This window comes from Phyllostomus discolor, chromosome 12 (assembly GCF_004126475.2).
Source record: "Phyllostomus discolor isolate MPI-MPIP mPhyDis1 chromosome 12, mPhyDis1.pri.v3, whole genome shotgun sequence".
Classification (NCBI taxonomy): domain Eukaryota; kingdom Metazoa; phylum Chordata; class Mammalia; order Chiroptera; family Phyllostomidae; genus Phyllostomus; species Phyllostomus discolor.
This window is the reverse complement of record NC_040914.2, coordinates 33,534,726-33,606,647: the sequence shown is the minus strand read 5'-3', so window position 1 is coordinate 33,606,647 and position 71,922 is coordinate 33,534,726. Positions and strand designations below refer to the sequence as shown.

Below are 71,922 nucleotides of genomic sequence, written 5' to 3'. Positions count from 1 at the left end.
ATTCTAGCATGTAAATGTACCACAGCTTCTTTACCCACTCATCTACTGATGGGCACTTGGGCTGCTTCCAACAGTTGGCTATTGGAAAGAACGCTGCTAAGAACATAGGGGTGTGTATGCCTTTCCTGATTGGTGTTTCAGGAATCTTAGGATGTATTCCTCAAAGTGGGATCTCTGGGTCATAACGCAGATCCATTTTTAATTGTTTGAGGTACCTCCATACTGTTTTCCCCAGTGGCTGCACCAGCCTGCATTCCCACTAACGGTGCACGAGGGTTCCATTTTCTCCACGTCCTCACCAGTGCGTGTTTGTTGATTTATTGATAGTAGCCATTCTGCCAGGTATGAGTTGGTATTTCAGTGTGGTTTTAACTGTCATGTCCTCATTTCTTTCTTTTTAAAGAAGATTTTATTTATTTGTCTTTAGAGAGCAGAAGGGAGGGAGAAAGAGAGGATGAGAAACACCAATGTGTGGTTGCCTCTTGCGTGCCCTCTACTGGGCATATGCACAGACCCGCAAACCAGGGATATGCACAGACTGGGAATTGAACTGGTGATCCTTTGGTTCCCAGTCTGGTGCTCAATCCACTGAGCCACACCAGCCAGGGCCTCATTTCTGTATGTTTGCTTTTTACTCAACTCTCTCTATTAGAATTCCCTGTGTGATAATAGAAACTGTCCGTCTCTTCACTCTTGTTTCAATGGCCCAGAACCGTGTACACACTAATAGACATCCCTCTTCTCTAGGGGTAAACTGGCCAACCCATGCACAGACAGGAGGGACTCTTGACGGACAGTTTATCTGAGTATAAGCTTCGCCTACTCACTGTTGCTGTTTACCCCTCTCTGTAATTCACTGGTGAACACAGAAATAAAGGAAGTCTTGGTATTCTTCTTGCCACACACTTCTGTGGAAACACGCACCTGGGGAAAGGATGACGCGTGAAGTTGAAAACATGCGCCACCAGCCTCCTCACCGCCTGGAAAGCCCCCAGAGTGGGTCGCAGCTGGTGGAACTCCAGTGGCTGAGCCTCAGGCCTCTCCATGCTGCGTCTGATCTGCTTTGCCTTCTGACTGAATCCTTAATAGTTTCATCTCTTCTGCATGAGAGTGCTGGTGTCTCTGTTTTTCATGAGAGGAATTCCTGAAGGGGGTGAGCCACACACTGGGTAAATGTAGGAATAAATCAGAGACTGTGGCCAAATGAAGCGCCGCGATTTCAGGGTGAATTGCTGGCTGAACTCTGTCAGGGCTCAGCTCGGAGCCGTGAGCGAGGGGCTGGTGCTGGACCTGGACTTGACTAAAAAGGGACCAGTGACACCCATTCTCGTGTCATCCTACGAAGGGACAGGCTGGCCTCTTCCCCTTGCAGGCTCCACCAAATGTTACACTTAGGTGCGGAGGAAACCCCTCAGTCTTGGAACAGAACCACTTTAGAAAATAGTTCCTTCAAAAACCAGTGGTTTCACTGGAGGATTCCACTGAATACATAAAGAAGGGTTAACACCAGCTTTGCACAGTCTGTTCCAGGAGGTAGACGAGGAAGAGCCGCTGTATGAGTTACTAATACCCTGATACCAAAACCAGGCACAGATGGAAAACTGCTGAGCAGCGTCCCTCAGGGGTGTGGATGCAAAATTCCTAAACATATTAGTGAATGTAACTTAACAATTATATATATGTATATAAAACAAAAAATGAGGTTTATTGAAGGAATGTAAGGCTCTTCAATATTCAAAACTAATGGAATCCATCATATTAAAGTGTTAAAAAGGAAAATCACATGATTATAGCAATCAATGCAGGAAAAAAACATTTCACAGAATGAAACACCCATTCATGATGTTTAAAAATCTAAAAAAAAAAAAGGAAGGATATTTGATTTCAGGTGGCAAACATGCAATGCAACATACAGATGATGTATGAGAATTGTACACATGAAACCTGTATAATTTTATTAACCAATGTCACCCCAATAAATCTGACTTAAACAAACAGAACAGCCTCAACTTGTGAAGGCCTCAGGTAACCCACAGGCGACATTATTCTTAACACTGAAAGATGGAAAGTTTTCCCTGAAAACATCTGAATGAAGCAACATTGCCTGCTCTTACCATTCCGCTCCAACATGTTACTTGAAGTCCAGCACAAAAAAAGGATGATAAAGTAAAAGGCATGCAGATAGGGAAGAAAGAATGAAAATGGTCTGTGTTTGCCAATGACAACAGTGGGGCAGGCAGAACCCCTAAGGCATTACACACAGACCCCTGGAAGTAACGCGTGGCTTCAGCAAGGTTGCGGGCTATGAGATCAACACACAGAATTCAATTGCATTTCTACTTACTAGCAATGAGCAGGTGGAAACTGAAATTTAGAATGTACTACAATTTACAGTCGCTCAAAAAGAATGAAATACTTAGGACTTCTACATCGAAAAATGGTAGTGACATAAATTTTTTAAGTATCCAAATAAATCAAGAGATTACTATGTTTATGGATTGGGAGACCCAACAGTGAAAATGTCAGTTCTCTCCACCTTGATATGTGGGCTTAATTACATTCCTCTAAAAATCCCAGCAGTGTATATAGACAAGCTTACCTAAAATTTTACATGGAATGTCAAAGCATCTAGCATAGCTCACAGTAATTTGGGACGGAAGAACTAACGTAGGGAGAGTCACTGTGCTTGATGTGAAGACTTAGTGTGTGGCCACAGTAATAAAGATGGTGTGGTATTGATGGAGAGAGATGCATGCATCAGTGAGACAGAGAACTCAGAAACAGCCCACACAAGTACAGCCATCTGACTTTTTGTGAAGGTGCCAAACTATAGGGGGAAATAAACCTACAATGTATACATAGGCTCAAAATGGATTGTATATTTAAGTGTAAAATACACAAGCGCTAAAAAAAATCTGCTGACCTTTTTGGAGAAACGCTGGCCCAATGATGGCTCAGTTGGTGGGAGCGTTGTCCCACACACCAAGAGGTCATGGGTTTGATCCCAGGCAGGGGTGCATTTGGGAGGCAACCAATTGATGTGTCTCCCTCTCCCTATTCTTCCCCTTTCTCTAAAATCGAGGAGACATATCCTTAGGTAAGGATTAACTATGATAACAATAAAGCACATGGAAGAATCTGCCCTGGCTGGTATGGCTGTGGATTGGGTGCTGGCCTGTGAACCAAAGGGTTGCAGGTTTGATTTCCAGTCAGAGCACATTCCTGGGTTGCAGGCCAGGTCCCCAGTAGGAGGTGCGCAAGGGGCAAGCACACATTGATGTTTTTCTCCCTTTCTTCTTCCCTCCCCCTCTTTAAAAATAAATAAAATATTTTTAAAAGCATAGAAAAATCTTTGGAGGATATTTAGACATGAAATCAAAAGCATGAGCCTTAAAAAATAATACATTCAATTTCATCAGCATTTAAAATGTTTTCTGTGTGAAAGGCCCTGTTAAAATGATGAAAATCCAAACTCCAGACAGAAAGTACTTGCAAGCCATGTATCTAGTGAAGGCTGAAATACAGATTGCATAAGTAATTCTAAAAACCCAATATTATGAAACTAACAAAAAAATCATTTAGAAAAAAGGCAAAGATGAATGGACATACAAATGACAAAAAAAAAAAAAAAGTGGAAAAAGGTTCCACTCCTCTGGCCGTTAGGGAAATGGAAATTAAGACCATAATGAGATCTCACTACACACCTTTTAGGACTGGTCATTTTGTTAAGTGATGAGACCAGTTGCTGGTGAAGATACGGAGAAACTGGATCTCTCATATATTGCTGGGGGAAATGTAAACTGTTAACAGTCACTCTGGAAAATATCTTGGTAATTTCTTTTAAAAAGTAAACACGTACTGCCCTGGCTGGACCCTCAGTTGGTGGAAGCATTGTCCTGATACGCCAAGGTTGTGGGCACAGACAAGAATCAATCAATGAATGCATAAATAAGTAGAACAGCAAATCTCTCTTTCCCACCCCTTTGTCTATCTAAAAATGAATTAAAAATCATTTCAAATTATAAATACAATCCGGCCTGTCTTGGCCCATGCCTTACAATCTCCTAAAATCTCTCAAGCAAGCAGCATGTGGCCTCGGCCTGTCCCATACTCCTTACTAAGTGGCCCCGGGACTGGCACTATAAGAAGCAGCCACCTGCAGAATGCTTTGTAGCCCATGCTGAGTGTCCCCAGGCAGGACACAGGGAGGCAGCCAAAAGGGGGAGACAAAGAAATGTGTCTCAAATGAAAGGACAGAAAGAAAAAACTCGGTAAGAACTAAGCAAAAAGGAGACAAGCAATCTAGATGCAGAGCTCAAAACACTGGTTATAAGGATGCTCAGTGAACTTAGGAGAAGAGCAGGTAAGCTCAGTGAGAACTTCAACAAAGAGATAGTGAGCATTAAAATAAAAAGAACCAATTAGAAGCGAAGAATACATTACAGAGAAACAACAGCGGAGTTGATAAAGCAGAGGATGAAATTAGAGATTTGGAATATAAGGAAGCAAAAAACACTCCATCAGAACAGCAAAAAGAAAAAAGAGTTTAAAACATGAGGATAGTATAAGGAGCCTCTGGGACAACTTCAGGTACACCAACATTCGCATCATGGGGTGCCAGGACGAGGAGAGAGAGAGAACAAGGAATTGGAAATCTATTTGAAAAAATAATGATGGAAAACTTCCTTAATGTGGTGAAGGAAATAGACATGGAGGTCCGTGAAGTGTAGAGAGTCCCAAACAAGATGAACCCAAAGAGGCCCACACCAAGACACAGCATAATTAAGATGCCAAAGGTTAAAGACAAAGAATCCTAAAAACAGCAAGGGGAAGACAGTTACCGACAAGGGAGCTCCTATGAGACTATCAGCTGATTTCTCAACAGAAACTTTGCAGGCCAGGAGACAGGGGTGAGAAATACTCAAAATGATAAAAAAATCAGGGACCTACACCCAAGATTACTCTATTCAGCAAGGCTATCATTTAGAATTTAAGGACAGATAAAGAGCTTCCCAGGTAAGAAAAAGCTAAGAGTTCATGACCACCAAACCAAACCAGTACTACAAGAAATGTTAAAGGGTCTTCTTTAAGCAAATGAACAAAGCTAAAAATAAGAATAATAAAATGGCAATAAGTATCTATCTACATATCTATCAACATTGATGTTAAATGCAAATGGATTAAATGCTCCAATCAAAAGACATTTGGAGGCTGAATGGACAACAAAATAAGACCCTTACACATGCCGTCTACAAGAGACTCACTTTAAGTAAAACAACACTGAAAGCAAAGGGATGGAAAAAGATATTTCACGAACGTGGAAACAGCACAGCTAGAGCTGCGATGCTTACACCATACAAAACAGATCTAAAGAAATAAATGAACAAGTAGAACAGAAACAGACTCATAGATACATGGAACATTCTGATGGTTGCCAGATGGGAGAGATTTGGCACAGCCGGATTAAAAAGGTGAAGGGACTAACAAGTACAGATTGGTAGTAACGATAGTCACAGAACAGAACAGGGATGTAACGTGCAGCATAGGGAATACAGTCTGTAATACTGTAATAATTATGTATGGTGCCAGGTGGGCACTAGACCTATCAGGGTGATCACTTTGTAAGTTCTATAAATGTCTAATCACTCGGTTGTACACCTGAAACTAATATAAAATTGGACGTCAGCTGTAATTGAAAAACAAGTTATTTAAAGTAAAAAAAAGACTATTGTAGATACTGGAAGAAACCAGAGGAAGGGTGCGTGCAATTACCCTCTACAATCTTTCGATGTGAAATCAAGAGCATAACACACACACACACACACACACACACACAAATCAATAAATCAAATCCATCAAAATTTAAAACTTTTTCTGTGTGACAGCCCCTGTGGATCTTTCATTATTTCAAAGCAAAAATGTTTTGGAGGATGTCTCACAGAAGCCAAAAAAAAAAAAAAAAAAGCCATCCATCCAATTGCTTGATGGCCCCCACTAGCTGTTTCCAGGGGAAGGTTCTGCCACCGTCGAGCATGCTGCAGGAAGCTTGCCAGGTCTAAGCAATGCTCCTGCGTTCCTGCTGGTCGATTGGATGCCACCAACCCCTCTCTTAACCACGGCTGGTGAACCAGATTCACTCTGAACAAGTGAAAGCTCAGAAAGCCAGTCTGCCTGGGAGACAGATTGGCAGCTTGCAGAGCAAGGTCATGTGCACCAAGTAGGACATCTCGTTGAGACCTCCAGGGTGACTTCTGTCCTGCCAAGAAATAGAAGAAAGCTGATAATGAAGAAAAGCTCTTCCTAGGCTTCATATCCTTTCTTAAATCCTCACTCGGGCGTGTTTATTGATTTTAGAGAGAGAGGGGAGAGGACGTGGATGTGTGAGAGGAACAGGGATCAGGTGCTTCCTGTTGTGCCCCAAGCGGGGATTGAACCCACAACCTATGTATGTGCCCTGGCTGGGAATTGAACCCACCACCTTGTGGGGCATGGCATGATGCTCCGACTGACTGAGCCACCTGGCCAGGGCAGGCTTCCTATCTTAAACAGAAGGGAGCAAGTCTAACTTCCCAAATCTAAAGGGATTAGGAGATTGGGCCAATGAGCTAGCAGTGTTATAAATCCCTTAATGGGATTGATTCACCATGGAAATCTCTGGCAGATTGGGCAGAAAGAAATAGCTTGCACTCAGAAAAACTTGGCTTCTACAGGTAGATCCATTCTAGTCTTCCTTTTATTGAGATTCCGTCCAGAGAAGCCAGACTTTTTATGCCCATCATTTCTTTTGCCCATGTGACCTTTCTGAGCTGGGGACAAGAAATAGAAGAGTCTGTGATCTGAATGTCAAGGGCTTGATCCCAGTTGACAGGTGGATTTTTCAATACCTAGTTCGAGGAGTTCCTGGGACTGTCCAGTAGAGGGAGCCCTGGCCTCTCAAGTGTTTCCTTCGGGTGACCAGTGCTGCGTTGTGGGTGTGTCTGTAACCCTGCAGGTAAATGAAAGGCGCGTTGCAGGTGCCACGTGGGACCGTAGGGTCCCAGAGAGGGTCCTGGCCACCGCAGCTTCAATGAGCGATTCCTCTTTGCTGACCACTGTTCTCAGGAAGCGTCCCTTAGAGTGAAATTATCCCCAAACTCAGACCATCACTTTTAGACAAGTACCCTAAGATATCCACTCGCTTCTAACGTAACACCTTACACAACAGGACACTGGATTCTGTTACTTTGAGGGACATAATAAATTTATCTTTCCTCGGAGTTAGATTAATGGGGAATGGCTTTTGCTGAGATCATTTTATGGCTTCGGTGGGCATCTAGTGCCCGCCTGCGCCCCCCTACCCCGCACTTTAAATTTTTGCAGGCACAGTGTCATATTTGTCCCACGGATTGTCATTTTGTGTTGGAGCAATCTGCAAGTCATTGTCTGGGGAAGTCTTCGGTCTTTTCAGCAGAAAACTCCCTGGACCAACTTGAGGTTAGGGTGGTCATATGGGAGGGGCACCCATGCAAATGAATGCCCTTCATTCTCGTAAGTAACCTCTCTTGTGGAAGAAGTCTTTACCCACTCTGGAGATTATTTCCATTCAGTATAGCCCCATGTGAATTTCTAAGTTAAATAGTATTCATGTTCTTAGCCTTGACTGGTGTGGCTCAGGATTGAGTGCCAGCCTTCGAACCAAAGGGTTGCTGGTTCGATTCCCACTCAGGGCACATGCCTGGGTTGTGGGCCAGGTCCCCAGCAGGGGGTGTGCGAGAGGCAATCACACACTGATGTCTGTCTAAAAGTACAATCTTTTTTATAAATAGTATTAATGTTTTTTAAACCTCTTGAAGATGCAGTTGATTGAATTTATTTCAGGGTGAGTTGTAATAATTTACACTTTCAACAGTAGTGTATAAAACACCAGTGCCATAACTTTATACTTGGTGTTCTATGGGCTTTTATTTTGTTCCGTGTCATTTAGTAAATGAAACTGGGACACTGGTCTAATATTTCTGTCTTTAAATATTAGGGAAGTAGAACATTTTTCAAAATTATTTCCCATTTATATATTCTGTGAGGTGTGGTGGGTTTTTTTGTTATTTGATACCCTTAACCATTTAGTTACAGGAAGGTTTTTTTTTTTCCATTTTACAATAAAAAGCCTTGCATTCGACATTTATCTACATTGTAGTTCAAATAAAGGGGCCTTGCATTTGTTCTCATTGCTTCTAATCCTACTTGTCCTGGGCTTTTATTTCCTGCCTTCTGCTTTCCTAACGGCAACTGTCTTCTCAAACGTTTCCGCTGAACATCTGGCCAATTTAATTTCTTTATTCTTAAAATTGCATTGTGATTGTACTTCATCTCACTACAGTTCGATCCCATTCAGGTCTTAAGCTCTTGGCATTACTGGAAAATTCTACGTGCTTCTGGTCACAAAGGCGACCCTGGAGGTGGAGAGTCGTACTTTGCAAGCGCACCTTTCTCCATCACGTGGCACCAGTCACGCGGTGCTACTGTCCAGGGCCGGGACACACAGAGAAACTTGCCCAAGCACCACTTGTGAAAGTGATTTAGAGAAAACTATGGAAACAGTGATACACGAAACCAACTGCGCTGGGCCCGCGTGGCACTTGGCTGGCCCAGCAAAGCCTCTTTGGGGGATATCCTTCAGCTGGGGTTCCAACACCACTTTCCTTGGCCTCTTGCTGTTGTTTAAATTACTGAATATTGAATTCGGGGCAGAAGCACTGCACTCCCTGACTCAATGTGTGTACAAGAAACTCTCTCGAAATTTATGGCAAACCCGGTCACTTGGACAACACAGCCTAAGATTCACTGTAGTCAGGCGCATCCAGAGCTGGTAGTGTTAGACTCGGTTCTGCCTGGGCCCACCATCCTGGGAGCTCACCTCTTACTGTAGAACCTCCATTCCTGTGTGCCAGTGGATTGGACTTGCAGAAGAGGTTTCACCCTGTGCTGTGATGTAAAAGGAAACGAGGAACGTCTGGGTGGTAAAATTATGGGCAAAGGTTATGAAGCAAGTTGTAGCCACAACCCAGGTATTTGGGATGTGACATTCCCTTATACTCTGCAGCTTCAGGAGTGGCCGCTAGGTGGCAGGCGAATTCCACTCTCACCAGTGACCTGCTCTCCGGAACTCTGCGCAGCGAAGGGAGGGTAGGGTTGGGGTTCTTGATCCTATAGGACAGTAGGGGTGGTGGCAGCGCTGTTGATCCCTGCCCACTTGAAAGGAGTACAGGCTTCAGGAAACCTTATGTCCACTGGCCAGGTGTGGGCATGAACATCTTTCCCCAAATCACCCAGGATGGTTCACTTGTCCCTTGTGATCCACACCCCCACACCAAGCCCTGTACCCCAAGGTGCAGACGTAGCCTGCCAACCTCTCCTGCATGTTAGGATTCATCCCACCACCACCAGGAAGCCCCCTTGGCCCTCCTTATTGCCAGGTACCCACCACCACCAGCAGCCTGCAAGATCCCTAGTCCATTGGGGGCTGCTGTTTCCTTTTTCCTGTTACAAGCCTGGGTATTTTGCATGGAACGTGTCCGACCCAAGTTCAGTGTGTTAATAAAACCCAAGTCCCCCCCCCGAGCTACTGGACACCCACCACAGGCCACATGGCTGACAGATGCCCCTTTGACCAATATATTAAGAAGCCTGCATACCTTTGGTCCTGCAGGTGGGTGGCCCTGCTTTCCATGGAACCTTAATAAAACGAGCTGCTTGATAGTCCCATTTTATTGACTTGGTGCCAGCCTGAGCCGTGGAATTAATCTGCGTGAGGGTAAACACCCACCAAACGGACATTGTAAAGCCTGCTCTGAAAGATGCTAGTGAGGATGAAATGATGTGAGAAGGCGTGTACGACCCTGTGAAGGTGACTCTTGGTTTCATGTGAACCTTAAGTCTCTCCACCTGTCAGAACCTTTGTGTCGTGAGGAAGATGTTGCTCTGTCCTCAAAACAGTTAGAGTTTCCCTCCCGCCACGCCTGCTGTCCCTGGTGGTAGTCTGCATGCTCGAATCTGTTCAGAGTAAAAAACGTGGCTCCCACTGTCTGGAGCAGAAATTAGAATGAAGACAGACATGTCCATGTTATGCTGAAAGTATATTTATATATATAGATATAGATTTCTCTGCAGACAGCTTTACTGATGAGTCATTTTCACATTCAAAGAACAGCCTATTTCAATACTACATAATCTGTACCAGAATGAGATGGGTAGCTTTTCGATTTAGTTCACAAAGCCAGCACAGCTCTGATACTGAAACATAACAATTATACCAAAACTAACGATTGTAACACAAAACAGAGAATCACAGATCTCACTTAAAATTACAAATGCCAAAATACTCCAGAGAACAGTAGCCGATTGAAATCAACACCACGTGAAATGTACGAAGCTTTGGCAGATACAGAACCAAGTTGAAACCCAGGTTTACACGTACAGAACTAGAACAGAAACACCAGAAACGAAAGGTTTCCCCCCACCCCGCACACACACACATACACACACCCTGTCAGGGGCCTTTCGGCCAGGGACACAAAGGACAGAGAGATTTGTTAAGCCTCTTTAGCGGGGAGGGGGGCTGCTGGGGGGGCCCCCGGCTTTATCATCGGGGTCTGACTCATCTTCCTCCCAGTCTTCGGCCTCACACTCTGCCAGGGCCTCGAAGTACTGGAAGGGCCAGCACTCAGGATCTTTCTTATGGAGCCTGGCCAGGAACCTCAGGACGAGCATCTTGCTGGTTTCGAGGAACGCTCGGGGCCCCCAGAGGAACTCGTACCGTGCGGGCTCGGTATTGGGGACCCGCCTGTACTCTAGGTACTTCTGCCTGACAAACACTTCGGTGATGAGCTTCTTGGCGTTCCCGAAGAGACCGTGGGTCTCCCGGACGTCCACCCCCAGCTTGTACAGCATGTTAAAGATCAGCTCCTCCCTCACACAGTTGCCCTTCATAAAGATCAGGCTCAGGACCACCATCAGGAGGCCGAACTTGGGGGTGTCTAGGTAGGAAGGCCCCGCCTCCCCCCGATAACGCCCCAGCTTGTTGATGATAATGTAAGAGTGGGTCTGGGGGTCAATCTCCTTCAACTGATAACCAAAGATACACTGGAGCTTGTGGTTGGCACGTCTAATGATCTCTAGGCACTCATCTTTGTATTCACGGATGATGAACTTCACCATCTCTGAGCGCCTGACAGGCACCTTGGCTCGGTCCTTGACCAAGAGAAACTGCACCAAAGCATTGGCTCTCTCATCCAAGGGAGACAAGGGCTCGGTCTCCAGCTTGGGGTCCCCCAGGCAGGCCCCGAAGCCCAGAGAGAGACCTGGGAACTCAGAGAGGATGAAAGGCTGGGGACTGCCCAGGCTTTCCCAGAGACCCAGGGCCCTGGAGGTGCCGGGCCCCTCCCAGGCACTCAGGGCCCAGGACGTGCCCGGTCCCTCCCAGCCACTGAGGACCCTAGAGGTGCTTGGGCCCTCCCAGCCACTCAGGCCATAGGCAGTGTTTGGGTCCTGCCAGTCACCCAGGACCTGGAAAGGGTTTTGCACCTGCCAGTCATTCAAGTTCATGTTTTCCCAGAGCCTGGGGGCCTGCCAGTCGAGCAGGCCCAGCATCCGGCCGGCGTCCTCTTCGGTGTTCAGGTGCTTCTTCTTCCGGGTGGCTTTGCCGGAGCGGCGCGGCGGCTCGTCGGGGGTCTTCGAGGCCTCTTGGGTGGTGGCTATGGCCTGGGGAGCAGCCGCCGTGGCCATCAGCATGGTGGGCGCTGCCTTGGGCACCCTGGGCATGCTGGCAGTGGGCTGCGGCACCCACGGGACACCCGGCAGGGCCTCCACATAGGCGAAGGGATCCTTCGGAGCCAGTGGCAGTGACTTCGGGGTCTCCAGGACGGCAGACGGGCCCATGAAGGCATTCGACGAGGCAGGCTGGAGCTGGGAGGTAGCAGGGAAGCCCCTCGAGGCGGCAGTGTAGGTCTCCGGTGTGGTCGGCAAGTTTTTCCAGGCAGTGGGCAGGTGCGCTCGGGCCCCGGACGCGACCTTGGGGGCGCAGAAAGTGGCGGCGAAGATGGTGCGGTCCTTGGAAGGAGCCCTGCGCTCCTTGGACGGGGCCCTGCGCTCCTTGGACGAGGTTCTGCGGTCCATGGAAGAGGCTCTGGGTTCTCCTGACGCAGTCATCAGTGATTTAGCAGAGCCCACGGGAAAATTTGCCGCCGCTAAGGGGGCTCCAGGCTGGCCCTGCAAGGCGACAGGGGGCCCCTGCCAGGGAGGCTGGAGGTGTAAGGTGGGCAGCTCTGCTTGCGGGCCCGCGGACTGGGCCTGCTGGGCGGATAGCTGCATCTGCAGAGCCTTTTGGGAGGCTGGGACCCCCTGAAAGGGCTGCTCTGCCTGGACCAGAGGAAGGCCCTGCCTCTGAGCCTCCTGGGTGGCCAGGGGCTGCCAGAAGTGCCCAGCGGCCTTGGGGGCCTGCCAGGCCAGCGCCTGGGCTTGCTGCACCTCCTGGAACTCCATCGAGGTGGCCATCTCCTGTGGCACTGGGGCTTGACCCTTGGGGGCCTGCCAGATGATGGGCGGGCAGTGCACTGCCTGCTGGGCCGACAGCGCGGCCGACAGCGCAGACTGGGGCACCTGCGGGCCAGCGGGAGGTGCCGAGGGCATCTGCGTCGCCAGAGGGGCCGTGGGCATCGGTGGGGCCGTGGGCATCTGGTGGGCCACGGGCACCTGTGGGGCCATCCGCACCTGTGGGGCCGCCCGGACCTGCGGGGCCGCTCGCATCTGGGGGGCCGCCCGCAGCTGCGGGGTGGGCAGCCGAGCCTGAGGGGCCTGCCGCAGAGGTGGCGGGGGCGGCAGGGCCTGCCAGAGCGGAGGTGGCGTGGTCAGCACCTGTGGGGCAGGTCGGATAGGCGGCGGCGACTGGCGGATCAGCGGCGGTGCCTGGCGGATTTGGGGTGGCCCCTGGCGCGCTGCTGGGGCCCCCGGGCGGATGGGTGGTGGGCCCGAGCGGATGGGCGCTGGACCCTGGCGCCCGGACGGCTGCGCCTGCCAGGCGATGGTCGGAGCCTGCCAGGTGACCTGTGCAGCCTGCCAGGCCAGGGGCGTGGCCTGCCAGCCCTGCGCAGCGCCCTGCCAGCCCGGCGAGGTGCCCTGCCAGCCCGGGGGTGTGGCCAGCTGGGCTGACGGGGCCTGCGGGCTCTGGGGAACCTGCGCAGGAGCCCTTATAACCTGGGACTGGATTTGCAGAATCAGAGGCTGAGCCTGTGGGGACCAGGAAGCCAGGGGCTGCGCAGGTGGGGCCGTCGGCTGTGCCATCGGGGCTGGCGAAGCTGCAGGCTGGTTGATGGGAGCTCTCGACCCTGAAGGATGGATCATCAGGACGCCAGGACCTGGAGGCTTGGCCAGCGCAGCTCCCGGAGGTGGAGGCTGTGCTAGCAAGGCTGCTGGGGGTGGAGGCTGGGCCATCGCAGCTCCCGGAGCAGTAGGCTGGACCATCAGGACCCCCGGAGTCAGCTGCTGGGCCATCAGGACTCCCGGAGCTGAAGGCTGGGCCATTGGTGTCCCCGGAGGAGCAGGATGTGCCATCGGTGTCCCCGGAGGGGGAGGATGAGCCATCGGCGTCCCTGGAGCGGCTGGATGCACCATCGGGGTCCCCGGAGGAGCAGGATGCGCCATCGGGGTCCCGGGAGGAGCAGGATGGGCCATCGGGGTCCCCGGAGGGGCAGGATGGGCCATCGGGGTCCCCGGAGGGGCAGGATGAGCCAAGGCCCCCCCGGGAGCCGAAGGGTGCATCATCAGGACCCCCGGAGTCGGAGGCTGTGCTATCGGGGCCCCCGGAGGGGGAGGATGGATCATCAGGACCCCGGGAGTCGGGGGCTTGCCCAGTGGCCCTCCCAGAGGGGCAGCCTGGACCAGCGGGCCCCCCAGGGCCGGCGGCTGGGCCATCGCAGCCACAGGGGTAGGCGGCTGGCCCTGCGGGCCCTCCCAGGCAGGTTGCGGTGCCTGCCAAGCGGCCAGTGAAGCCTGCAAATCAATCGGAGGTGGGTCCCAGGGGACCGGCGGAGCCCGGGAGGAGGCGGGCGGAGCCCGCATCAGAACCGTGGGGCGGCTATAGACCGGAGGTTTGGGAGCCTCCGCTGGGGGACTGGCGTCACCCAAATTCTTACTTAGCTGCGACATGTCCTGTCCGTTGGTTCTGACAGCCGGTGGGCCTTATCCTCCGACAGCTGCGGGGCCTTTTCCTCCAGAGAGAAGAGAATGCCTACGTGGCCGAGCAGAGGATCCCTCCCTGCTGACTGGTGAATAGGAAGTCAGCGCCTTTAGCTCTGCAGCTTTCCGCAGTGAGGAGGAGGGGGGAAGGGGGCTCAATCCCGCCCCTTCCCCGCCCCCGACCACCACAAGTGGATCTTGCACAGGGGCGTCTACCAACAGCCTTTGCTGACACAAGACACCTCTGTACTCTGTCCCTTCCCCAAACACCGCCCGATCGAACTGTCCGGGGATGAGTTTTCACAGAGGGGGTGACAGGCGTGTGCTTGGGCTCCGGAAACCCCCCTCCCTGTGGTGCCGAGTGGGAGCGGACCACCATGAACATGGGGGCACCCGTGGGAGGGGGAGCAGGCGCGCTCTGAGCTCAGAGGCAGCGGAGCCGCAGCCGCAGGATGCAAGGCGCGCGCGTGCGTGTGTGTGCGTGTGTGTGTGTGTGTGTGTGTACACAGTTCAGGGGTCATTCTGGGCAGCTGATCTAACAAGAGTAAAAGAGAGAGGGGGGAGGCATAGAAGTCCGTCCCGGGGGAGTGAGGGACAGCTGGTGTAGTTTATTCTCTGGGGGGGAACAGCGGGGCGCACGTGGGAAGAGAGGTTGATGGGCATCCGTGCGGACGGGGCGGCTGTGGGGCTGCCAGGGCCGCTGTCCCATGGGCACTGTCTCAGGACTGCTCGGGACTCGGAGGGAAGAGGTGGGAGTGCCGTGCCCCCCAGTAAAGCAGCTGTGGCAGGGAGAGAGATTCCAAAGATGCGTGTGCAGCCTGACACTCAGGAGCTGGGTCTTGGGGAATCCAAGCATTTTTCAGCCAGGGGCAGAGAAAGCGGGTGGCAGCGAGGACAGAAGGGGAGAAATGCTGGGAATTCAGATGTTGCAGACTTCCAGGGAAGGCAGCGCTTTTTTAGGGCGGGGGAGGGGAGTAATTCCCTCTCGGGGCTGGGATGAAAGGCTTGGTCTCCCGGTGCTTTTCCTCCGTTGCAGAGCAGGAAAGAAACTGTGAAAAGGAAAACTCAGAAATACGCGAGAGAAATGATAAAGGGGATGGATAAATAGGTCCCAGGTTAACAGATAGGAAACAGGAAGAATAAAACTCAGAACTTGGAGGGAATCTCCTTGTAAACAAAATCAGTTTTAAAAATTCGGTGACAAATTAAAAGGTAAACGAAAAGACAAGCGTTCGTTGGTAGCACCTGACTGCCTTGTGCTGAAAGGGAGGGACAGTCCCAGCTCTCCTTGGAAACTTTTCTGGAAACTGACAAAATCCCAAATATCAAGGAGGTTTGGTTTAGAAGAGGGCTTTTGCAGTTTAGGGCGAGAGTCCAGAGTGACCAAAAAGCATGAAAATGCCACAAGGGGGCATAAGAGAATGGCAGAGGCCATACCCCCTTCCCTTCCCGGGTCCCCTTAGCCAGGGTTCCTCAGCCTTGGTCGTTTCTGAATCCCAGTGAAAGCAGGTACGCACTGCCGAGGTGGTCGTCATTCTCTCGTTCTTCAAGGACCACCTTGGAGAACAAGAGAGTAATTTGAGAACGAGGTATCGGAGGTTTTCCTGACTCTTGAAGGGACCAGAAATCAGGGCTGCCGTGGTGCCTGATACATGTCACTGAAGTGTATTGCCCCCAGAATGATGCTTCCGCAGAAAAGACACTGCCACACTTTGTGACTTCCAGGTCCCTCTTGGGGGGTGTTTGTCTTTATTAGATTTCTGCATTGGCTCGGGGGTCAGGACCACTTTAACGAGGTCAGCCCTAGACATAATTCTCATGCTCCCCTGTCACCCAATCTGCCCCCCACAACACCTCCCCACCGCCTGGACGTGGAGAGCTTTGGGAAAGTCAGCTCACAGTCCCAAGTCTGTGTCAGCCTACGGCATTTCTACTCTCTTTAAAGCATCCTTCTTTCCTTCTCCTCTGATTCAAATGGATAAGCCACCCAGAGATGCAGTTCTACTAACTATTTCTTTTTTCAGGATCGTGGCAAGTTCACCCTCCAGTGCCCTGTGACGCTGGGTCATCTTACACAGTAAATGGTGACCAGTGGGGCCCCACTGTTTTCTTGGATGTGGGAGCTCAGTGAATAGCATTGCTCCCCAGTGTCAACTCCCCTCAGACCCATTATGTGGAAGCAGGGCTTGTTGATGCTTACAGGCAGTCCAGGAGCCAGAAAAGGAAGTATCAGGAATTGTAGAAGGGAAAAAAAAACACACCTTGTAGGTGCCCTTAGAAATGGCAGGTAGTCAAGTCACACTTGGTAACGTTCTTGACCAGCGAAGGAGAATTGGGGAGCCACGATCCACGTCACTCTGCTGGGGCCCGTCATGGTGGGTGAATCGGGTGTTTTCTTCTCTAGAAGGTACACCTGCCTGTTTTAGACACTTGGCACACTCATGCCCAGGTCGCATGCAGCCCAGCTACCCACGACTTACTGCCTCTCCGTGGGAAATGCACCCGAAACACCCAGTGGCATATAGCCCCCGAGTGAAAATCAGCTGCTTGAACACCAGCAAAGCCCAGCACTCTCCCGAGTCCGGTGGGGAATTTGGATCACAAGCTTTAGATAGGTCTTGCCAACCCCCTGCTCCTTGTCAAATCTTGCTCTCTGAAGCCCCCACCACTCTTTGGAAACATTTTTCTTTATTGATTCTTAAAAAGAGGAAGAGGAAGGGAGAAAGAGAGAGAAATCAATTTGTTGTTCCACTTATTGATGCATAATCAGTGGCTGATTCTTGTCCTGACCGGGGATGGAAGCCGAAACCTTGGCATGTCAGGACAACGCTCCAACCCACCGAGCCACCTGGCCAGGCCCCCCCCCCCCCCCCCCCCCAACACTCTTGTGTACATGGTCTTTGTGCTTCAGATGCCAAAGTCCCCTTTCCGCATGATACAGCTTGAAAGTCCAAGGTGAGCAGTAAACAGAAGGCAGATGTATAGATAGATAACATCCTTGGAATATCTGCGTCTGTTTGCCTCCTGACGCAAAGGGACTTTGTGATTTGCGTCAGTAGGTGAGGAGAGGGTGACAGAAGTAATGCAAAAACACACGGAGAGGACCGAGGACAAACAAGCAGAAAAATCACTGGGCCAGGGCCTGGAGATTTGGTGCATCCATTTATTATCTGTATCATCACAAGGAGGGGGCCTCCATGTGGGCTGGAGCCTTGTGCTGCTCACCTGCGCATCCCAGCTCACCCCGAGTGGTCAGCAAGGAGCTGTGGAGCAAACATGTCAAATCAGCACCAGAATTGCCTACTTTTCACCTCCCTGTCACTGTCAGACTTAGTGTACATATTTCTTTTTTTAAAAGTTAATTTAAGAAAGAGAGAGAAACACCAACTCTTTGTTCCCCCTCATTGATGCACTCATTGGTTGCTTCTTGTCTGTGCCCTGACTGGGGATCAAACCCACAACCGTGGTGTACCAGGAGGATGCCATAACTAACTGGGCTACCCAGCTGTGGCCAGTGTACCTATTTAGAAGTGAGTAAAAGAATCAGTTACAATTTTCAAAAAGTCCAAAATCGGTTACTCACAAAATGTCTTTTTTAGGTGTTCATTTTATGCCAAACATTGTGCTATGCGCAGAGCTACAGAGAAACATCAGACACCAGAACTTACAGACAGACAGGGTATTAATGCGGTATTTTTAGTGCAACGGAGTGGTATTGTTCTCATTGTTGGCATTGTTGCAAACTCACGTTGGTCAAGGTAGTTGCAAAAACCTGAATACTCCCTTCTGTTTGGAGTGTGGGGGTGTGATGCTGGCCATAGCAGAGCAGAGAGAGAAATAACCATTCTAAAGATGTGGGGATTTTGTGAGTGTTCTCCAAAGAGACTGAACACTAAAAAAAAAAAAAAAAAAAAAAAAGACATTGAGTATAGCAGAAATACAAGGCATTCAAAAGAACTGCAAGGAGTTCATTAGATAGCAGAACCACTATTTGTTGAATGGTTCTTATTTGATCAAATACCGTCCTGAAAGGTTCACAAACATTGTACGTGCCTCACAAAATCCACGGGTGTTTGGCCCCATTTTCCACGCCAAGACACTGAAGCTGGGGGTGGTAATTAGCTTGTCACAGAGTTGGCGACCTCAGCCTGGAACTGACGCCTGGTTCATGGGCTGCCAAGAGCCACATCCTTAACCACGATGCCCAGTCTGCCAAAACCTCCTAAAAATGGTTACATGTAATTAACATACAACGACAGGCAGAGGTCTACATTATTCTGTTTAATGAGTTTTGTCACTGCATTCCCGTCTCTCAAAATGAGATAAAGAACATTTTCTTGGTCTTTCTCCAAAAGTGCCCCAAACGCTAATTTGAAAAGGCATATGCATCCTTAGATTCACTGCAGCACTCCTTATAATCGCCAGGATATGGGAGCAACGTAAGTGCCCGTCAACAGACGAATGGACAGAGAAGGTGCGGTACAAATACAAAGTGGAATACTACTCGGCCATAAAAAGGAAACCTTACCATTTGCAACAGCATGCATGGACCTGGAGGGTATGGTGTGAAGTCCAACTTCTTTATTTGTGCCTCCACTGCCTTCCTTTTTGTGTAAACCCCCCACCACCAAGTTGTCACCAATACAAGTGCCAAGGAGCTTTTGCTGTATGTTTTCTTCTAGGACTTTATGGTTTGAAGTCTTTAATCCATTTTAAGTTGCTTTTTGTGTGTGGTATAAGATAGTGGCCTGGCTGAATTTTTTTGCATGTGGCTGTTCAGTTTTCTTAACACCATGATAATTGAAGATACTGTCTGTTTCCTGTGTTATGTTCTTGGTTCTCAGCTTCATTCTTGAAGCATATTTTTGCCAGCTAGAAATAATAGATGAACACTTTTCTTTTTCTTTCCAGCACCTTAAAGATATTATTCCATGGAATTGTAGCAAAAAAAAAATCATTATTCTTATTGTTTGTATGTGATGTTCTTCCCCATTCAGGTCCTTTGAAGGTTTTTTCTTTTATTTTTAACTATTTGATGATGCCAGCCGCGGGTGTAGCTTCCCTTTATTCATCCTCGTCGGGGTTCACGGCGCTTATGAATATAGAGGTTAATAAATTTCACTGGTTTTGCAAAATTTCCAGCCATTATCCTGTCGGGTAATGTTTCCATATTATTTCCCTTTCCTGTCATCCCGGCTCTGTGATTACCCACCGACATTAAGATAATTTTCACGGTGCCCTGTTTATCTTGAATGCTTTTTCCATGTCTCAGTGTCGATGCTTTTCACTGACCTACCTTCGTGTTTACCGACCCTCCTTCCATTGCTTGTTCAGTCTGCCGTAAAGCCCAGGATGAATTATTCATTGTGATACCGTGTTTGGCTCATAACATGGCCACTACTTTCTCATTATTATCTGTCTCTCGCTGAGATCTCTAATTTGTTCATGGAATATAGTGTCCATCTTTTTGCCCCATACTTTAACATGTCTATCATGGTGATAATGAAGTATTTCTTGTTGTCAGTTTCAACATCTGGATTATCTCTGAGTCTTCTTCGGGTGTGTTTCCCTCCCTTCTTGTCCACGGGTCCCATTTTTCTGCTTCTCCCTGTGTTTTTGAATTTTTTTTATTGTACAGGAAACAATGCACATGAAAATTAAAGACTAAAGTATATAGTAGTTACTCCCAGACAAAAAAAAAAGGTATAATCTTTCCTGTTAGGCCAGTAGTGTGTGGGATTTAAATGTTTCGATAATCTAATTTGCAGTTCTGTGGATCTGCACGTTTTTACGGCTGTACTCAGCTTCAGATCCCCTGTGATGACTCCCTATACATATATTTTGAGGGAGAGATGAAGACATTTCTTTCTCTCTCTTTTTTTTTTAAGTCCTCACCCAAGGACACTTTTTCAGTGCTTTTAGAGAGAAAGGGAGAGAGAGAGACTGTGATGTGAGAAACATCGACCAGTTGTCTCCCATATGCACCCGAACCGGGGGTTGAACCGGCAGCCTAGACATGTGCCCTGACTGGGATTCAAACCCGCAGCCTTGGTGGGTAGACAATACTCCAGCTGAGCAACATGGCCAGGGCAAGATGTTCCTTTCTTTGAGTAGAGATTCTAATAACCTAAAGCCAATGAATCAATTTTTTTCTCTCTCTCCCCCTCTCCAATCTAAATCCCTCTCTTCTCCTCGCTCTCTTTCCTTTCAAGCCAGCTCACAGCCTTTTCGTCCCCTGGAGAGTTTTCTTCACTCTCCTGCTCAGCTCCTGCATCTTCTAGCCTCAGGATGCCTTTCTGTCTCCTGACTCCCCACCTCTCTTCCCATCCGGGCTCCTTGGTGCATTCCGTGAGGATGCTGTGTGTGGCATTGGGGGGCTTGACTTTCTGTCCTGCTGTCTGCTCTCAGCACCTGGGGGCTCTGCCTTGTTGCACCGGGGAGGGATCTGGACACCTCAGGGGGTTATCTCCTGGCTCCCCTGTCCTACCAAGCCTCCTCCTGGTGGCTATCTGACACACAGAGAGGGGTTCTGGGTTGTCTCACCTGCCTCTTATGTGCAGCCATTAACAGCCCTGAAGGGAGAGCTGGCAGGTGGATCGGAGCTCTCTTAGACTGCTCAGAGTCAGGATGGTCACACCAGACTGATTTTTTTTTCTACTACTAGCTTGAGTAGTTCTCATTGCAGCCATCCATGGGGACTTTGTTTCTGCTTATGCATAATCCCCAGAGATTAAAACAGCAGTGGCCCATGGCCAGGTGGCTCAGTTGGTTGGAGCATTGCCCTGTACACCAAAAAGTCATGGGTTCGATCCCCAGTCAGGGCATGTGCTAGGTTGCAGGTTCAATCCCTGGTTGAGGCACCTACTGGAGGCAACTGATGAGTATTTCTCTGTGACACATCGATGTCTCTCTCTCTCCCTCTCTTTCTCCTCTCCTCTCCCTCCGTTCCTCCCTAAAGTTAATCCTTGAGGGAGGATTTTTTTAAAAAACGGCAGTGGAACTCTTCTTCTAGGCAGGATGTACCATTTCTGGAAATTAATTCCGTCCTTTGCATTTCTCTGTACCTTCGACCCACTGCTGTGTGTTGTAATTTGCACATACTGTTCTCACCACTAGTGGGAACTTGTCACTTCCCAGGACAGAGGTCCTTTCCAAACCTTTTATATAAAGAATCTCCAAAATGTACAGAAGATTTGTCATTAACGTGAGAGAACTGAAGATACTACTATCATCGCCCTCCTTGAACCTGAGTTTTTCTGAAATTTCATGACGCATCACAGTTTTTTTTTCCTAACATATGTGCATTTATCTTCATAATCTGACGAGATCAAGAATAAAGGCACCGTGGCTTGACCACGAGTCATTAAGTTTCTGTGTTTGTTTTATTTTGAAATGACCAAATAACTTCACTGCTCTTTCAGCCAGCCCGGGAACTGCATATCCATGCCCCAGTTTGTGAAGCACTTCGCACAACACAGAATGGGAAACATGTGGTGAGCAGCGTGGCCATGGCCGCTGGTACGGGGAGGTACAAAGTATACCCGGGGCAGACGTGTGCATGCAGAGATGGAGAGGCCGAAAACGCACCAGGGCGAGTGGGAGGAAAATTGCTGTCTCATAGAAAATGAGATGTGTGGTGGGAGACTCACAGTTATAATTAATTGAAAGCAATAAACAAGAGAGGCTGGATATAGGTATCCATCTTTTTTTTTTTTTAATTTGAGAGACGAAGGGAAAAAGGAAAGAGAGAGACATCAATTTGTTGTTCTACATTTTTTATACATTCATTGGTTGATTCTTTTATGTGCCCTGACCGGGGATCAAACCCACAACCTTGGTGTATGAGAATGATGCTCTAACCCACTGAGCAACCTGGCCAGGGATAGGCCTCCATGTTGAATAGCGCTAGGATCAAGCCTTGCAGGAGATCCTGATTGACAGCTGGATCTCCTAACAAAGTAGGGCGAGGGAGTAGGCTTGAGCAGAGTGCACCCAGGTTGCAGTGTCTCCTGCTGGGGAGGCGAGGGGGCGGTGCCTGTGGACAGGCAGACGCCTCTCCAGATGGGTGACCACGCACGTGCAGCGTGGGAGCTGGAGAGTCTTCCGTAGGGAAGAGACAGAGCTGTCCAGAGAGGCACGGTGCGTAGGGGACACCCCACCTTGGTTCTTTGCTCTCCCTACTTCTCAGGCACTCACGAAATACCCACGATTCTCAGGGCCTTTGCCTCACAGCCCACCCTCCATTTCATTACAGAGTATGCCTTTCCACTTGGGACTAGCTCTGTGTTGAGAAGTCTTGTGTGGCTTCTGCTCCCCGTGTTCTTTGGTCCCGTCCAGAGCCTGTCCCGAAAACTGCTCAGAGGGGTCCTCAAGAACGTCCATGTGATGGCAACAGAGACGTGGAATCCATCACAAGGTAGCAGGGGGACTTAGGCCACACCCCTCAGAATCCCCAGAGGCCTGGATTTCTTCTTGAACTGGTGGGGAGGGTTTGGGAGTTGGCTCCACCCGAGCTGCTGAGACTTCTAAGAAAGGGGACTCCAGGCGGACACCAGGTCCCCTGGAGTCCCTCAAGGTCAGGCTCCTATGAAGCCCCTGCAGAGGCGCCCACAGGACACCCCTTCCAACTACACTTAAGGGAATTTCCCCAATGAAAGGTGGAAAGGAGTGGACCGGGCATTACCGTGTCCCAGTGGTTTCTGTCTAGATTAAGAAGTACTGCATGGACATGATGGAATACTACACACCCATTAAAAAGAAGGAACTCATACCTTGTGTGACAGCATGGATGGACCTAGAGGGTCTTGTGCTAAGTCAAATAAGCCAGTCTGTGAAATACCACATGATCTCACTTATGTATGGGTCCTAATGAACAAAGTAGGACTAGAGGCATGGACACATGGAGCAGACTGTCAGAGGGGAGAGGGGAGGGAGTAATGGATGAAAAAAAGGAAAGGATTAGCCACAGAACACATATGCATGACCCATGGACACAGACAACAGTGTGAGGATGACCAGAGGGAAGGGGGTGGCAAGGACAGGGAGCAGGTGGGCAAAGGGCGGGGGACTAGGGACATCGATAATAGTGTCAACAATAAAAGAATACAAAAGACTACATTCCCTGAAACAAACAATAAAAGGAAAGAAAAAATGTAAGGTGGCGGCCGCGTAAAGATAATTTCTAGGTGAGCTGTATCATCTGGGCAGGACATGACCCCAGCAGCTCTGAACCACATCCCATCTCCATTGTCAAGTTCAATCCACGTGGGCCTCCTGGGAGACCATGGATGGACCCCAGCACACGGGCCATTTCAGGCGCAAGGTCCCCTGGTAAGAATGTTCCACTCCCTCACCAAGAAACTCCCCTGGCTAACTCCCTCACTTGTGTTACCCCTCCACCCCAGAGTTATCTTAGATAGGCCTTTTCTGGCAATATTAATCCCTTACTCTACTTCACTGAGATTGGCTTACTGGTTTTTTATCCATGCTGTCTCTCCCCGTCAGACAAGGTGGGCCTATTCAGTGCTATAGCCCACATTCCCACCCCCAAAATCAGCACTTCGTACATGCCGGTTAGTATTTTATTTCCTGATGGATCCATAAACGAAGTAAAGAACGTGTATCCACACGAGAATACAACAAAATGCTGAGAGTGCCTATTTTCATCTATCATCATCATGGTCTTTCAGAATCTTATGTTACACTTTTTCCATATTCTACACCGACTCCAGGGCAGACCACGTTGGGAGAACGTCCCACTGAGGGCATGAACCAACTCCATGATCAAGGGTATATGAGTTCCGCCTACATGTTTCTATTTCTCCTCCATGCCACGGTGGTTCAAGAAACATACTCTTAGCTTTTTATAAGAACTTCTGTCATAGTGTGAACAATTCTTTCTGTCCCATGATACAGGGGCTATTTTTCTCTTTCTGTTTCCTTTTTCAATAATCCTTGTCTACTGTGCCTGTAGCTTTCACGATAGAATCCATTGCTCTTATGTAGCAATAAAACCGAGCACAGTCAAACATCGGGTTCACGGCGACCTGCAGCTCTGTCCTTATGGAAGACGTGTGACACTGATTTCTTGAGTCCAATGTGCTGACTGTGAGCTGAATGTTTTCTCGGGAAAAGCTTTTGAGCACAGAATACTTAGGTGTAACTTACACCAACAGTAGGTTTCTCAATGAGTAGGAATGAGGTTCCAGCTTTCAAAACAATGTCCATTTTCAAGCATCCATCTCCAAAAAATGTCCAAAGTATAACACACTTGGAACATACAGGCTTGTTTTGAAGAGTAGCTGTATCAGTAAAACCCTCTGCGGCCATACACTCACCAGACGCTGCATCAGAAATGTCCCCAGTGTATAAATACTCCAAAGTGCACCAGGAGTTGTCATGCGTTAGCTCTTCTATTTCTTTTTTTTTTTTCAGGGAAATTGGTTTCAAGGTAAAGAGATCATTGGAACTTATAAAATTCAAATTTTGATTCCAGATGTTCCAATTTTTTAAAACACATCGAGGGAATTCTAATATGGCCTTCCCTTTCTGATGACTTTTATTTTGCAAGTTCTGACATTGTCTTCCTTGCCCCCCACAAAAATAGGGTTTTTTTGATGTGGGTGTTTTGTCGTTGTTTTGCTGTATCAGTTTTTGTTGCAACCAAAACTTAGCATCAGGTAGCTCACGTGGGGTCACTTCATCTTTTTCTTTTTTTTTATAATTTTATTTATGTTTAAAGAGAGGGGCAGGGAGGGAGAAAGAGAGGGAGAAAAACATCAGTGTGTGGTTGCCTCTAACACACACCCCGCTGGGGACCTGGCCCACAACCCAGGCATGTACCCTGCCTGGGAATCGAACTGGTGACCCTTTGGTTTGTAGGCTGGCGCTCAGTCCACTGAGCCACACTAGCCAGGGCTGCTTACTCCTTTTTATTGAATTAATTAGGGTGACACTGGTTAACAAAATTATACAGGTTTCAGCTATACAATTTTACAACCCGTCATCTATATACTGTATTGTATGTTCACCACCCCAAGTCCAGTGTCCTGCCATCACCATTTATGCCCCCCATACCCTACCCCACCACCCACCCCTACCCTCTCCCCAGCAATCACCACATGGTTGTCCATGTCCATGAGTTTGTCCCCTTTTTTCTTTATTCTTATCCTCAGGATATTTCCAAATTAGTCAGGAACATTCTTTTTCTCCCACCCTTTGAAAATAGGGTGTAAAGGCATCCTGACCTTCTGATATATTTTCTATGGCCAGAAACAATGAGATGGCTGGTTGGCCCATGTCTAAGGAATCTCTTCCATTCCTACAGAGCCAACAATATCATCAGTGTGTCTACACCTGTCTGGTGTAGCTCAGTGGATCGAGCATGAGCCTGCGAACCAAAGGGTCACCGGTTCGATTCCCACTCAGCACATGCCTGGGTTGCAGGCCAGGTCCCCAGTAGGGGGCACATGAGAGGCAACCACACATTGATGTTTCTGTCTCTCTTTCTCCCACCCATTCCCTCTATAAATGAATGAATGAATGAGAAAGAAAAAAAACTGGGAAGTGATACAAAGCTTTATGAAATCCTCTGATTTATGCGTAAACATGTCTCCATCGTAGCAGTGCAGTGTAAAAGGTAGGGGGAGGGGAGGAGCATTTAGCAAGGAAGATCTTTTTATTTTCTTTGGTGAGAAGTTCATAGACTAAATGGCATTTGCCAAGTTTATGTTGGCACTGCCTGCCAAATAGGCATATGGACGAGCAAAGTCTAGTTCGGATTTGGACAAGACATCAATAATCTTTCTGTAGTTTAATTAAAATGTTCATAGAAACCGAGATGATACATTGAGGCTCGGTTTCCAAATCAAAGGCTTAAGAGCGGGGTGCGGGGGTGTGTTTTATGTTGCTGTCACTTCCATCGGCTACATCCCTTGGTGAGCTGGAGGGAGCATGGCGTGGGAGGAGCTGAGAGAATCCACTCTACAAGGTAAGCAACTGCTACATTCCTTATCAGGACGTCCCCTTTGATTTCTCCAAAGCACTTTCTGTCGCCACAGACACATCCAGGAGTGTAACGTGACTCTGTTTCAGAGCAATCAAGAAAATGCCACGATTCTGTGTGTTTAAAAAAAGAAGCTTTTGATACAAGGAGATGTACTTGTTTGTCCCGGCGCCAAGATCCAGTCTCCGCGAGGAAAGGAGGCGGAGTGAACCTCCAGGGCAAAGATGACCATCTGCAAGCCATGGATGGAGAGGGGCCTGGCACAGTCTCCTTCAGGGTCCTCACAAGGAAGCAGCCAGTCTGACACCACAATCTCGGCTTTCCAGCATCCAGACCAGCGAGAAGTCCGATTTCTTTCATTTAAGCCATGCTGGGTGTAGCGCTTTGCCGTCACGGCCACGGCAAGCTGAGAGAGACCCCGTTGTCTTCTCTGCCTTATGCAACCCGGAATGGCTTTCTGTACATTGGCAGTAGGTTCTGTTTTGTTTCTTCCCCTTTCTAATCTGGTTGTCCGTGCCCTTTGTATGTCATTAAAACAACACGGCGACTTGTTTTGTGATTCTTCGCGGTGATATCTGGGACATGCGGCCTCAGGTGTTGCAAAATGTTCTCCTTCTCAGGACCTGAATGCTTGGAAAACATGGTCTCCATATTCATAATGTTAAAAACTGAACTGGCCCAGACGGATACAGAACAGACCACAAATCCGGAGGTGAAAAACACGGACTAATGCTCCTGATTGCACCGTGTTTAAGTTGCCCATGGAAATCACAGCCTTCGAATTTATGCAATAGTTTCATTGCTGTGACGTGAAATCATGGTTGTTAACACCAGTGGTCAGGGAAAAACACGGGGTGAACAACTACAGAAAGCAGATAATACATGCTGTATCCCTCTTGTTTTTTAAAAGATTCTATCTATTTATTTTTAGAGAGAGGAGAAGGGAAAGAGAAACATAGATGTGAAAGAGATACATGGATCAGTTGCCTCTTCCCTATACCCAACTGGGGGCCTGGCCTGCAACCCAGGCATGTGCCCTGACTGGGAATTGAACTAGTGACCTTTTGATTCGCAGGCTAACACTCAATCCATTGAGCCACACTAGCCAGGATGATATGCCCCTCTTTTTTTAATACTCACTCAAGGACATCTTTCATTGCTTTTGGACAGGAAGGGAGAGACAGATACTGATGAGAGAGAGAAGTATTGATAGGTTGCCCCCTATACATGCACAGACTGGGGAATGAACCCACAACCTAGGTACGTGCCCTCACTGGTAATCAGACCCACAACCATTTGATTATGGACCAACGACCAACTGAGCCACACCTGACACACCTTTGACACTAAGTTGCATCCAACCCCCATTCTGGGACTTTTGTCCAATTCTGGACTTTTATCCAATCTTTCTCTCCAATCTTCCTGACCCATAGCCCAAACTGGGAGTTGTCCCACCTCACAGAGGGGCTTCCTGACAAGTGAGACTTTCAGTGCTCAAACCAGGCCAGTCCCAGGCAAGCTGCTGGGGTTTTGATAGAAATTGCAAGAAACCTTCAGCCCAGTTTGATCTATTGTGTCATATCTTCCCAGCTTATGAACACGGTGTTCCTCTCCATGCATTCTGGCACTTTATTGTCTTGGCAGTGTTGTCTGATTTTCAGCACACAGATTCTATACATGTTTTTGTCAGGTTTACACGTCTTTCGAGCTCCTGGCAATGAACGGAGCTTTCAGGACCTAGAACGTGCCTGGGTTCAGCTGAGTGAGCTGCCTAAATGCAGACGAAGCACAGGGCAGCTGGTGGTCAAGTTCATGAGCTACCCCTGGAGCAGCAAGGAGTCTTCACCCCCGTTCGTGGGTTCACGAACCTGCCATCTACGCCTTCATCTCCCGTGAATGTCTCTCCCGACCCCACGGGCGTCTCTGTTCGGATCTCACATTCACACCCAACTCAGCGCGTGTGAACCTGAGCTGAGCATCTCCCCACACTAATCTGCCTTTTCTTCCCTCGCCGGCTCAAGAGTGAGGCTTTCCTGAAACTGTTGGGCACCCCAGAAACCTAGCCACACTCCCCCACTCTTCCTCGTCCTTATTTTTAGCGTTTAATGCATCACCGATTCCTGTCACCTTATCTCCAAATAGTCATCAATTTTTTGCTCCATTAGTCTCCATCTTCCTTACTCGTTCCCTGGTTGAGGCACCACTATCTCACACCTGAGTTAATGGAAAACACCCGATAAGCCTCTGGACTTAGGCCCCTTTATCTTACCCTTAATCATCCCTGACCCTCTAATGCTGCCCCTTCCCCAGGTGTTTTGCTGTGTCCACAGTGCTTAACACCATTGCAAACCCCTGAGCTCAGAAAGCTGCTCTTTCCGTTTCTAGGATCCCAGTTTCTTTGCTAGCAGTTTTTTTAAAATTTAAGCTTAATGTATGTTTTCCATTACCGCTTATTTTTTTTTCCACTTGTTGTTGTTCAGGTACAGCTGCCTCACCTTTTCCCCCACAGCTCTCCCGTGCCCCTCCCTCTCCCCACAACTCCCACATCCTATCCACCCTCCATTGTCCGTGCCCATGAGTCCTCTATTCGTGTTCCTTGGCTTGCTCCTTCTCCTTATTGCCCCCTTTCCTCCTCCCCCCTCCCTTCTGGTCACTGTCCGTTTGTTCTTTATTTTTCTCTCTTACAACTACTCTATTGAGTCAGTTTACCATCTCTTTCTTCAATATTAGAGATGGAAATGGCTCAGTTTCCCAGAGTACTGTCATGGACACACACTTCTTTCTCTCCGGGTATTGCTTCATGCATTGCTTCAGTTCGGGGTTGTGGTTCATTCTCTTACATGAGGCATCTTTATGAATTGTCTACCTCCTGTCTCTCTTAAAATGGTTCATCAAGCCCTGACTGGTATAGCTCAGTGGATTGAGTACCAGCCTATGAAAGAAAGGGTCACCAGTTTGATTCCCAGTTAGGACACATGCCTGGGTTGTGGGCTGGGTCCCTGGTGGGGGCCACGTGAGAGGCAACCACACATTGATGTTCCTCTCCCTCTCTCTCTCCCTCTTTTCCCCTTTCTAAAAATAAAAATAAATAAAATAATTAAAAAATCGTTCACAGAGCCTTCATACAAACCCTTTATGACTTTCAACCCAAACCTGTTCTTGCCCACCTCTTTCCTGTCTCATTGAGTCACACTACCATTCACTCCACGCTCAAGCCAGAAACCCAAGATTCAGAGCTCATTCTTCCACCTGCCTGACCTACCACTCTCCACTCCTCACCTAAATCTAAAACAACACCATTCTTTACTTCTACAACACCCCCATCTCTAGCGGACTCCCGTGTGGACCCCCTCCCCCTCTTAACACATTCTGAGTCAGCTCATTTGGACTGTAACGAAGCAACCTTTTAAAAGCATAATGCCCATCAGACCAGTCCCAAACTCTTCAGCGATTTCTGTTTACACATCAATACAATTTGCTTGTTTGTAAGTGTCTGCAAAAGCTGGTCTGATGGTCCCCACTCTGTCCTAGCCATATGCCCTGCTTGTTTGCCCCCGGCCCAGAACACATTACAGGTGTTGACATGATTCCTTAATCACATAGCAACATTGACATATATATATGACATTATACATACACACACACACATATATATGTGTGTGTATATATATATATATATATATATATATATATATATATTCTGAGGTAACAGGGAAAAAATTGTGCAAGGTTCAGAATCAAAAACTACTTCCCCATTTCCCTGGCAATCACCAGGTCTAAGAGAAGTGCTGACACCTGTGTTTAGATAGTTCAGGCTTCAGTCAAGTCCAAATGCCTGTGCCTGATTGGGCACTGGAGCAAAGAGATATGATTACTCTGCTCGCCACGGCTAATCGCCCCCACCACGATCAGCAACCCCCACAGTGAGTACCAGCCACACAATGGCACACGAAGGGGGAAAAGCCTGGAGATTTATACAAGTTAGGGAGGCTTTGAACTACAGGAAACAAAACAAACAACAACCCCCCCAAAAGCCCACACAACTGCAAGCCAGTAGCTTAAAGAAATAAGGGTATAGGCTACACGCCAAGAAATACAGTGGTCTCGCCAATTAAAAAACAAGCCTCCCAGATGGTCCCGCAATCTCACTTCTGAGTGTTTATCCCAAGGAAAGGAAACGGGAGCCGAAGAAGCGTCTGCACCCCCGTGTTCATGGCTGCAATATTCACAGTAGCCAGGACATGGAAGCAACCCGCGTGTCTGTAAAAAGATAATAAGGAAGTTGTGGCACATGTGTGTGTGTATACATGTGTGCATATATATATAAACACATGTACATGTGAATATTATTCAGCCATGAGAAAACTAGAAATCCTCCCATTTGCAACAACATGGATGAATCTTGAGGACATCATACTAAGTCAAGCATGTCAGAAAGAGAAAGGCATATACCATGTACTATGATTTATATGTGCAATGTGAAAATACCGCCTCTCCCTGGCTGGGCAGCTCAGTTGTTTAGAACATCATCCTGATATGCCAAAGTTGCAGGTTCGATCCCCAGTCAGGGCACATACAAGAAGCAACCAATGAGTGTATCAGTAAGTGGAACGATAAGTTGCTTTCTCTCTTTCTTTCTCTCTTTCTCTCTCTCAAACACATAGACACACATGCTCACAAACTTGCGCTCTCTCTAAAATCCATAGGTAGCTAATGTTATGGAGGAATATATGAGGGGGACGCCAAAAAACTGGAATTTATTTATTTAAAAAATTGTATATTTATTCTCACATGTTTAAACTGCAGTCGCCTTCAAAGTACTTTTTGATTTGATGCACTACTTCCATCAAGAACTTTTTTCCACTGCTCAAAACAGTGTTTGAATTCATTAATTTTGATACCTTTTAGTGCTTCTGCCGTTTTTTGTTTCACCTCTTCCACATCAGCAAAACGTTTCCCTTTGAGGACTTTTTTCATCCAGGGAAACAAACAAACAAACAAACAAAAAACAATGTCACTGAGGGGCAAGATCAGGTGAATAGGGAGGGTGGGTAGGAGTTCATGCTGTTTTTGGTCAAACACTGCTGAACACAGCACAGTGATGAAAGAGTCTTCCAAAAAAATCCACTGAAGCCAAATACAGCTTCTCACAACAACGCCAGCAGGTGCACTGATACAGATGGGTTCCTAGAACACTCACCTAGTGGGGGAAGCCTGGACTCCAAAGGGCCCCCCTCCAGAAGACAATTCTAGTTTTGAGGGGCCCTCACATAAGTGTATCAAATCGACATATGGTGCACCTAAAGCTTACCTAATGCTGAGTCCATTAGAGCTCAGGAAAGGTGGGAAAAACAAGAGACACAGAGATAAGCAGGTGGCTATTGATCTTCGCTCAATGGTTTGAAGGCGCCACTATGTCTGTGATTCTTGCAGCTTGTTTGATACTGGTTGTCACAGGAGCTGCAGTGGCCCCTGGCATCCCCACCCCCCACTCTGTGCTTGTTCTTGTAAATGCTCTACATTCCACGTAAAAGGATGCGGGGAGGGAAAGTCCAAGCAGATATTTCCTTACTGAGCCCAAGTGGAATGTAGCTGATGGGCTGATAGACCAAACACACAGCCCGGGCTTCCGCAGTTCCAGGGAGAGACCAGAAAAGAGTTGGGTGTTGCCCGCTGGCCTCCACCATAATGCTAAGAAAGGAAACCACAAATCCACTTAATTAACTCTGGCCTTCATATACACTGTTATTTATTTTTTTCTTCTCTGCCTGGAATCACGTTCCCTCGGTGTTATTTGCTAGATCTCTCCTAATCCTTTAAGTCTCGGCTTCAATTTCACCTTTTCAGAAAACTCTTTCCTCAGTATGGAACTTCAGCTGATCTCCGCTGTTCTCTATCACTGGAACCAACTAATCTCTTTCATGATCTTATCCAAATGTGTAATTTGTATTCAATGGGTCTTTTTTGTTGTTGTTTTGTTTTATTTTCCTTTCCGTGGTGGTCTATCAGCACAAAGGTTTAATCAGTAAACTCTTAGGGGCCAGGGGCCACTTTTATCAGACTCACTGGCATGTGCCAGTACGTGGTACAATGTGGCCACAGAGTCAAAACACAACAGATTCTATTAAATCAGTATATAAGCAAATACATGTACACATCACATTGCAAAAGTTGTAAGATTTAAAAAAATTCAAGGGTGTTGCTAATAGGGGGATGTGTGAAATTCTGCAGACGCAGGGAAATGCATAAAGTACTTAAGGGCTCTGAACTTCTTAGTAGGGGAAAGAAATAAAAACGTGGCGAATTAAATGACAAGTGCTAGTGAGGGTGTGGAGAAAAGGAGACCCTCGTGCACTGTTGGTGGGATTGCAGTCTGGTGGTGCAGCCGCTGTAGAAATCAGTACGGAGTTGCCTCAAAAATAAAAATAAAAAAGGGAAGTGCCTTTGTTTTAGTCCTCACTCAAGGGTGTGTTTTTATTGGTTTTAGAGGAGGGAGGGTAGAGAGAGAAAACAAGAAACATCAATGTGTGAGAGGAACATGGATCCCTTGCTTCCTGTACATACCCAGCTGGGATCAAACCGGAAACCTAGCCACGTGCCCTGATCAGGAATCAAACCCACAACCTTTTGGTGTATGGGATGACGCTCCAACCCACTGAGCCATGCCACCCAGTGCTAAAAATGGAACTGCCTTATGACCCATCAATTCCATTTCTGGGAATACATCCTACGAATTTTGAAACACTCATTTGAAAGAATACATGCACCACTAGGTTTATTGCAGCACTAGTCACGATAGTCAAGATCTGGAAACGGCACAAATGTCCATCAGTAGATGAGTGGATAAAAATGCTGTGGTACCCTTACACAGTGGGATACAATGTGGCCATAAAAAAAGAAGGAAATCTTCCCTCTTGGGGCAGCATGGATGGACCTGGAGATTATTATGCTGAGTGAAATAAGCTGGTAAAACAGAGACACATGCCATATGCTCTCACTGACTTGTGGAATGTAATGAACAAAATAAACTGACAAACAAAATAAAACCAGAGGCACAGATACATGGAACAAACCAACAGATCTCACAAGGGTGGGGTGTGGGGAAACAGAGGCGTGATTAGAGCCGGCAGGGAGCAAAGGGTGGGGAGGGGACTGAATGAACGAAGGTAAGGGATTAATCAGAGGACATACTTGCAGGACCCACAGACACAGACCACGGTGTGGGGATGGCCTGAGGGAAGGGGTGTGGGGGGCTGGGTGGTGGAGAGCAAAGGTGGAGGTGGAAGAGGGACCTCTGTGATAGCGTCAACAGTAACATAAAGATAAAGAAAGAGAGATAAGGAGGGCTGTTTGAGATACCAGATAAGCAATCAGAAGAAGGCAAGAATGTGCTGACTGAACAGAAGACAATCGTTCAACGCAATTCCTTCGTAATCTGTTGGTTCTTCCTATGATTAAAATTCCTTCCATCTGTGCGGATACTAACTGTTTATTCAACGTGATGTTTTTCTTCTCTTTTCCAGAGTTCTAGATGCCAGCCCGTCCTAACATTGTATTTCCCCGTGAAATGTATTTCCCCTTTAAATCACCTTCTTGGCAGAGTCTCAGAAACTTCATGGAGTCTCCGTTCTGTGTGTGTTCACACGGCAGTTCCCCAGTCACGCACAGCCCTGTCCTCCCACGGGAAACCTTCCCACCACTTCACGTTGCTAATGCCCCTCTTCCTATAGACGCAAATTGATATGGGGCGTCTGAGCTGGGTGCGCGTGTTGGGGCCTCTTTAGCCTCTGTGCTCCTAGAGCGGCACTCACTGCCCTGAAGTGGGATTCCTATTATGCATCTGCTCCTTTCAATGCACTGAGCCCTCTGTGTGCACAGGACAATGTCTAGTCTGTTCGCTGTTGCATCCTGACTCCTCAGCACTGCCTCTGGGACCTATTAGGCACTCGACGTACATTCCAAATCAATGCAGAAAACAAGAAAGCGTGTAGTTGTTTATGCAACTACAGCAGAGCATGAGAACACCAGTGTCTAAGCATTCCTGCTAGTACGAGGTGTTGCCTTTTATTATAGCTGTGGTCAATTAGCACCTAAACGTATACTGATTTCATAATAAGTGCAATAGGATCCCCCCTGCCCCATTTCGGAGCTTGCTAATTGTGTTATCCTGAAGCACTGACTTGTTTGCATCCTTGGCTGGTTTACCTAGTGAGAATTATTTATTTACAGTATTTCTCCTTAAAAAAAAAAAAGACCTCACACCTGTTAGAATGGCTATTATCAAAAAGACAAGAAATAAGCATTGCTAGGGATGTGGAGAAAAGGGATCCCTGGTGAATTGCTGGTGGGAATGTAAGTGGGTGCAGCCACTACTATGGAAAACAGTATAGAGGTTCCTCAAAAATTTAAAATTAAGTGACCCTAGGACCCAGCAATTCCACTTGTGGGCATTTATCCAAAAGGGGTAAAAAATCATTATCTCAGAAAGATAGCTGCACCCGCATGCCCACTGCAGCATTATTTGTAGGAACCAACACATAGGAACAACAAGTATTCGCTGGCAGATGAATGCATAGAATAATGTGGAAATATGTAATTCAGCCACAAAAAAAGAGAAGGGAATCCTGCCATTTGCAACAACATGATGAAGCTTAAGGGCGTTGTACAAAGTGAAGTAAGTCAGACAGATACTGCATAATCTCACTTAAAAGCGGAATTTAAAAAACAGACTCATAGATGCATAGAACAGATGGTGGGCAAACCTTTTGAGCAATATTTGGCAAGCCCTCCAACCTTTGAATTGAGCCTAGCATGGAAATCTAAGCGAGGTCTGGAATGTTTTTTTCCCCCCTGCTCCCCAAGCTGCCGACCCTGCAGGACTAGGCTTCATGAATTAACTGTTTCACACCTGTGAAGTCTCTTGCTCTGGGTCTGGCTGCTCCAAGACAGCAGGGGAGCTGAGCAGCCATGCCCGCGTGACTTCCTGGGGCCAGCTCCCAGTTTCTCACAACCCTTTGGGTCTCTAGAGGGTTAGTCCTTTGGGGTGGGGCTGGGGTGTTTGCGCCGACCAGCTTGGGTGGCTTTGGGGTTCCCCCTGCCTCTCCTACCAGGCAGGAGAGTGGGTACAAACACGGGGAGGTACGTGGGAAACACCCCGCCATGGCGGGAGCGGGAGCGATGGCCGGGCTCCAGAAGTGGAAGTTCCTGGAGAGCCCTGTGATTTTAACTTTGAAGGAGCAGATTTATTTTGATTCTTCCAAAACTATTTTCAGTGAAGGGGGAGTCAAATTATTTTTCTTTCAATTTGCTTTTCTTTTTTTTTGTCTTTTTTGGTTTCAGGTTCATGGTATAGTGGTCAGAAAATCCTCCTTTACATCGTGTTCCCCTTGGTATTTCCACCACCCCAACTGGCACCATGCATAGGTATTGCAATATTATTGACTATAGTCCCTATGCTTTAATTCCCATGTAATTTTAAATTTAAAAGAGCAACTTTGTTTTGATTCTGTGGAAATGGGGGGGGTGGGAGGGGTGGTAATTTTTTTTTTAATTCTGAAATTTTTATATGCTCACCTTGGCTCTGGGTAAGAGGTGGCATCAGAGGTCACTTCTACTGGAGCTTTTGCCAAAATGAGCCCCCTTCCCTATGGGAGACTTCACCTGAAGTCCACCAAACTGGGGATGGATTCTGCCTCAGTACCCCCCAAGCTTCCTGAGCATTTTTGGCACCTGCACCCACCTGGTAGGTATTGCCACTAACTGTTAGGAACCCTGGCTCCCAATCCAGAACATAATTGCCCCGCCCAAATATTTAACTTCCACTTTAGTTCTTTTGGGGGTGTTGTGTTCCTCATTATCTTTATTCCCCAAATACACCTTTGATCAAATAGTCTTCTCCAATCTTCTGAGGTGTAAAGGATTTGTGGTCTTATAAAGGGCCCATTTCTCTTTCTCTCTTCCCCACAAAGACTCAAATCTTCAAGGATTTATTTCCAGTCATCGTCCCCCACCCCCCACCCTCACCCCATTCCACCCTCTAAGGGATTCCTGAGTGGCATGTTGCAGTTCAAGAACTGTTGGGTGACAGGTTGCCCACTGGACAACCTTCATGTCGGCCCTTCAAGGGAGGACTGCATTTCAAATCTTGGCTTTACCTCTAAGCAGCAGTGTGATTCAAGTTTGGTCCATTAACCTCTGAAACAAAGTCTCTTGGTTTGTACAATCATAATATGACTGCTTTCTCTAAAAGATGAATGTGAGGATTAGAACTGGGTGTAGGGATGGGCAGAGTAGAGACTCTAATGTGAAATTTAAAAATATAATCTAATAGGCAGGAGGTATAGGGGTCAGTTGTAGGCACTTGGGGAAAAGCAGAGGCTCTGGTCTCATTGTCTGGGTTCAAGTCCCAGCCCCTCCTCCCGTGAGGCTTCTATGATCCAGGGAAAGTTAATCACCTACTTTGTTCCTGTATTTCCTCCACGGTGCAGATAGAATATGTGCCCACGCCTCACAAGGCTGTTGTAAGGATTAAACACAAGGAAATGCACGTAAAGTACAATGACTCATTCTGTAAATGACCACCAAAAAACCCCCACCCCACCACAGCTATTAATTTTAACAAAATGTAGAAAACGCAAGAGAGGAAATTTTACCCTAAATATTCATGGTTATTCCTATGTAATAGGATTAGGACCATCTGTGCTTTGTTTTTCTACTTTTCCATATTTGTCAAAGTTCTGCAAGGAACACGTGAGTTACACTTAAAAAAATAAAACTGTAAAGCTCACACACTTGGAGTAATGACGAGTAGTGATTTTTCCCACCCTGTGAAATAGCACACTTTGTAAGATGTCTCCCTCCCAGCCCATATTACTTCGTTAAAAAGATAAAAAGTACACTTTTGCAAAAAGATGATTGTATCACAAGAATCTTTAATGTTTAAAGTTTACTCATGGTGGGGGTATAACTTGTATTTAGGAAACGGTGCCAAGTGCCAACATTTTGAGACCCCTTCAGTCCATGTCACTGCACTCCACACGGCTGTCTCCTGTGCCCAGCGAGGTCACAAACAGAGGGGACCCTGACTTTTCTCCGGCTTAGACCAGCTCTGCTGGTGAGTCCTTTCAAACTCTCCAGGGCCAGTCCACCCAATACACATACATCACCTGTTCCATAGAAAAGAATAAGATGGAAAGTTTCTCAATGTATTTTGGAAGTTTAGCACATCTCTGGTACAAAAATTCAAGAAAGATAGCACAAAAGCGAAAGCACCAACAGAGCTTACTTATAAACAGACATGCAGAAACCCTACACACTACCTAATAGTACTGAAATGAATACAACATTGCATTAAAAGGTATAAAAGCACTGGACTGAAAACTTAAAAGGTACACGTGAAATACTGCACTGGAAATCCTGAATACTCTACTGTCCCACCCCATCCCACCACCACCCCGTGAGGGTCAGAAACCACGGATCTGCCTCCAGACCTTGCTAGTCCTCGGAGACACTGTTGCGGGGGCAGGGGACAGGGGGGGCGGCCTCCCGCAGAGCTCTGGCCTCCTCCAGAGCTTCTCTGTATCGGGAAGGCCATGCCTGGGGGTCTTTCTTAAAGACCCTAGCCAGGAACTCCATGATCTGCATCTTGGTGATTTCACGGCTGGCACGGGAGCCCCAGAAGAACTCGTATTCGGGTGGCTCCACGTGGGGCACGCGCTGGTACTTCAGGTAGTTTTGCTGGACGAACTCCTCGGTGATGAGCTTTCTCACGTCTCCAAAGGTGGAGTGCTTCTTCCAGGGCCGCAGCCCCAGGATGCGCAGCACGTTCCAGACGGCACTCTCCCTGGCGCCCCGACCCTTCACGTAGATGAGGCTCAGGATCATCAGCAGGAGGCCTGTCATGGGCATACGGTTGCTCAGCGCCACCCTGTCCAGCTCCTCCGGCTCCAGCGCTTTCACCAGCGCAAACTCCATCGTATGCAAGCTGGTGAGCCTCAGGTGGAGCCCAAAGACTCGGGCGAGGATGAGGCTGGTGCGTCTGAGGATGCTGCGGCACCATTTCTTGTAGCTGCCAATGACATCCCTCACCATGTCTGGGAACCAGATGATCATCCTCTTCTGGTCCTTGACCAGCACGTACCACATGAGCTCGTGCGCCTTCTGCACCAGCTGGGCCGGGGCGGGAACAGCGGGACCCGGCTGGGCCGCGCTCGGGCCCTGGTGGGCGCAGCCCTCCTGCGCGGCCTGCTGCAGGGCCTTCGGGTCGTCCTCCTCGCTCTGGGCCTGGGGCGGCGGCGAGGCCGGAGGGGCGTCGGTGGGGCCTAGGGGTGGGCCGTCTGGCCCCGCGAGGGTCCCGGCCTGAGACGCGGGCGCAGGGGGCTCCCCGGGAACCTCAGGGCTGCCGCACCCCTCGGAGGTGGAGGCGTCGGCTGCAAAGTCGGGATCGCACACATCCTTACTTTGTTCGGACATGTCTGCGCTGTCTGACAAGGGCACGGCCTCCGCGTCCAGGAGCTCTTCGAGACTGCTGGGTCCGCGGGCTCCTGAAGAGGAAGTGCGCGTAGCTGCGCGCGGCGCCTTCCGCAGCGGCCGGGCTGGGCGGGGCAGCGGCGAGACGCGCCAGTGCGCCTGCGCGCCCGCGAGCCGCGGGCCGAGAGGCCCGGGGGGCGGGGCGCGCGCCCGACGGGGCGGGTGAGGGCCGACGCCCCAAGGAGGGTAGAGACTCGGCGGAAGTAAAGACCCAAGGACGCCAGGTGACCTGTGTGCCCTAAGGAGGCCGCGGGGAGGCGGGGAGGGAGGATGCGCGCTGAAGAAGGAAGGCGCGAATGTAAGAGGAAAGGTGTTCACTTCCTTGCGAGGTGCTGAGGTAGAGTTTGTCAGGAAAGGTGAACCAGGTAGACCCAGAATCACCCCAGAGACGAGGCCCCGAGAAGGAGCCCAGCTGAGGTGTCACCTCGGGCTCCTTGACAATGAGTGTGAGGACCTGACGCCGAGCGGCCACCCGGGACGGTCCGAAAGAGCGTCCACAATGGGATAAAGTGGTCCGAGATTGGACTCCGGGGAAACACCAATAAAGTCCGAGTCCCTCCCCAAACCAGAGGGGTTATCATCACATCAGAAAGGCAGCCCGTGGCCCACCCACGCGCAAACGGAACTGTCCTGGAGGGTCTAATATACTAATGACATCTGCGGTGCTTTCGTGATCACTGATTTTGGGTCATGTGGACGTTATTTTGACGTTTCCATCCAGACCCCAGCATCCGATGATGGCCGTCTTTATCAGCACAGACTGGTGCGGGGTTGTTGTTTTTTTTCCCCGGTTTGCCCAGCATCCTTCTCCCCGGGGTGACTACTGGGCCCTCCCGTCTGTGTCCACGGGGAAATGTCACCGTCTCCCAGCCAAACTGACTGTTCCCGCGGTGGCAGCCACACCCACGACTTCGTGGTGCCGTGGATTTTGTGTGGTAGCCGCTCTCAGATGGCCAGCCGTCAGGGATGCAACCTGTTTGGGGGTCGTGTTCCCCGATTTCTGAGAGCAGGTCTGCGCGGGGCAGAACAAAGCCGACGCCCCCCAGGGCCGCGCCCTGAGCGGAGCCTTCGGCGCCTCCTGGCTCCCTCGGGGCAGCGCCCCCTTCCGGGCGGGCGGGCGCCGCCTCCACTCTGTGGACGGTCGGTGGCGTGAAACCGGGCGCTTGGGTAAAAATATCGCCTTGACGTTTCTGGTGCTCTGTTCCCGGTATCCTCTTTCGCACTCCTCACTTTATTTTTCTCAAGAAGGTTGACTTCGAAGGACTTTTCATGCCGCTTCTTTCTCTTTGGACCTTGAGGGGCGTCACCCCCACACGGGTCCCTCCAACAGGACTTCCTAACGTTTCCCTTCATGAGGGTGATTCCTACGTATCTTTCAGATACGGCTTAGTGGGATTGTTCCCATTTATCGTTTCCTTCTTTAATGTATAGATGTCTATTTTTCTGGGTTCATCTTGAAGAATTGTGTCAGTTACATTTTTTTATTATTTAAGAATGGCTCTGCATCAATTTATTGCTCATGTTCCTCTTAAAAATAACCCTCATTTCTTGATTTTATATTCATTCATTTTTTTCTTTCACTTGATACTTATTATTTTCTAACTACTCACGTTAACTAGTTAGTTCACTCATGGTATTTTTAATAATGAAAATGTTTGAGTCAATTATTTAAATCTCAGCTCAGCTTGGGCCTTGGGCCATTGTTTTTGCCATTGTAAGTTTATTAAAATTGCATCCTCATATTTTACCCTCCTGGATTAAATGGATTCATGAAATTAAATTTCAGACTTACGCACAGTTGTGAAAACACACAATTACATATATAAAATGTATAAAAGCAATTATAAAACAGTTATGACATTATAAAAGCTCCTGCTGCAATGAGATATCAGAGCTCTGGCCAGAGGGCCAGTTGGGTTTCAGTTGCTGCCTGAGATGGTCTGGACCTCATTCTGGTGAACTTGACCATGGTCAACAGTAGACCCCCCACCTCTACGACAACTCACTTCTGACAGCAGAGCTGTTTAACCCTGTACCAGGGTCTGTGGGGGAGGACCACTGTGAGGAAGTAAGCTCAGAGGGTTTAGAGCACTGGAACTGATGCCCAAGTTTGGAACTAAGTATGAGGTAGCCCCCTAACAATGCCCACCCTTGGAGCACAACTGTACACTGCTGAAGGGATATCGTTTCCACCCAGGAAAAGATCTGCTGAAGAGGCTCCATTTACCACCAAGAAGAAAATTCATGGACACGGCAGGAGCTGGGAATTAAAGCTTGAGATAGACTTCAAAGTAGAAAAAGCATTCCTAAACCTCATTGGAGGGGTCAGCAGCTTGGTCACTACCTAATAAGGTCCCTGCTTACCCATAAACCAGAGATGCAGACCTTCATAAGGAGAAGGAAAGGGACAGATGATACCACAGAGAAGAAGAGAAAGCCAGTACTCATGAGGCATCCACAACATCTTTTTTTTTTTTTTAATGGATTTGTTTTTTAGAGAGACAGACAGACATGGAGTTGTTGTTCCACTTATTCATGCATTCATTGGTTGATTCTTCCAGGTGCCCTGACCAGGGATCAAACCTGCAATCTTGGTGTATTGGGTCGAGGTTCACACCCACCGAGCTACCCACCCCGTCAGGGCCTTTCACAACTTCTTTAACTCAAGTGTTGAGATTTGGGTCTGGTGCTCCAGTGATAAATTGGGTTCCCTGGGTTCTCCAAGGTTGACCCTATTTAATATGGAGAAGGAGTCCTCTCAGGGCCAGCAGCTTAGAAACTGAAGCCTGAAGTTTACAAAACATCTCCCAAACAAACTCCCGAAGGGCTACTCTTTAAATCAAGATTCTGTAAATCAAGTTCCACAGATGCAGGAAGTAGATGGAGAAGTTACAACAAATTACTCTGGTGCAGACAGTTTTGCTGGTGGGTTGCTTCAAACTCTGTAATGTGAAACAGATTACACAGCTGTGGATAGGCTGTTCTTGGCAGACTCGGGACTAGGGGGAGAGGCCTGTCCTGGCACTGGTTTCCATAGTGAACAGGGGAGGGCGGGGGTTGTCACCCCAGAGACTCCAATGGACAGCGCGCATGCTCACAGCACGGAGGCCCAGGGGCCCCGAATGAAACGTGAATCCTTCTGGCTCCCTCCTGTTCACATAGCTGCAGCCTCAACCTTGGAGCCCCCATACCGGCCCCAAACGCAAGCTAAAGGATTGAGAAAGAGAACTCGCGTTACTGTGTTCAGCAAATATTGCGCAATAGAGAACATGGGCCTGAAAGAATTACATTTTAGACTAGTAGCTCAGCCTGAGGGGGAAACAAATCCATCCAGACTGTTTTGACAGCCTGGTCCCTTTTTGTTAGAAAAGAATAAGAAGCGAGGCCTGGAAGTGCTGCTTTTCACGGTTGGGAGGGGCGGGGAGGGGACTCGACCCTATCCCCTAAGCCCCTGCAGTTTCCCCCAGGGGCCCAGTGCACATGCCCATCCAACTGAGGCCCAAAGACACTGAAACGGACCTTGTGGTTCTGCCCAGGCCCACAAGGCAGTCAGTCATTCTGCCTACACTCAGGGATTGGTCTTTAGGAAAGTCACCCGGAATCAGAGATAAGCCTGGAAGTGGGGGAACAGGTGGATAAGAGGAGGCACAGAGATCAATTAAGAGACCTTTTCCAGGACTCTACATGGAGAAAAAAATGATGGCTTGTGTTTCATCTTCGCTCTGCGACTATTTATTAAATGCTACGTTTCCAGCATTGTTCCTGGGGATGTAATGAAGACATTTACAGCGTCTGCAATCCATAGTGAGGGGAGATGGTGGAAGGAAAGGGCCATAAACAAACAAGAAAACAAGTAATCAAATAATCGTACATGTGATACATACTGCAAAGGAGACACGATGTTGTCACAGAGAATAGAGGAAACCAGTGATTGACAGGGATGGCGAAGCTGGTATGAATAATAAGCAAATGTGAAGAGAGACTGGATACCAGGAACAGCCAAGATTCTGCCTTTGGGGTGGCAGGGACTGAGCAGTGTTGGGTGTGGCTTGTTTATGGGTCTGTTTCCTGAGATGATTCAGAGAACAGAGTGGGCATGCCCAGGAAATGCCTGGCTATGCGGGTCTCAAGAAAGAGGCCTGGGCTGGAAAAAGAAGTTCAGGAAGATAAAGTCAAACACATCACCCAGAGAGAGTGCCTAGAGCGGGGATCTTTAAAGGGGACCCTCCGGGCATGAGGGTGGAATAATCTTTCACTGTAGGAAAGTGGAACACACACAATAGAGGTTAACAGCTCTGTCCCCGTAAACACACCTATAAATACCCTCCGGACATGTGTGAGAAAAGCAAAAAGACACCCTTCTCCCCACACTGATGCAAGGCCTTCTATGGGCAACACAGCCCCTGCTCTAGAACCACTGAAAAAAATAAGCAGAAGGAAGTGAAGAAGTTGGAGCCCACCAACAGGCCCAGGTCACTTAAGCCCCTTTCCAGATGATCCTATGACTTCCCTCCCTATATCTGTTTCCAGGACATATCAAAATAGATCGCTTCATCTTCATCAATCTCATTGAGGATAAATCCTGTTTGAGCAGAGCCAGGGTTCAAGTTTGGGGTGCATAATTCTTTTTTTAAAAAAAGGTTATTTATTTATTTTTAGAGAGGGGAAGAGAGGGAGAAGAGAGGGAGAGAAACATCAATGTGTGGTTGCCTCTCACGTGCCCCCCCCCCGCCCCCGGGGATCGGGCCCACAACCCAGGCATGTGCCCTGACTGGCAATCGAACTTGCCACCCTTTGGTTCTCAGCCTGCACTCAATCCACTGAGCTATTTGAGCCAGGGCACATAATTCTTTTTACATACTTTTGAAATTAATTTGATAATATTTCATTGAAGAGTCTCGTGTGAGGGATATTGGTCTGTAGTTACCTCTTTTTGTACCATCTTTCTCTTTGGCATGCAATACTATATTAGTGTCAGGTGTACAACATAGTGATTCGACATTTATATACGTCACTATGTAAGACTATACTTTCAGGGATCATTTCTATAGTTTGTTATATACCTCACTATATGTGATCACCTTTCTAAGCCTAGTACCCATCGGTCACTATGCAAAGTTATCACAGTATTATTGAAGGTATTCCCCTTTACCTTTTACCCACTGCCCTCCCTTACCCTCCCTTTCTGGCAACCATCAGTTTGTTCCTTGTTCCTGTGAGTCTGTTTCTGTTTTGTTATATTAGCCCATTTGTTTTGATTTTTTAAAATTTCCACAGATAAGTGAAATAATGTGGTAACTGTCTTTCTCTACCCGACTTATTTCACTTCACCTAATACCCTTTAGGTCCATCTGTGTTGTCACAAATGGTAAGATTTCATTCTTTTTTATGGCTGAGTAATATTCCATTGTGTGAATGTACCACCGTTTTTTAATCCACTCGTCTACTGATGGACACTTGGGCTGCTTCCATACATTGGCTATTGTAAATAACACCGCAGTGAACATAGGAGTGCCTATTTTCTATTAAATTTGTTTATTGGATTTCCTTGGATAAATAAGAAGTGCAATTGCTGTGTCATATAGCAGCTCTATTTTTAGTTGTTTGAGGAATCTCTATACTGTTTTCCATAGCGGGTGCACATCCTCACCACTTGTTATTTGTTGATTTTTTGATCATAGTCATTCTGACAGGTGTGAGGTGGAATGTTGTGGTGTTGATTTGCATTTCTCTGAGGATTAGTGCCGTTGATCATCTTTTCAATAGGACACATATAACAGTGTACTCTAATAAATGTATGTGAATGTGGTCTCTAGCTCTCTCCCTGATAACCAATCAGATGACAGAAATGGCAACTCAGTGGCTGCCAGGTAGTGTACCTGTATGGATGCTCGAGACAAAAGGGTGATTCGCATCCTGGCCAGGACACAGTGGGATTTCATCACGCTACTCAGAGCAACTCACAATTTAAAATTGTGACTTATTTCTTTCTGATAGCTTTCATTTAATATTTTTGGACCGTGTTGAACCTAGGTAACTGAAACCATAGAAAACCAGGCCGCGGAAAAAGGGGAAACCATGGTACTTTAAAGATATTGCTCTGCTGCCTTTTCTTTTTCTTTAATTTTAATTTTATTTTTTTTTATTTTTAGAGAGTATTTTATTTTAATTTTTTAATTTTTAACGGTTGTCCAAGTAAAGTTGTCTCCATCTTCACCCCCTCCCACCCCAGCTGACATTCGATATTATTCTGTATTAGTTTCAGGTGTACAGCATAGTGGTTTAGACAGTCATTCACTTTACAAAGTAGCACCCCAAATATTTCAAGTACCCCCATCCCATGCATACTTATTACAAAAGTATTAACTACATTCTCTATTGAGTCAATTTACCTTCCTGTGATTATCCTGTAACTACTAATGTGTACTTCTTAATGCCTTCTCCTTTTTTACCCAGCTCCCCAAACCCCCTAATCTGACAACCATCAGTCTATTCTCTGTACCTATGAGTCTGTTGCTTGATTTTGTTCTTTAGATTCCACATATAAGTGAAATTGTATGACATTTGTATTTCTCTATCTGGCTTATTTCACTGGGCATAATGCCCTTTAGGTCCATCCAGATCATCACAAATAGTAAGATTTATTCTTTTCATGGTCAAGGAATATTCCCTTCTGTAAACATACGACTACTTTTTTTTATCCATTCGTGTATTGATGGGCATTTGGGCTGCTTCCATATCTTGGCTATTGTAAATAATGGTGCAGTGAGCATAGGGGTGCGTTCGTCTTTTGGGTTTCTTCAGATAAATACCCGGAAGTGAAATTGCTGGGTTACAAGGCAGTTTCATTTTTAATTTTTGAGCAGCCTCCATGCTGGTCCGCCCATGTTTTCGATGTCACTGTTTCCAATGATGTATCTGCTGTCATCCTTATCTCTGTTCCTCTGTAGATATTGTGTCTTTTTTCCCCTTCTTGACGCTGTTAGGTTTTCCCTTTATCATCGGGTTTGGGTACTTGGATTATGAGGACCATTGAAGTAGTTTTCTTTTAAGTTTCTTGCCCTTGGTTTCATTAAGGCTCTTGAATGTGTGTGTTTACACTTCTCATGAAATTTAGAAAATTTCCCTCTTAAATCTTTATGGGGTTTTTTTGGAGACACATGGCATGTATATACAATACAGTATTATGCTGCTTGAAGTTGCTTCACAACTCACTGATACTTTAAAGCCTCTTTTCTCCGTGTTTGATCTGTGAACAGTTTCTATTGCTGTGGTTTTAAATTCACTAGTACTTTCTCATACCATGTTTATTCTCTCCCTGCTTCCCTTGATTGTATTTTCTGTCTCACACATTATAGTTTCCAGCTCTGGAAGTTTGATTTTGGTCTTTTTTATCGCTTCAATGTCTCTGTCTAAATTTTCAAACATGTGGAATACAGTTATAATAACAGTTCTAATGTTTTCCTTTTTCTGCTAATTCCAGTATCTGTGTCAATTATGGATCAATTTCAGTTGATTTATTTTTCTCTATTCTATTTTCATGTTTATTTTTACATATGATATTGAATGACAGACACTTCAAAGTTATGTCACAACCAGTAACACTCTCCATGCTCTTTTTAAAGATTTATTTATTTATTTGTTTATTTATTTATTTTTAGAGAGGGAAGGGAGGGAGAAAGAGAAGGAGAGAAACATCAGTGTATGGTTACCTCTCACACGCCCCCGCACTGGGGACCTGGCCTGCAACACAGGCATGTGCCCTGACTGGGAATTGAACCGGTGACCCTTTGGTTCACATGCTGTCACTCAATCCACTCAGCTACACTAGGCAGGGCTCACTCTCCATACTCTTGATTCATATATTTTGGGATTTAGTTGAGTTCTTAAATTTTTAAGATTTGTTCGGGTGGGTCAGGTCAGTACTCAGTCTAGGCCTAATTGTTGTGCACACTTGAAGAAAACATTACAGTGTACTCCACCCAGGGGTACATGAACTGTGCGGTTTTCCAGTATTGCTGGTGGGAGGAAACGTTCTTTTCAGTCAATGTTAGGAACACACTCTGTTAATTCTAGCATTCTCAGATGATGTGCTTCGGTCTTGAGTAGTATCCTCACGTGGGCATCTTATTGTACTATAAAACTTTGGCTCTTCTCTTTCTCAATTAAATCCCTACTAATTTCCAAGCTGAAGCCCATTGGAGATACACAGATTTTCCACTTTTACCCAGGATTTTTTATGAAAGTGAAGAAACAAGAGTAATAAACTTGTATTGTCATTTCAAATTCTTAAAATTTCTTGGGAGGTTCTAAAAAGGTGATTGTTCTTTTTTTTTCATTTTTTAAAATCTCCATGCAAGGATATATTTACTGGTTTTATAGAGAGAGAGAAAGAAAGGGAGGGAGGAAGAGAGGGGGGAGAGAGAGAGAGAGAGAGAGGGAGAGAGATATGGAGATGTGAGAGAGAAACATTGATTGGTTGCTTCTGGTACATGCCCCAACCAGGTATATGCCCTAACCAGGGATTGAACCTGCAGCCTTTTGGTACATGGGATGACACTCTGGCCAACTGAACAACCTGGCCAGGGCTGTGCTGTTATTCTTCAGTTTGGCTTCGTTTTCCAGCTGGGACATAGAATTGGAAACCAGTCAAAGAAGCATCATTCACTGTTCAGTGATGGCTTCGCCTAACCAAAGGTACTTATTTAGAGAAATTGGATTTCTCATAAATCCCCTCGACCTTTGGTTCTGCTCAGTAGAAGTCATCATATAGACACCAGGTCAGAATAAATTAAATAAAGCCTGTAAATTCCACTCTCTTCAAGTGACTTAGCACTGGGTACCTACAGATTAATGTCATGCTAACACCAAATGAAAAATGACATTGTCACACTGGTTGGTGTGGCTCAGCTGCTTGGAAAAAGCGAAAGCTTGTGGGTTCAGTTCCTGGTCAGAGCACATGCCTAGGTTGCAGGTTCGATCACCAGTAGGGCATGTATGAGTGGCAACTGATTGATGTTTCTCTCTCACATCCATGTTTCTCTCCCTCTCTCCCTCCTTCCCTTCCTCTCTCTCTAAAATCAGTGTGTCCTTGGGTGAGGATAAAAAAATTACATCCTCAGAGGTACCTTTGTTTGGGGAATGCTGAGATTGGGGTTGTTGTTTTGTTTTGTTTTGGTTTTGCCTTTTTCATATAAATATAGTATTTTACAAATCTATAGTAATTATATACTATTTTACTTTAAACTCTTTAATTCTGAATAGTTCCTATCAATGGACAGTAGTTAGATGTCTTTCTAAATTGAGGCTTCAAATGCCATTTATTTCTTCTTATTCTTCTGAGATTTCTTTTTTGTATGTAAGACTAATTGCCAGGTTAAGGGTTAGGTAAACGGAAGGGATACAAGTTAAGACAACTTTCTGGGGCATAGAGCACATTCTTCCATGAACTGTTTACATTGGAAAAAGGTTGTTGGCCCTGTAGACTCCAAAGTAGCAAAAGCTGATTCTTCCCATCTTGTATATACTATTCATCACCAGCAAGTCCTATCCAGCTTTGTTTCATGTTTAATATGCCACATCCTGCAGCTGTAAAATTTTACAGAACCATAATTTTCTTCTTATTGTCCAGCTCTATTTATTGAGTCATTTAAATTTTTTTTTTAATTGCAAGGGGTTTTAAAGTAACATGATGCTAAATAACCTTTGTAAAGAAAGTATTGTCTAATCTCTTATTGTCTTCTTCATACCAATTCCTGAGTGTGGAATATCTCAGAAAAAGAAAGTAAGGTGTTTTCAATGTACTTGCTAGGGTTTGCCCAGTTAATCCCCAGTGATGGAAAAGATTTTTTCTCATCAGCGTTGCAGTACATATTTTTAAATCCCTGACAATGGGGTATGTATGTGCCCTGGCCAGGTAGCTCATTTGGTTAGAGTGTCCTCCCAATATGCCAAGATTGCAGGTTCGATTTCCAGTTAGGGCACATACAAGAATCAACCAATGAATGTGCACATAAGTGGAACAACAAAATCGATCTCTCTCTTTCTCTCTCTAAAAATCAATAAATAAAAAATAAAATAGAATCAATAAAAATTTAAAATGTATTAAAGTATAAATAATTATGACCACATAGATGTGTGTAAAGAGAAAACACTCCAGTAATTCCAGTGTATATATCTCCAAAGGTATTGTACATGTATATACTGTATAAAAATGGAAAAATATATTCATATGCTTTCATATTACTCGTAATATTGAAAGTGCATTTCTATATGAATACACTTTAAGGAATGCTCAGCATTTTATTATATTAACTAGGCATAGAATATTTCAATGTTTCTGACAGACATTTAGGATTGTTTCCATTTTTACTAGTATTAATTGACACAATATGTGTCCTCATTTTTGAATACTTAATTTACATAGTTCTGGAAATGCAATTGCTGTGTTAAAGAAGACAACTATATTTTATCTGGACACCTATGGCCCAACTGCCTTCGCATACATTTCACAGGTTTGGGGCCCCCCAGCATCCCACTGATGCCCATTCCTTAGACACTTGTGTGCTGATAACCCACCTCCTAGATTTCAGTGTATATCATACCAATGAGGCTGACCATCTTATGATACATAACGTCTCTCTGAGTTAATAGTTGTCTCTCTACATTACTTCTAAAAGGGATACTCCTGGGCTTTTTGTCTGTTTTTTACTCATTGATAAGGTCAGGATCATAACTACTTCTTGCCCACACATAAGGCAGATAGTCTCTCATTACTTTAATTTTTTGGTCTGTTAACCTTATCACCACTTCTTGTTTAGAACAGTGATTTCTGAATCACATCAGTCCCTTGCTGTGATTTATTCTACTATTTCATGAATACTTGGCCTTCTCTGGGCTACACTCTTAACGTGGATACAGCTTTAAGACAGAAGTGAACACCTTGAGCAATATTCCAGCCTTAGAGGGCATCGTCGCAGGAAAGGACCTTAGTCAGTGTTTTGAGTACATGAGGGTATGTGTTCAAAAGATTAAAAGAATAAACACCTGAGCAGAGGGGTCTGTGACAAGATTATCTGTTCAAGGACACAGGACACACAGGCAAGATGATCTGTTCAAGGACACAGGACACACAGACAAGATTATCTGTTCAAGGACCCCTACACAGGTAGGGTCCTGGGTTCACGTAGAGATCAAGTCAGTGCTACTAAGTCAGTCCCGGGGAGAGTCCAGGAAATGCAAGCAAATCAGTTCATTGGGTCTTCATTCACTTTTATACAAATAGTGTAAATTTCATTGTGAATTTTGAATAATATGAAATAAAAACAAAACATATATTTTTTAGATTTATTCATTTACTTTTAGAGAGAGAGGAAAGGAGAAAGAGAGGGAGAGAAACATCAATGCGTGGTTGCCTCTCGCACGCCCCCAGCTGGGCACCTGGCTTACCATACAGGCTTGTGACCTGACCAGGGATTAAACCGGTGACCTTTAGGTTTGCAAGCCAGTGCACAGTCCACAGAGCTACACCCACCAGGGCAAAAACAAAATAGTTTTATAACCCCACAGCTCAAATGCAATCACAGTGAATTGGGAGAGTTGGCATGCAGCCATCCTGGTCACGTCTGTTTCATGAGCTGCATTCCTCTCTCTATCATTTGCCAGCAACTGTAGATTACACATTTCTCATGCAATGCAGCCCCTCCTTACTGTGCTCTTCCCCAGTTCATCCTGTAGCATGTTCCCCTGGATTGTTCTCTCCCACCAGGATCTCCTCAGGTATAACCACAGAGGGGACCAGGGGCTTGTGCTTCTTCCCTCCCCTGGAGGAGAGACCACACCTTGGTGGCCCTTCAGATCCACCACCAGCTCCTCCAACTCCCCACTCCCCTCAGCCATCCCCAACAAATACTTGAGGGGTGAACCTGACTCCCCATTTTCTTTTTTTTACTTTAATAATTTAGGAAACAATGAATAAGTCTTCGTTTTGTATGTCTGTTAACTCTTCACCTTGCCCAGAGAGACAAATGCTGCAAAACCCAATCTTCAGAAGGGCGAAGTAACAAGCAAGAAGAAGTTGGAAGATCTAGAAATATGATTACAGAGAATAAGGAGGAGAGGAGGAGGGGAGGGAGGGAAAGGGCAGACAGAAAGAGGAGGAGAAGGAGAAAGAAGGAAGATGAGAATAAGCAGAAAGGAGGAGGAGGAGGAAAAGGGGGAGAAGGAGCAGAAAGAAGGAGAAGGAGGAAGAGGAGGAGAGGAAGGAGGAGAAGAAAAGAAAGGGAGGGAGAGGGAGAAGAGAAGAAAGAGTGACTTTCAAGCTTGGCGCAGATCTGTATATCCCCTCCTTCTTTTCCTGGCACTAAGCATGTAGCTCAGGGTTTAAGTTATGGTTCGATATTTGGGCAAAATTCTCAATCTTCCATTCACTGGCTATTTGATACACAACAAGGCCCTTAACTTTTTCCACCTTAGTTGTCTTCTCTTTAAAAGTAGAATACTGATGAGAACAACCTCATAGGCTGCAAAAAAAGATGCTAAAAGGTAATTGCCTTCATTGATTAAGTAATTGACAAACACTACTTAATATCACCATTTCAATTTATTCTAATAGTCAGAAGGCCATGTTACATTTATTTCCTGGGGGATGTTTCTTGAAGAAAAATAATTCTTCCTCCTTTCTGATATGGGTTTTCTTTGAAAAAATAGCCTCAATATTTCCTTTTCCTTTATCCCCCCAGCTTCTGCCTTGGTTTAGAATTTCATCAACTCTCACCTTAGTAACCGGTCTCCCTGGCAACAGTTTCCACTCCACTCATTGCCAAAGGACTGCTTTTCCTCCCGTCTTCTCACCCCCTCCCATTATTTTATCTTCCCCATCAAATGAATTTTAATGCCACACTCACAATATATGTTATAATATTGTTTGTGTGCCTGGCTCGTCCCTTTTATATAGGAAAAAAAAGTGTCTTTTGCATAGTTGAAACGATTACTCTATACAATTTTACATGCTGGTTTTCACCTCACAATAATTTCACCAACCTTTTCCCTACTGCTAGAGAGAACTCTAATAATTATTTTTCTAGACAACATGCAGATCTATGGTAAAAGGAGGCCATTATTAAATTAATTATTGTATCCTGTTGTTAGGAATGGAGGTTGCTTCCCATTCTTCAGGGTCATTTTAAATAATGTTACATTGAAGGTCCAGATATGAATTAGTATTTTTCCCATTTTTGACTGATTTTATTATAAGGCAAATTTTATCAGATAGTGTTAGTGGAAAAAAATGGACATATTTTATGGCATCTGATTATGAGGTCAGCTTTCCACATGTAAAGGCGCAGTCTCCACTGACTGGTATTGTACGTTCTCACATTATTTTGCTACAAGACATGAGAACTGCAGATAATCACTTGGACTCATTTTACATCAAAGGAACAAACATGTTTCTCAATTTAACCAGTGTTAATTAGAATCTTTAGTTTAATAACTAACAAGGTTCAAATTATCTACATGTTTCACTCTGTATGTATGTAATTTGGAGCAAAACAATTCACATCATTTGGTTATTCATTGCTTGTTTGTTCTTATAGTCATGAAAAACACGTGGTTACTGGAGAGAGCAACAACGTACCTGTACTATTTCTTGCCATGTTCCTTTCAGCTTTTGTTGTTTCGCTATTGTTGGTGGCAGTGGAGGTAGTTCTTTGTTTCCGCACAGATACGCTTTAATGCCATTTAGCGTCCTGATGCTCTTATGTTCTTCCTTTGGTTAAAGCTTCCCTACCATCTTTTAAAAATTTTTTTTTACACATTCTATTTTATTTTTATCTTTTCATTTTCTTTTTATTTTTCAATTTCTTTTATTCTATTGTTGTTCAAGTACAGCTGTCTCCATTTGCTCCTCGCCACTCTCCCCCGCCCCTCCCACCCCCACCTCCCACCCTCAATCCTACCTGTCTTTGGCTTTGTCCATGAGTCCTAGTTGACATTCAATATTATGTTAGTCTCAGGTGTATGTAGTGGGTAGACATTTATATACCTTAGGATATGATCCCTCCAATAAGACTAGGACCCACCATACATAGTTTTTAATACATACATATTATACTGTATGCATTAACACATGTAGTATTAATGTTGACAATAATATAGTCCATATTACTTACTGTATTCCCTGTGCTGTACTTTACATCCCCATGGCTATTTGGTAACCATCAATTTGTACTTCTTAACCCCTTCACCTTTTTCACCCAGCCCCCCACCCCACTCCCACTTGGAAACCATCAAGTTCTTTGTATCTATGATTTTGTTTCTGTTTTGTTTATTCATTTATCTCATTTTTTATTTTCTACATAAAAGTGAAACCATATGGTATTTGCCTTTCTCTGCCTGCATTATTTCACTTAGCATAACATCCTCTATGTCCATCCATGTTGTTGCAAGTGGCAAGATTTCCTTCTTTTAATGGCCAAGCAATATTCCATTGATATATATATATATATATATATATATATATACCCCCACACACATATGTATGTCATATTCTTTATCCACTCAACTATCATTAGGCACTTGGGTCTTATATTCTTATCTACTTAGCTACCCTATGTCTTTTGACTGGAGCATTTAATCCATTTACATTGAAAGTAATTATTAATAGGCATGTAGTGTTTGCCATTTTATTACTTATATATTTTATTTTTTCTTCTTCTCCTCCTTCTTTTTCTTCAAGAACACTCTTGAACATTTCATGTAATACTGGTTTGGAGGTGATGAAACCCATTGACTTTTTCTTATCTGGGAAGCTCTTTATTTTTCCTTCTATTCTAAATGATAGCTTTGCTGGGTAGAGTAATCTTGGTTGTAAGTCCTTGCTTTTCATCAATCACTTCTGGCCTGAAGGGATTGACGTGAAATCAGTTGACAGTCTTCTGGGAGTTTTCTTGCACATAACTAACTGCTTTTCTCTTACTGCCTTCTTTTCTTATACAATAATTGTCTATTTTATTCCTCTGGCTAAGCAATTCAGAGCTGATTTGAGGGTTACATTTTAATAGTTATTTCATTAAGAGTTTAGGTGCATGTTCTGTGGTTTTCCTTCACTTTCCTCAGAAAACATTTGCATTCTGAGTATTTTTCTACTACTTCCTTTCTTTTTAAAAAAGATTTTATTTATTTTTAGAGAGAGGGGAAGGGAAGGGGAAAGAGAGGTAGAGAAACATCAATATGTGGTTGCCTCTCGCATGCCCCCAATTGGGGACCTGGCTCTCAACCCAGGCATGTGCCCTGACTGGGAATCGAACCTGCAACCCTTTGGTTTGCAGGCCAGCACTCAATCCACTGAGCCACACCAGCCAGGGCTATTATTTCCTTTCTGAATAAATTAATACTGCAGGGATGCAGGGGATTTTTCTCCTTCTCTCACTCAACTTATGTTGCACCCAAAAGACCAAGAGTCCTGAAAGGATCCAGGACACTTTTCTCCTCCAGCAATAGGGAGCTGCTGCAGGGAAACAGGCCTCTTTCCTGCAGGCAAAGTGGTTTTTTTGATAACTGCTATCAATATTTTTGCTTTTAATACTGGTTTCTGAAGTTGAACTATGATGTACCAGGGTGTCTGTTGCCTTATGTTTACCCTGTTTGGGGTTTATTCAGCTTCTGAATACAGGAGTCCCTCAGTGATATCATGGGTTCAGTCTTAAGCCACTGAATTAAGAAAATACCACAATAAGCACAACCAAAATTAAGGACAACAAAAATTTAGAAACCAAAAAAAAAAAAAAAGCAGAACACACAGAAAATTGAACTGTACGGAAGCCCGAAACCATTCATCCAGACTGGTAAGAGGGGCAGAGTGGTCAGCCAGCAGAGAGGGGTCACAGCAGGAAAAAGTGGTGGCTGGCAGACCTGGGCATGCAGGGCACAGGCAGCAGTTGGCAGACCCCAGGCTCGAAGGCAGCCGCTAGCAGACCCCGGTGGCAGACTGGGTGCAGGGAGGTGACGAGCAGACCCAGTGAGGCACACAAGGCAGCTGGCTGGCTGTAGTCACATGCAGATAAACCAGGTGAAAACAGGTAGCAAGATAAACCTCTCAACCCAGGGACCCAGCACAGGGAAATAAACCCTAAAAGCACTGATTGAAAACACTTGTCGGGGATTGAGGTGCTGGGAGAGACTCCCAGCCTCACTGGAGAGTTTGTTGGGGAGACCCACAGGGTCCTAGAATGTACACAAGCCCACCCACCTGGGAACCAGCACCTAAAGGGCCCAATTTGCTTGTGGGAAGCAGCAGAGGAGACTAAAATCCGAGAGAGAGAGGAGCAAGTACCATTGCTCCCTCTCTGACCCCTCCCCCACATAGAGCGTCACAACCCAGCAACTGGATTGCCCCTCCCTGGTGAACACCTAAGGCTCTGCCCCTCATATGTAACAGGCACAACCAGATCCCCACCCCCAAAAAATGGCTCAAACGGAAGAACAAATCAAAGCCCCAGAGCCAATACTTTTAAGCAACCAAGAGATAGCCAACCTATCAGATGCACAGTTCAAAGCACTGGTAATCAGGATGCTTATAGAATTGGTTGATTTTGGACACAAATTAGATGAAAAAATGAAGGCTACACTAAGTAAAATGAAGAAAAATGCACAGGGAACCAATAGTTATGGAAATTGGGTCTCAAATCAATGGAGTAGACCAGAAGGAAGAAAAAAACATACAATCAGAAAAGAATGAAGAAATAAGAATTCAAAAAAATGAGGAGAGGCTTAGGAACCTCTAGGACATCTTGAAACGTTCCAACATCTGAATTATAGGGGTACCAGTAGGAGAAGAGGGAGAGAAACAAGTGGAAAAGTTATTTGAACAAATAATAAAAGAGAACTTCCCCACTCTGGAAGGAAATAGACTTCCAGGAAGTCCAGAAAGCTCAGAGAGTCCCAAAGAAGTTGGGCCCAAGGAGGAACACACCAAGGCACATCATAATTACATTAGCCAAGATTAAAATGAAGGAGAGAATTCCAGAAGCAGCAAGAGATAAGGGAACAGTCACCCACAGAGGAGTTCCCATCAGACTGTCAGCTGATTTCTCAAAAGAGACCTTGCAGTCAAGAAGGGGCTGGAAAGAAGTATTCCAAGTCATGAAAGGCAAGAACCTACATCCAGGGTTGCTCTACCCAGCAAAGGTCTCATTTAGAATGGAAGGGCAGATGAAGTGCTTCTCAGATAAGGTCAAGTTAAAGGAGTTCATCATCACCAAGCCCTTATTATATGAAATGTTAAAGGAACTTATTTAAGAAAAAGAAGATAAAAAATATGAACAGTAAAAAAGACAGCAAACTCACAGTTATTAACAACCACACCTAAAACAAAAGTAAACTAAGCAAACAAATAGAACAGGAACAGAACCACAGAAAAGGAGAACACATGGAGGGTTAGCAACAGGAGAGTGGGAGGAGGAGAGAGGGGGAAAAGGTACAGAGAATAAGTAGCATAGACAGTAGAAAATAGACAGGGGGAGGATAAGAATAGTATGGGAAATGTAGAAGCTAAAGAGCTTATGACCCATGGACATGAACTAAAGGGGGGATGTGGGTGGGAGGGGATGTGCAGGGTGGAGGGGAATGAAGGGGGAAAATGGGACAACTGTAATAGCATAATCAATAGAACATATTTAAGAAAAAATAAAATACCATGATAAAATGAGCCACATGATTTGTTTGGTTTCTGTGCATATAAAAGTTATGTTTATACAATACTGTAGTTTATTAAATGTGCAATAGCATTATGTCCTCAAACAACAATGTGCATGCCTCAATTAAAAATACTTTATTGTGCCCTGGCTGGTGTGGCTGAGTGGTTGAGCACTGGCCTGTGAATCAAAGGGTCATTGGTTCAATTCCCAGTCCAGGACACAGGCCTGGGTTGTGGGCCAGGTCCCCAATAGGGGATGCATGAGAGGCAACCACACACTGATGTTTCTCTCCCTCTCTTTCTCTCTCCCTTCCTCTCTCTAAAAAATAAAATAAAATCTTTAACAAAATACTTTATTGCTAAAAAATGCTAGTCATCATCTGAGCCTTCAGCACGTTATGATCTTTTTGCTGGTGAAGGGTCCTACCTCAAGGTTGATGGTTGTGGTTGCTGAAAGTTGGGGTGCTTGTGGCAATTTCTTAACATAAGACAGCAGTGAAGTTGCCACATTTATCACCTCGTTTTGTAACCGAGTTCTCTGTAGCATGCGATGCTGTTTGACAGCATCTTAACCCCCCAAAGAAGTGCTTTCAAAATTGGATTCAGTCCTTTTAAATTCTGCCACTGCTTTATCAATTAAGTTTATGTAATATTCTAAATCCTTTGTTGTCATTTCAACAGTCTTCACCATGAAGAGATTCCATCTCAAAAACCACATTTTTCTAATCCATAAAATGCAGCTCCTTATCTGTTCAAGTTACTATCATGAGATTGCAGCAATTCAGTCACACTCGAGGCTCCACTTCTAATCCTCATTCTCTTGGGATCTCCATCACATCTGCAGTTCCTTCCTCTGCCGAAGTCTTGAACCCCTCAGAGTTATCCCTGTGGGCTGGAATCAACTTCTTCCAAACTCCTGTTAATGTTGATATTTTTGACCTTTTCCCACAAACCATGCCAGTTCTTAATGGCATCTATAGTGGTGAATTCTTTCCAAAGATTATCTGTTTCCTTCGCCCACATCCATTAGAAGAATCACTATCTACTGCAACTGTAGCTTTATAAAATGTATTTCTTTTTAAAAAGAACTTCATTTATTTTTAGAGAGACAGGAAGGGAGGAAGAAAGAGGAAAGGAAAGAAACATCAATCAGTTGCCTCTGGTTGCCTCTTGGACTCTCCCTGACCAGGGACCTGCCACCCAGGCATGTGCCCTGGCCAGGAATCGAACCAGTGACTTTTTGCTTTGTAGAATGATGCCCTACCAACTGAGCCACACCAGTCAGTGCTAAAATGTATTTCTTAACTATGAAAACTTGAATGTTCAAATTACTCCCTGATCCACAAGAAGCAGAATGGGCGTCGTGTTAGTGGGCATGAAAAAAATTTTAATCTTGTTTACATTTCATCCGAGCTCTTGTGGGGCCATGCACGTTGTAAGTGAGCAGCAGTATTTCGAAAGGAATCTTATTTTTCTGAGTGGTAGGTCTCAACAGTGGGCTTAAAAAATTCAGTAAGCCATGTTGCAGACAGATGTGCTGTCATCCGGGCTTTGTTGTTTTATTGGTAGAGCACGGGCAGAATGGATTTAGCATGATTCTTTTTTCAATTACAGTTGACATTATTTTTATTAGTTTCAGGTGTGCGGCATAGTGGCTCACAATCATATATTGTGTAAAGCGTTCGCCCCCTATTTCCATTCCCCTCCTGGCACCATACTTAGTTATTACAATATTACTGACTGTATTCCCTGTGCTGTACTTTACATCCCTGTGACTATTCTGTGACTACCAGTCTGTACTTCTAATCCCTTCCCCTTTTTTACCCAGCCCCCTCCAACCCCCTCCACTCTGGCAACCATCTGTCTGTTCTCTATATCTATGAGTATCTCTGTTTTGTTGGTTTATGTTGTTCATCAGATTCCACATATAAGTGAAATCACGTGGTATTTGTTTCTCTCAATCTATTTTCCTCAGCATAGTACCCTCTAGGTCCATCTACATTATCACAAATGGTAAGATTTCCTTCTTTTTGTGACCAAGTAATATTCCATTGTGCATATGAACCACCACTTTTTTTTTATCTCCTCATCCATTAGTGGGCACTTTGGTTGCTTCCATATCTTGGCTATTGTAAATAATGCTGCAATAACTATAGGAGTGCATATCTTCTTTCAAATTAGTGTTTGGGGTTTATTCATATATATTCCCAGAAGTGGAATTGCCAGGTCATAAGGCAGCTCCATGATTAATTTTTTAAGGAAACCCCATGCTGTTTTCCACAGTGGCTGTACCAATCTGCATTCCCACCGACAGTCCGCGAGGGTTCTCTTTCCTCCACATCCTCCCCAGCACTTGCTGTTTGCTGATTTATTAATAACAGCCATTATGAAAGGCGTGAGATGGTATCTCAGTGTGGTTTTAATTTGCAAATCTCTGATGATTAGTGACATTGAGCATCTTGTCATATTTCTGTTGGCCACCTGTACGTCCTTTTTGGAGAAGAATCTATTCAGGTTCTCTGCCCATCTTTTAAATGTATTGGGGTTTTTTTTTTGGTGTTGAGTTATTGTATATGAGTTCTTTATAAATTTTGGATACTAACCCCTTCTCAGATGTATCGTTGGTGAGTATCTTCTTTTATTCAGTAGACTATCTTTTTGTTTTGTTGATGGCTTCCTTTGCTGTGCAAAAACTTTTTAGTTTAACGTAGTCCCATGTGTCTATTTTTTCTTTTGTTTCCCTTGCCCAAAGAGATATATCAGAAAAATTATTGCTAAGAGAAGTGTCAGATCTTACTGCCTATGTTTTCTTCTAGGAGTGTTATGGTTTCAAGTCTAACATTTATGTTTTTAATCCATGTTGAGTTTATTCTTGTATATGGTGTAAGAAGGTGGACTAAGTTCATTTTTTTGCATGTACATGTTCAATTTTTCCAACAGCATTTATTGAATAGACTCCCTTTACTCCATTGTTTGTCCTTGCCTCCTTTGTCATATATTAATAGACCATATAGGTGTGGGTTTATTTCTGGGCTGTCCATTCTGTTCCATTGAGCTGTATGTCTGTTTTTATGCCAGTACCATGCTTTTTTTTTATTCATATAACCGTGTAATATAGTTTGATATCAGGTAGAGTGATACCTCCAACTTTGTTCTTTTTTCTCAAAGATTTCTGTAGATATTCAGGGACTTTTGTGGTTTCATATTTTTTAAATTATTTCTTCTAGTTTTGTGGAAAATAAAATGCCATTGGTATTTTGACTGAAACTGCATAGATTTGGCATAATCATTAAGGGCCCTAGGATTTTTGGAATGATAAATGAGCATTCACTTTAAATTATAGTCACCAGCTACATTAGCTCCTAAGAAGAGAATCAGCCTTTCCTTTAAAGCTTCAAAGCCAGGCACGGACTTCTTTAACTGTGAAGGTCCTAGATGGTATCTTCTTCCAATATGAGGCTGCTTCATCTACATCAAAAATCTGCAGCAGCTAGTGGAGCTGCCTTCAGTGGTTATGTTAGCTCTGGGCAACCTGCTGCAGCTTCTACATCAGCACTTGCTGCTGCTTTAGCTGGCACTTCTGTGTTGTGGGGACGGCATCTTTCCTTAAACCTCGTGAACCGACTTCTACAGCTTCCAACTTTCTTTCTGCAGTTTCCTCACGCCTGCCTCTCCATTGTCACAGAATTGAAGAGATTTAGGCCCCTGTTTGGATTAGGTTTTGGCTTAAGGCAATGCTACGGCTGGTTTGATCTTCCACCCGGACCACTGACACTTTCTCCATATCAGCAACGAGGCTGTTTTGCTTTCTTATCATTTGTGTTCTCACTGAAGCAACACTTCTCATTTCCCCCAGGAATTTTCTGTTTGCATTTACAACTTTTTTTGTTAACTGTTTTTGGTGCCATGGGCCTAGTATTCAGCCTATCTCAGCTTTGGACAAGCCTTTCTCTGTAAGATTAATCATTTTTTGGCTTTTGATTTAAAGAGAAAACACGCAGAGAGGCCAGTGTAGAGTTATTAATTGGCCAATTTCAATATTGTTGTGTCTCAGGGAATAAGGAGGCCAGAGGAGAGGGAGGCACGTGGAAAACAATGAATCTTTGGAGATGTCCAAACACACATAATATCCATTAATACTCACTATTTTATATGGGTGCAGTTTGTGGCACCCCAAACAATTATAGTAGCAACATCAAAGGTCACAGTTACAGATCACAGTAACACATACAGTAATAATGAAAACATTGAAATATTGTGAGAATTGCCAAAATGTGACCACGACACACAAAGTGAGCAAATGCTGTTGGAAAACTGAAGCTGATAGGCCTGCTCAATCCAGGGTTGCCACAAACCTTTTCCAGTTTTGAAAACACAGCACCTGAAAAGCGTGGCAGAACAAGGGGTGCCTACATGTATGTGTCTTCTGGCAAATTTGGGGAGTTTTCAATCATGTTTCTTTTTTCAGCCCTCACTTTCTTTCTCTTCTCTTTCTGGGACTCCAAAGATGTAAAATTTAGACCTTTTATTATAGAGCCACAGGTCTCTTGAGGTTTTATTGTTTTAAGTGTATTTGCTCCCTGATGTTCAGAGTGGGTAATTCCTATTGTTCTGTCAGTAAGTTCACTGATTCTTTTCTATATTCTCTTCATTCTGTTGAACTCATCCTGTGAAAACTGTGTTCCACAGCCTTGCCAAATTCACTTATTATTTGTCAGTGGTTTCCACAGAAAGTCCTACACTTGTGACCATGTGGTCTGTGAATACATACAGCTTTGTTTATTCTTTATAATGGCATAGATTTTTAAATTCTGACCTGTTGCTTTAGCCAGACCCTCCGACTAGGATGTTGAATAGAAATGGTGAAAGTGGACTTCCTTGTCGTATTCTTGAAATTACTTAAAACAGCATTAAGATCTTATCATTAAGTATAATTTCACTGTAGGTTGACTTAGATGCCTTTATTAGTTTGAGGGAGTTCTCTTCCATGTCTAGTTTAGTAAGACATTTCATCAAGCATGGATGTTGAATTTTGCCAAATGACTTTTCTACATCTCTCAAGATGATTAAATAATTTCCCCTCATAGTCTATAAATGTGATGAAGTATACTGATTGACTTTTTAATATTAAACCTAACTTGCAAATCCTCACTAGGTCCTAATCTATTTATTTTGTACATATGCTGGATTTATTATGCTATATGCTAATATTTTATTAAGAAGTTTTTATATCTATGTTCATGAGGAAATTACTTTTGGTTTCCTTACAATGCCTGTCTTTGATCTTGTTATCAGAAGTACTCCAATATAAAAATGTAAGTGAAAAAAGTTTCATCCTTACTTTTAATGAGATTTTTGATTAGGATTGATAAAATATCTTCCTTAAATTTTATAAAATTCACCAGCAAATCTAGATGGTGGGATGTTTTATTTTTCTTAGTGGTAAGGTTGATATTATGAATCCTTTAGAAAGATCTATAAAATTGATAATTTACAACTAATAAGTCAAAATAAGAAGATACACAAATCAGCAGTTTCAGAAATGAAATTGATGTATCACCAAAATCCTGCAAACAAACAAAAAAAGGATAATACAAAAATATTTGAAAATCTCTAGACCAATAAATTTGACAAAATAAATAAAAATGTTTGATTTATTGATTTGACAGAGAAAGAAAGATTTATTGTTCCACCTATTTATGCATTCATTGGTTGATTCTTGTAGATTCCGTGACAAGAGATCAAAACTGCAACCTTGGCATATGGGGCAGATGCTCTAACCAACTGAGCTACCCAGCCAGGGCAAATCTGATGCTTAGATGAACTGGACAAATTCCTTGATGTATTACATCAGTAGGAGAACAATGGTGTGTAACAAGTCCAGTGAGTTATCAATGACCGTATCTAGGAGAAAAATGCAAAAAATGCGCTTCTTGTAGGTACCATCTCATCTCCCCTGCTGCTTTTCTTAGGGCATCCCGTTGGGAAGGCAAGTTCTTTGTCTTTCTTGTACAGAGACGATGCCGGATAACCTCTGTTATATGCGCCCGCTCCGTCTGAAGGGGCACCTCTCTCTTGGACTCTCATACTGACTGGTAGGTGAGTATTTTGAAGTTAAAAAACAACTCTCAGTTCCTTTTGGAAAGTTAATGCCAGTTGTTCCCTGACATACAACATGGGTCCCTTAGGCTCTTGTGTCTACACTTCGTGCCTTCACAAAGATTGCAGAACAGCAGAGGAAGAGAACATTCCCATTTGTCACTCAACAGTATCCTGTTCATTCTTCAGACATACAATGAGGAGGTGGGGATTTGGCAGTGTGAGGACTCTCTCCAAGGCCAGGGGTTTCAGAAAACCCGTGTGAACTTGTAGGATGGATTTTTCCCTAGGGCTGTTTTAGCAAATTACCTCAATTGCGAAACAACAGATACTTATCCCCTTATAGTTCTGGTGGACACACACCCAAAACTGAGGTGCCAGCAGGCTGTGTCCTTCTAAAGAATCTGGGGGACTACACCCTCCATGCCGGGCCCCTGACTTCCGGTTGTTGTGGGCAATTGTTGCATCTCCTAGGCTGGCGCTGTAGCTCTCCAGTCTCTGCTTTCATGTCCCCATTCCCTTTTTCTCCGTGCAGTTCCGTGTCCTAAATCTCTGTCACGTTTCTCATGTAAGTACACAAGTAATTGGAATTACGGAACACCCTAAACCCAGGATTACCTCAAACCAAATATTGAACTGAACTGTGTCTGCTGAAACCCTATTTTTATATAAGGTCACATAGTTTTGTGGTGTCAGGACTTGGACTATATTTTAGGAGATAGATGCGACTCAATTTAAAACAGAGGCTCTCCCAGGAAATCTGGCGTGCGAGGCCATCTTTGAAAACTGTGTTTCTGGTGTTTGAGTGGGACCAGGCGAATGGAATGTGAGCAGCAGCAGCAGCACGTGCAGGGAAGGTCTGCCTGGAATGTGCAGCCCCAGGCACATGAGGCCTTCCAGCCGTGGGCCCCTTCCAGGTCTGGTTTGCCAGGAGCCACTGAGGGTGAGGTGATGTTACACAGAATTATACCCCCGCTCTTGAGTTATGTCTCTGGCTTCTCAAAATCTTCTGGTGTTATTTCCTACACTTAGGGCTAAGGTTTATCTTAAGCCCTTTGTGTATGTTGTGAAAAAATATTTGAGGTTTATTTGTTGTTGTTTTTCCAGGATCACTTGTCACAAACATGATCCTTTACTGTGCTGAGTTAACTTGTCACTTCTGTCAAACATCAAGTGACCACGCAAGTGTGGGTTTATTGCTGGAGTTATTCTCCTGATCTGTTCATCTATATGTCTCCCCTAGGCAAGTTACAACTTCCCTCTGTTGCTGTGGCTTCATAGTATATCTTTTTAAGAAAATGGCAAATAGGCAAAATATTGATATTTGCCTATTCATATATATATCAGTATTTCCATATAAACTTTAGAATTAGCTTGGTGATTTCTACCAAGAAAACCCTACTGACATGTGTTTTGTATTTCATCAAAACTGTAGAAATGTTGTTAGAGAACTGACATCTCAGTAAAACTGAGTCTCCAACCTACAAACTTTTTTAGGTTATCTCCAACTTTTCTAGCAATGAGTTGTAGTTTTTAATGTGGAAGTATTGCACATACTTTATTAAATTTATTACATACATATTTCTATTTCTGGCACCAGCTTGAGAACTAGGTTTACAAAATGACCCCCAGGCCTAGTGAGTAGCTAAAATGACTCATAAGACTCAGAAAAGCCGTTATATTCATCATAGTGTTTATTCCAGTAAAATAAAATGTTAAAATTTTTGAAAAGAAAAAGGTGAATGGCCAAAGGCCAAGCAAAATCAGGTGCAGTTTTCAGTAATCCTGAATAATACACACACACACACAGCATTTACATATATATGGCATTTAAACTAATTCATATTTAAATGGCATTCTAAAGACTATGTTAAATTAATACTTTCCAATTCTAAATAATGGCATATAGTTATAAAATTTATTTTTGTATATTTTTGAATCCTGTGATCTTGCTATCCTCATTACTAATTCTGGTGGTTATTTTTTCAGATTCCTTAGAAGCTTCTACATTTCATCTACACAGAATGGCAGTTTTCCCTGTTACATTCTAACCTGTATGGATTTTTTTTTCCTTGACTGATAGCAGGGGCTAGGAGCTGGAACAGAGCGCTGGCTAGAAGTGGTGAGGAAGGACATCCTGCCATGTTTTTCATCTTAAGCAGGAAGCATGCAGTTTTTCCTCTGTTCGGTAAGATGCTTGGAAAGCACCTCCATTCGGTAGCTGTTACATAGATGCTTTTTAAAAAAAATTGGGTTGAAGACATCTGTTGTAATCATAGATTTTTGACAAGTTTTATCCTAAATGGCTTTGATTAGTTATATGACTTGTCTGCATCTACTACAATGATTATAATTGTCCTTATTTATTATAAAAATATGGTAAATTACATTGATTAATTTATTTACTCATGGATTTGAGAGAGAGAAAGGAAGGGAGGGGAGAGACAGACAGACAGACAGACAGAAATTGATATGTCATTCCACTTACTGCTGCATTCATTGGTTGATTCTTGTATGTGCCCTAACCGGGAATGGAACCTGCAGCCTTGGCATATTGGGACAATGCTTCTGCCCTACTGATACACAACCAGGGCAGATACTTTCATTAATTTTTAAGTGCACAACCAACTTTATATTTCAGGGGAAAATCCTATTTGGCCCTCATCTATTGGACATTTAAAATATTTCTGCATTCAGTTTACTAATATTTTGTTAGATATTTTTGCTTTTACATGAGGAAAACTGATGTGCAAACTTTGTTTTTAAAATTTAAGTCCTTTTTAAAAAAACAATCAAGATAATGACGGACTCACACAACTAGGTAGGAAATGTATGAAAAAGAGTTAACCCAGGAGGCCTGGGCTGCTCAACCCTGAATATTTCCAAGAAAAACATGTCTTTAGGACTCATCCTTGGCCTAGACTTGAGAGGTAATCTCTTAAACCCTTGGAATATCCTGCCCGATAAGAGTGGTCTTGCGTGGAGGCCTTGGACCCACAGTACACTGTGATAAGTTAGTTTATTCTAGCAATGTGACTTGTGGCAGATGACTTATTTTGCTCTGCAGGCTGGACTTTGAGTAGCTGTGGTTGGTTATGCCGATGGTGGGCTGATGAGCAGCTCTAACGAAACCCCCTACACAAAGATCAGGTGAGATTTTCTTGTTGACAAGACCCTCTATCCCCTTTATCACACATTCCAGCTGGAAGAAAAACAGGCATGTCCTTGGACTCCACTGGGACAGGACACCTGAAAGGTTGCGTGTGATCTCTCTTGAACTTCGCCCATGCACCTTTTTTTTCTTGGTGAATTTTAAAATTAAATGTATTGAAGCAACATTGGTTAATGATGTCATATGTTTCAGTACACCATTCTGTGATGCATCATCTGTGTGTTGCATTGTGTACCCACCACCTAAAGTCCAGTCCGCTTCCACAACCATGTATCTGACCCAGCTTATCTGACCCCCTCTACACCCCCCTCTCCCCCTTCAATCCTCATCCTCCTCACCCCCCCTGCCCCTCACCTCCTGCCCCTCCCAGAGGGGAAAGGCCCTTCTGTCATGTCTATGACTTTGTCCTATTTGTTCAGTTGTTGCTTTCTGTTTTATATCCCACATGTGAGTGAAATCATATGGTTCTTGTGCCTTCTCCATCTGACTTACTTCAGTTGGCATGATACTCTCCAGAGTCATTGTGTTGTCTCAAATGGCAGGATTTCCTTCTCTTTACCACTGAGTAGTATTCTATCATATATCTGTATCATATCTTCCTTACCCACTCATCCCTCAAAGCACATGTAGGTTGTTTCTGAACTTGGCTACTCTGAATCATGCTGCAAAGAACATGGGGGCATATATATCATATATGTTTTCATTTTGGGGGATAGATATTCAGACGAGGAATTGCTGGCTCATATGGTAGCTCTATTCTTCATTTTTTTTGAAAAGACTTTATTTACTTATTTTTAGAGAGGGGGGAAGAAGGGAGAAAGAGAGGCAGAGAAACATCTATGTGGGAGAGAAACATCAATTTGTTGCCTCTTGCACACCCCCTACTGGGGCCTGGTCTACAACCCAGCCATGTTGGGAATCAAACCAAAGAGTCACTACTCTTTGGTTCACAGGCTGGCACTCAACCCACTGACCCATACCAACCAGGGCTGCTTCTTCATTTTATGACATTTCTATTTATCTGTTCATTAAAAGTTTTACAAAAGCACACTACTTTTGGATATAGGGAGATACTTACACGGGGAGGGGGGGAAAGTAGGTTTACAGTTGTGAGAATGCAAAACACAGAGTTTATTCTTGTATTATTATTTATTAGTAATTGTATTATCTTCCATACACTTAGGTTGTTTCCATGTCTTGGCTGTTGTAGATAAGGCTTCAGTGAACATAGGGTCAAGATATCTATTCACAATGGCCATTTCATTTCCTTCAGATAAATGCCCGGAAGTGGAAATGCTGGATCATATGGTAGTTCTCTTTTCAGTTTTTTTGAGGAGCTTCTGTACTGTTTTCCACAGTGGCTGCACCAATTTGCATTCCCACCAACCATGTATAAAAATCCCCATTTCCCCTTATACGTGCCGATGTTAAGATATCTCTCGAATCTCTTGACTTTTTGATAGTAGCCATTCTCCCAGATGTGAGGTGATGATCCATTGTAACTTTCCTTTGCATCCTTCTGATGACTAGTGATGGTAAGCACCTTTTCATATACCTGTTGGCCATTTCAATATCTTGGGAAAATGTCTCTTTGGGTCCTTTGCCCATTTGTTAACATTAGATTATTTGAAGTATTTTTTTTTTAGATTTTTTAAAGACAAATTTATTAGAGTGGCATTGGTGAATAAGATTATATAGGTTTCAAGTGTAAATTTCTATAACACATTATTTACATATTGCATTGTGCTGTATTAGCTCCCTGTATGCACTGGAGGGTCACTCCATATCAAACGTACAATCTGCAAATTTTCCCATTCCAGTGGTTATCTTTTCAGCCATAGTTAACTCTGTTTATTTTTACATCTCTATTCCTGTATTTAGATAGTTTATTTCTGTAATATTTTAAATGTTTCTCAGTTTTCTGCAGTGTTTAATCTTCAGCCTGTCCAGTGAATGTTTCCCTTCATTTATGATACTTTCCAGCTCTCCAAGTTTCCCATTTTGTTTGTTCTATTTTGTTCCTCCTCTGCTCAAGTTTTCTTTAAATCCTTGGACATGGGTATAAAATGTGTTTGAATTTGTTATTTAATAATTCCATCCTCTCTGTCACTACTAAGTCTATTTATTTTAACTGACTTTTCTCCTTGTGGTGGGTCTCATAGTTCTGCTTCTTTGCATACCTGGAGATTTTTTTTTTTTACTTTGGAATTTGTGGTTTTTACCTTGTTGATCATCTGAACTTTTTTGCCTTCTTTTAAAGAATGTTTAAATTGTTTGGACAGATGATTTAAATACAAGGTGGACCCCAGAAAATTCCAGAATTGTCTTGTAGAAGGCAGGACCCTTGTAGTCCAAGCTTCCCCCACTAGGTGAGTGTTCTAGGAACCCATCTGTATCAGTGCACCAGCTGGCATTGTAGTGAGAGGCTGTGATCAGTTTCAGTGAATGTTTTTTAAAGACTACACGTGTTTGTCCATTTCATGATGGGTAATTTACAAGTGCACCTGCCCACCCTGGCACTGAGTGTTCAGCAATTTTTGATCAAAAACATCATGATCCCCATGCCCCACCCTCCCTATTCACCCAATCTCATCCCAAGCCACTTTTCTTCTTTCCCTGGATGAAAAAAGTCCTCAAAGGAAAACCTTTTGCTGATGTGGAAGAGGTGAAACAAAAAATGGCAGAAGCACTAAAAGGCGTCAACGTCACCAAGTTCAAAACCTGTTCTGAGCACTGGAAAAAATGTCTCAATAGGTATATTCCAGGAGAGTACTTTGAAGGTGACTAAAGTTTACCCATGTAAGAATAAATACACAATTGTTTATAAATAAATTCCAGGTTTGGGGCAGTCCTCTTGTATGTATGAATTGGTGTGACCCTTCTGAGAACATATTTAAGCTCTGCTGTGATCTAGAGTAGCTTTTATCATGAGGACAGTTGGCCACTCTAACACCCGCCCCTTCCGGTGTCTCTACTTAATGTACTAGGTGCTCAGCAAAGACTCTGTACTCTGCCCCTCACCCCACTCTGTACTCTGCACACTGATCATGTCTCCAACACCCCCCATCAGTCTCTTTGCACCTCCTCCACGGAGCGCCTGCCCATGGAAACACAGCTTTATCTGAAGCAGCAGTATGGTGGAGAACACTAGGCAGGCCTCTGGATCCACGTCCTTGCCTAGCTCACACCTCTCTGCTTCTCCTCCCAGCACAGACTTTCATCTTTCTCTTCTCTACTAGGAGTGCTGCGCTGCACGTGGGTGGCTTCCCGTGCTGGGGCAACAGGCCTGGATGTGTCACCAGGGTAAAGCCTACATCAGAGTGCGGCTTGTCTATATGGTTTCCTGTCTGCAGTTCTAGGCTGCCTGTTTTACAATGTCTGGAAACTGTTGTTTCATCCATTTTTAACCACTTTTTCTTTGTTTTTTGTCTCCTTTTTAAAAGATTTTATTTATTTATTTATTTATTTATTATTTATTTATAGAGGAGGGGAAGGAAAGGAGAAAGAGAGGGAGAGAAATATTGATGTGGGAAAGAAACATTGATCAGGTTGCTTCTCACGCGTGCCCTGACCAAGGATCACCCCCTGCAACCCAGGCATGTGCCCTGCCTGGGGATCGAACCCATGACCACTAGCTTTGGGGAATGATGCCCAAGCAACTGAGCCATGCTGGTCAGGGCTACTTTTGCTAGTTTTACAATGGAAGGGCACACTCCAGAATCATTCGCTCTGTCCTGGAAGACTACAGAAGTCTGTGATTATAATTTAAAAGTAAAGTTGAACATTCAATAATCATTAGTGAAATGCAAATCAAGATTCAAATAAGATGCCACACACATTAAGATGGCAACAAAACAAACAAAACAAAACAAAACAAAACAAAACAAAGCCCTGACCAGTGTGGTTAGTTGGCTGTGTGATGTTCCACTAAGTGAAAGGTCGTGGGTTCCATTGCTGGTTAGGGTACGTGCCTGGGTTGCCGGTTAGGTCCCCCCAAGTATGGGCGTGTTCGAGGGGCAACCAACTGATGTTTCTCTCTTACATTGATATTTCTCTCCCTCTCTTTCTCCCTCCTTTCCTCCTCTCTAAAAATAAATAAATAAAATCTCTTTTCTTTAATTGCAGACAATAACAAATGTTGGCAAGGACATGGAGAAATTGCAATTCCACACGCCCTGTTGGTGAGAACATAAAACGGCACAGCCACTGTTGAAAACTGTATGGCAATTCCTCGACAAGTTTAAAATAGAACTACAATGCAATCTAGCAATTTCTCTTCTGGGAATATATCCAAAAGAATTGAAAGCAGGGTCTTGAAGAGATATTTGTACACCCGTGTTTACAGCAACATTATTCGCAATAGCCAAAACAAGGAGGTAGCCCAAGTGTCCATTAACCAGTGAATAGATAAGCAAAATGTGGTCTGTGTATACAATGGAATATTATTCAACTTCCTTTTTTTCTTCTTTAAATAAGGGGTTTCTGACACAGCCCACCACAAGGATGAAACTTGAGGACACCATGCTAAGTTAAATAAACCAATTACAAGAAAGCAAATACCGATTCCACTTCTATGAGGTAGGTGGATCAGTCAAAATCTTGGAGACGGAAAACAGAACAGGTCCTAGGGGAGGCAGAAACCAGGGGTAGTTGCGAGTGGGTGCCAAGTTTTGGTTGTACAGGATGAACGGTTGTGGACGGGGACAGTGGTGGTGGTTGTACAACACTTACAACTAGTTAAGATGGTACATTATATGGGATGTGCATTCTAGCACAATTTTGAAAAAGGTACACAAACTCTAAAAATACACAGTGGCATATTTTCTTCAGACACGTCTGGTTCTCGGGGGTGGGGTAGGAAGTACACAGAAGAGAGGGGCAAGGTGGTACGTGGATGCACCGGGTGGAGGGACGGGTGGAGAAGAGGCAGGGCTCGCAGAAAGAGACAAGACAGTGAAATGTAAATAAATGTTCAAGACCTGGAATTTCGTGATGATCACAGGGCTGCTCCATTGCTTTTCTAGAGAATGTGCTTGGTTGACAGTTGGAATGTTTGAATTTGAGAGTTCAGAGAATATACACTCAAACATAAGAATGACTGCAATCCTGGCGAGTCTGGCTCGGTGTCATTCTGTACACCAAAGGGTCACAGGTTCGATTCCTGGCCAGGGCATGTGCCTGGGTTGTGGGTTCAGTCCCTGGTCTGGGCACATGCAAGAGGCACCTGATCAATGTTTCTCTCTCTCTCCCCGCCTCCTCCCTCCCTCCCTTCCTTTCTCTCTAAAATTGATAAGCATGTCCTCAGGTGAGGATAAAAACAAAGAAAAAAAAAGATTGGCTTCAAACTAATGGCTCCATTCCACTCAACAGCCTGTCCCTAAGCAGCTGGGTGGTGTTGAACCTTTGGGTTGGTCTGAAGGACTCTGCAATGGAAGCAGCTGACCATTTGTGCTCCTGGGCAATGGAGTAGGATTCTGGGAGCCTCTACATCTTCTCCTCACACTTCCTTCTTTCACGTGCCCTCACCAGAGAGCCTAGGGTCACATCAGCAGAGGCAGCTCATGGACCTTTCACTCCTGTCCCTGCCACTCCCTTGCTCTGAGCCCCGTGTGTTTGATGAAGAGATCAGCGGAAGCTTGACTCAAGAATCTGCCATCTCGCTCATCTTTCCTACGTAATTGCAAGTCCTCGGGATTCGGAGTGGGCAACTAAGATTCCTGACGTCTGTGTAGAGGGAAAGATTAAGCCCCCATAAGCTGTGTGTGTGTGTGTGTGTGTGTGTGAGAGAGAGAGAGAGAGAGGGGGGGGGGGAGGGAGGGAGAGAGAGAGAGAGAGAGAGAGAGGAGAGAAACAGAATGAAAAGCCCGTAGGACTTTGACAAGGTGTGGGTTGAGAGCTTGACAACAAAGACGGCACCAACAAGACTTCAGGGAGAAAACAGGAAGCGTTGCCTTACCCTCCACAGCTGTGCCATGGCCTCCTGGCCACATCGCTTCTCCTCAGGGTTCTGGGGAAAGACACAGCACTGATGTTCAGTCACGTGGTCAGATGCAGGGCAAAACTGTTTGACACTAGGGCCACTGGAGGGGAATCTGATGTCATGGCGCATTTGGTGCAGGCACCGTTTCTGGAGACAAAGATGCCAGCATCAGAGAGCTGAGAAGGGGAGTCAGTGGGAGCAGAGGAGGAAGGAGAGTCTTCTAGAAGCTCTGGTGT

The 71,922-nt window shown here is 45.0% G+C and overlaps 2 protein-coding genes, 1 long non-coding RNA gene and 1 pseudogene across 3 annotated transcripts; 2 read left to right on the top strand and 2 right to left on the bottom strand.

Annotated features, from left to right (window-relative positions):
• Positions 1 to 10,578: 10,578 nt before the first annotated feature.
• MAGEL2 (MAGE family member L2) lies at positions 10,579 to 14,218 on the bottom strand. The gene is made up of 2 exons (XM_036012926.1): positions 12,745 to 14,218; positions 10,579 to 12,708 (listed from the first exon to the last, which is right to left on the bottom strand). The coding sequence occupies exons 1-2, from the start codon at positions 14,176 to 14,178 to the stop codon at positions 10,579 to 10,581; spliced, it is 3,564 nt and encodes a 1,187-aa protein (XP_035868819.1). The 5' UTR covers positions 14,179 to 14,218.
• Positions 14,219 to 37,123: 22,905 nt separating this feature from the next.
• Positions 37,124 to 38,802, bottom strand: NDN (necdin, MAGE family member). The gene has a single exon (XM_028502356.2). It carries the CDS (start codon positions 38,681 to 38,683, stop codon positions 37,706 to 37,708), a length of 978 nt encoding a protein of 325 aa, XP_028358157.1. The 5' UTR covers positions 38,684 to 38,802; the 3' UTR covers positions 37,124 to 37,705.
• Positions 38,803 to 43,760: 4,958 nt separating this feature from the next.
• Positions 43,761 to 43,846, top strand: LOC114488700 (annotated as a pseudogene).
• Positions 43,847 to 44,407: 561 nt separating this feature from the next.
• Positions 44,408 to 58,966, top strand: LOC118497549. The gene is made up of 2 exons (XR_004900074.1): positions 44,408 to 44,440; positions 58,836 to 58,966. It is a non-coding gene; the product is annotated as an uncharacterized LOC118497549 (long non-coding RNA).
• Positions 58,967 to 71,922: the final 12,956 nt, after the last annotated feature.

Excerpts from the sequence above, each read along its gene's own strand:
- NDN (XM_028502356.2), bottom strand. The coding sequence starts at position 38,683 with ATGTCCGAACAAAGTAAGGATGTGTGCGATCCCGACTTTGCAGCCGAC.
- MAGEL2 (XM_036012926.1), bottom strand. The coding sequence starts at position 14,178 with ATGTCGCAGCTAAGTAAGAATTTGGGTGACGCCAGTCCCCCAGCGGAG. Across the intron at positions 12,709-12,744 it reads AGGTCCGGGCGGCCCCACAG|ATGCCCACGGCCCCACCGAT; the intron begins GTGCGGATGGCC and ends GTGGCCCACCAG.